The sequence below is a fragment of the Talpa europaea genome, assembly GCF_964194135.1.
Source record: "Talpa europaea genome assembly, chromosome: 5".
Lineage (NCBI taxonomy): Eukaryota > Metazoa > Chordata > Mammalia > Eulipotyphla > Talpidae > Talpa > Talpa europaea.
In genome coordinates, this window is record NC_140071.1 from 114,219,485 (window position 1) to 114,291,573 (window position 72,089).

At 37.0% G+C, this 72,089-nt stretch overlaps 1 protein-coding gene across 1 annotated transcript; it reads left to right on the plus strand.

Annotated features, from left to right (window-relative positions):
• Positions 1-12,859: 12,859 nt before the first annotated feature.
• On the plus strand, positions 12,860-52,881 carry CHIC2 (cysteine rich hydrophobic domain 2; the record flags this gene model as incomplete). Its single annotated transcript, XM_084233302.1, has 6 exons — positions 12,860-12,978; positions 34,845-34,899; positions 35,040-35,195; positions 49,360-49,416; positions 49,583-49,642; positions 52,831-52,881. The coding sequence occupies 6 exons, from the start codon at positions 12,860-12,862 to the stop codon at positions 52,879-52,881; spliced, it is 498 nt and encodes a 165-aa protein (XP_084089428.1).
• Positions 52,882-72,089: the final 19,208 nt, after the last annotated feature.

The following is a 72,089-nucleotide window of genomic DNA, read 5'->3' on the forward strand; positions in this document are numbered from 1 at the left end:
GCTTCGCAACCCAGCACTCAACCGCTGCACCACCGGGGAGGCCCTTTAGTGTTCATTTTTCAAAAGGCAGAAAAAAATTCTAATATCTTCATGATCACTTTCCATTCCTCCTTGTGTGGGGCTGAGTACTGAATGACATAAATAAATGGACTCCTTTAGGCTGCAGAAACATGTAGATCCTCAATATACTTTAGCAGTTTGAGTATTTTTGGTAAGGACAGACAGGGAAATAAAGTAAAGTAGAACTTACCTTAGAAACTACAAAGCCAGACCTCACAGAGAATTGGAAAAATCACTTCTTATGTCCATTTCCTCAGAAGGAGCTTACCTAGACTTTTATGTATCCTCTCCTCTTTTGAGAAAAACACTTGCTAATATTTGGGTTAAAAAGTCCTTCATTAAAAAGCAGTTCTTTCATTAATTCAACAGATATTTATGGGGAGCCTACTCTATGTTAAGCAATATTCAAGTGCTTGGGTAAGTAAATGTAATAGATGAAGTTTTCTCCTACTGGAGCTAATGTTTAATAGTTCCTTATATTAGTTTTAGTTATAACAAATATCTTTGCACTGATGTTTTCTTAATGTTTATTCTACAAGTTTGAATTCTTCCCATTTTCAAAATTTTGCATGACTTAAGAAGTGGGGATAAGCCCATATTTCCCATATTTGTTTAAATTGGACACCTGGGGCTCCCTGGTGGTGCAAGGGGTTGGGCACCACACTATGAAGCGATCTGCTGCCTCTGCAGCATGAATTCTATCCCCAGCTGGCCAGGGAGCAACCCACATGGTGCAGCAGACCTCTCCTGTCTCTCCCACTGCTCCTCTCAGCAGTGTATTTCAGTCAATCTGCCTGTTCTGCTCCCTACTCTGTCTCTGGTGAATCCTCTCACACCCCCACACCTCTGACCTGTACCCCAGTTCTTGAATGCATAAATAAATAAAAATAAATCTTTACAAAAAATCTGAGTGAGCTATTTTGCTCAACATGACCATCAAAACGTTATTTTCATCACAGGAGTGAGAACAGAAAGTATTATCTGACTCACTGGCAATGGCATTTATCAAAATGATAATTGACATGTTTATGATAGTAGGCTTCTGAGCTAGTTGAGGTTTGTAAACTCATTTCAGTGACCTGAAAAAAACCTCTATGGGTGGGCAGTAATTATAAGATCCACAAATGGCAACATACTCATGGGCTGATTAGCATCACTCATTGTTGATCTAAGATTATCATCTAAACAGGTTTTGATTTTGGATTCATTTCCCAAGTTATGTCATTCCTCAAGAGTCTCTGATCAGGCAGGACAGGATTGAAGCACATGCTCAAGTCATAGTCATGCAGCCATCATGAATGATCAACTGCTTGGTGATACTGACAAGAATGATTCCCTCCCTGCTCATGTGAATGCCTTTAAACAACAGGTCATCTCAGCAGTGCGGCTGCAGGACAGCTGCTATGGGATGAAGTTACAGGGCCCTAACAAAACCTTGGGTAGAGTAGGACCTCTGGACCAAAGTGGGATCCCTTCTAAGATTGGGAGCTTCCACAATAGTCTTGCAAAGACATTTTTTTAAAGATTTATTTATTTATTCATATAAGAACTAGGGTACAGGCCAGAGGTGCTGGGGTTGAGAGGATTCAATGGAAACAGAGTGGGGAACAGAACAGGCAGACTGACTGAAATACACTGCTGAGGGGAGCAGAAGGCGAGACAGGAGAGGTCTGCTACACCATGTGGGTTGCTCTCTTGCCAGCTGGGGATCCGACTCATGCTGCAGAGGCTGTGGACAGCTTCACAGTGCTGTACTTAACCCTGTAAGCCACCAGGGAGGCCCCATTTTTTTTTAAGTTCATTTATTTATGCATACAAGAACTGGGGTACAGGCCAGAGGTATGGGGGGTCAGCTGGGGATCAAACTTGTGCTGCAGTCCTTTGAATAGCTTCACACTGCTGTCTGTGTTTAACCCCTTGTGCCACCAGGGAGGCCCTTGCAAGGACATTCTGAAGAGGCATCTCTCATGGATAAACCTTTCACAGGCAAATCGCCATGCCAATCCATGCCAATCCATGCCTAGTCCTTAGATTGCCCCCTTGATAAACCTCTGGTTAATAATATGAGCTGTTCATTTGAATCTCAGAAAACAGTGAAGCTGGTGGTTTTTTCCAGGTCCAGTCGTGGAATTCTTAAATTGTTGGGCAGGCAAATGTATAAGTCTGAATAACAAATAACTACTCATAAACATTGTTCACTGCTCCACAGCTTTGCTCAGAATGACAGAGACAGACTGGAAAAGAGAAATGGTAGCAGCATCCTCTTGTATTTCTATAGTGTTTAATGGGTACTCGGGACATGCTATGGTGTGGGGAATTCTTTATGTGAAGGAGGCAGCTAGAAAGAAATACTGTTTGCATTCTCTATCTAAGAGACTTCAAGAAAGATAGAGTAGCTGATTAGAATGCAACACGAAAATGCATAACTACTACTCTTTATTCTGGTATTCTATCCAGCCTGTTTGGAATAACCTCATCAATAAAAATAATAAATAATACTTATTGAGTACCTATCATTCTTTACATAGATTATTTCATTTAATGCTCCCAACAACTCTAGGCACTGAATACTTCAATTAGCTCCACTGAGCAATGAGGCTAACAAGTATTGAGTCAACCTAGTTTCCCATTTTGTAAATATTATCTAGGGATTGTTCAGTGTTTGGGGGAGGTAAATGAGCCTCTTTATAACCACTGAGTAATTTTCATTATACTAAGTAAATATGGTTAGCCATATTTTCTCATTAAGTTCTTATTTTTTTCTTTCTTTTGTATCTTCTCTTCCTCAGAGAGGAAACTTACCCACAGAATCAAAAGGAGTCTTAGATCTTCTTTTTATCTCAGGGGCCAATAGCTTGAGTGAGACAATGAACATTACTCCCCTCTGATATCTGTAGAATGAGATTATCATCTGTTTCATTGGAGTGTCATAAAGGTCAGATGAGATATAAATGAACATATTTTATAACATGTTAAGCACTATGTAAACACTGGTGTAAGTGTGATTTCTGCTTGTAGATGGCTTTTATTCTGTCTCATTTCCCTTTTATTTTTCTGAGTAATACATTGTACTATTTCAAAAGTTTATGTCCAATAGCTTTCAAATTGTACCATTAACTACAGCAAAAAAGAAAATAGCAAGATTTCTGAATAGGTTCACTTAGAGCTAGTTTGTTCTTCTAGGTCTAAGTTATTCTCATGGCAAGTTATTCTCATGGTCCATTTAATGTCTCAAACCTCCATGTTACCTCACAGTGTATCACATCTCCAAAGAATACTTTGGTATCTTTAAATATATCAAGTGCAGATTTACTAGATGATCCTCCAAAGCCTAAACTTATTCATCCCCTCAAGTGTTTACCATCACTAGGAACAACATAATATTTTGGATTTTGTGTGCTAAAGTTAACTTACTTGAGGGCCTCCCTGGTGGCGCAAGGGGTTAAGATGCAACCTAGGAAGCTATCCACAGCCACTGCAGCAGAGTTTGATCCCTGGCCAGGGAGACACCCACATGGTGCAGAAGACCTCTTCTGACTGTCGCTGCTCCCCTCAGCAGTGTATTTCAGTCAGTCTGCCTGTTGTGCTCCCCACTCTGCCTATGGTAAATCCTCTTACCCACCCCCCCACACACACATACCTCTGGCCTGTACTCCAGTTCTTGTATACATAAATAAAATACATCTTAAAAAAAAATAAAATAAAGTTAACTTACTTGAATTTTTTCTTTAAAATTGTAGTCCTATATGAAAGTAACTCAGGTTTTAAGAATTCTATATTAAAACTCAGGTTTTCATCGATGAAAATAGAAAATTAAAAAATTTCAAATGTATGAATGTAAATTGCAGACATCCAGAAAGAAGATAATTTAAGAATATATCATAAGAAAAAAATTAAATATGAGTAAAAACACATGTTAGCAAGACCTGTGTGTGTGCATCTGCATGTTGAGAGTGGAGGGGACAGTGACAAGGGAGGGGCGAGAGCTCTTCTAAGCTTCCTTTTGAAACTGAGTGCTACCTTAACCTAGTCGTGTGAGAAGCCCAGCCAGACTGCAACTATTAAATCAAGCTCTTCACTGTACCATCATCACACAACTGTAGAAAAATTGTAACATTGGTGAGTAAAAATGTCATCGATTCCCAGGGAGAGTTACAAAAGTGTAGAGGATAGATTTTTACCTTGCCCGTTCAATAGAAAAAATTGGTTGTGCCCTTCAAGCTTTAAAGGTAAAGCCCCCAATTTTATTTTATTTATTTTTTATTTTTTATTTTTATATTCCCCATACAATTGCAACCCCCTGATTTTGACCCCAATCCCTCCTTTCCCCGCGCCTCCCTCCAAAGTGTGTCTCTGGTTCACAGTTGTTCGTTGATTTTTGATTTTTTTCTTTTTTATAGTTATTCTTTTTCCTGGTCCCTTATTTAGGTTTTCTAAATTCCTGCTACGAGTGAGACTGTCCGGTATTTTTCTTTTTCTTTCTGGCTTATTTCTCTGAGCATGATCCCTTCCAGCGCCATCCATGTTGCTGCAAATTGCATGTGTTTATCTTTTTTTGAATGCTGAGTAATATTCCATTGTGTATATGTACCACATCTTCTTGATCCAATCATCTATTTTTGATGCCCCAATTTTAAAAGGTATGTATTGAACATCAATGTAAGTTAAGTAGTCTACTATGGCAATGCTACAAAGGCAAAAAATAAAACAACTTAACTGAAAAAGAAACCAAATATGTTTTATACAGGCATGAGAAACATGTTTAAAACTTTTAAATTAATAGTTTGATCAGTCCATTAAATCTATTTGTCTTTCTAATGTTTTTTCTTAATATCCAGGGCCAGGCTATAATAGTCATCTACCTTCTCCAGTTTTCTTACGATATAAATAATTGATATATATCACTGAGCTTTATAGCATATTGGTTTGATTTACAGATATTGTGAATGATCTATTGTTACAAAATGGATTATCCCAAAACTTAGTGACTTAAAGCAATTAAGCATTTGTTTTCCTGGCCTTCCTGGTGGTGCAAGGGGTTAAGCACAGCACTTTTTTTTTTTTTTTTTAATAGAGGCATGCTTTATTTATTTATTTATTTATTTGTTTTGTTTGTTTGTTTTGTTTATACATGCACTGGGTACAGTCAGAAGCGCGGGAGGGTGAGAGAATTCACCAGAGCCAGAGCGGGGAGCAGAGCAGGCAGAAGGACCGAAGTACACTGCTGAGGGGAGCAGCGGGCAGCAGGAGAGGTCTGCGCGCCATGTGGGACCCTCCTCCGGAGGCCGGGGAGCAGCCGGGGATCGAACCGGTACCGCAGAGGTTGCGGGCAGCTTCGCAACCAAGCGCTCAACTGCTGGGCCACCGGGGAGGCCCAAGCACAGCACTTTGAAGAAGCTATCCTCACACAGCCTCTGCAGCACGAGTTTGACCCCTGGGTTCAATCCCTGACCAGCCAGGGAGCTACCCACCTGGTACAGCAAACCCCTCCTGCCTCACCTGCTGCTCCCCTCAGCAGTGTATTTTAGTCAGTCTGCTATTCTGCTCTCCACTCGGTTTCTGGTGTATCCTCTCAACCCCCACACCTCTGGCCTGTATCCCAGTTCTTCTATGCATCAATAAATAAATCTTTAAAAAAAAAGTAAAGATTTGTTTTCCTGAAAATTTCTGTGGGTTAGGAAATTGTTTAGCAGCTTAGCTGAATGCTTCTTTGCTGGTGTTGACGACTGTATAACATTGTGTAGGAGGAGGGGGTGAGAAAACACATTGTACAGGCTCAAATCCTGGTGCCACCACTTCCCAGTTGTGTGGTTTTAGGCCAAGTTACCTAATTTCCTTGTGCACAGTTTACTTATGTGTGAAATAGGGATGAAATGATACCAATGCTATAGGGATTTTTTTTTATTTTTTTTATTTTTTTTTAAACTTTTTTTTATATTTATTTTATTCATTTATTCATTTATTCATTTGTTTGTTTTGTTTATACATGCACTGGGTACAGTCAGAAGCGCAGGAGGGTGAGAGAATTCACCAGCGCCAGAGCAGGGAGCAGAGCAGGCAGACCGACGAAATATACTGCTGAGGGGAGCAGCGGGCGGCAGGAGAGGTCTGCGCGCCATGTGGGACCCTCACCCGGTGGCCGGGGAGCAGCCGGGGATCGAACCGGCGCTGCAGAGGCTGCAGGCAGCTTCGCAACCCAGCGCTCAACCGCTGCGCCACTGGGGAGGCCCCAATAGGGATTTTTTTTTAAAAGATTTATTTATTTATGCACACAAGAGCTAGGGTACAGGCCAGAGATGCCAGGGGATGAGAGGATTCACAAGAGACAGCGAGGAACAGAATAGGCAGATCAACCGAAATACATTGCTGAGGGGAGCAGCGGGCGAGACAGGAGAGGTCCACTTCGCCATGTGGGTTTCTCTCCGGCCGGCTGGGGACCGAACTGGTGTTGCAGAGGCTGCTGACCGCTCCATAGTGCAGTGCCCAACTCCCTGCGCGACCAGGGAGGCCCATGTTATAGGGATGTTTGTGAGACTAAATGGATTGATATGTGCTAAGTGCTTAGAACAGTGCCTGACACTGTGTGTGCTATATAATCATTTTTCTCTTGCCCCAGCCCCACAACCCTTCTCTTCAGTCCTCAGGAAGCTCCCAGTCTAGTTTAGAATATTTTCTCTTCTTCTCCCTCAGTCACCATAGTTGCTGAGATGACTTTGGAAGCAGAATAGAATCTGTTGCTCCCCAGAGCCTTGTAGATAGCTGTATTGCACATTGCCTTTCCTCACTGCGAGGGTACTTACTTGCACTCTAAGTGCCACAAATCTAAGGTTGAGGCACATCCTGCAAATTTAAGGTTAATTTTTTTTAATGATCCATGTAGATTGAGAGAACTGATTTCTTTTTCAGAATTAAACCTATGAGTAAGGTTTAAGTAAGACCTTTTGCTTTCCCAGAACATCAAGAAATTTTAATTTCTCAAGAGAGCAATTTAAAAATCTCCTGATGCAATTTAAAATTCTTCCTCATACCTAGTAAGATGGTAGTCATGGCCGGCACTGAATTATTTCTGCTTCTGAGGCCATTTTCTAAAACCACTTCTACTGCATCCAAACAAATCAGGTCCAAGAACATAAAAAATCATATGTTATAATTATTTTTATGGTCCCTATCACTTTTGTTAATGGAGATAATGTTATAAGGAGGAAAATAAATAATTTACTCTGTGCAATCATCAGATTTCGGGCACTGTGTTCTAGATTCCATCTCACTTGCCTTTTTCACAAATCATTTGCTAGATTTGATCCCACCCTCAACTAATTTTTCAGTTGAGCCAAAACATAAAGATTTGATATAAATTCAGAGATGACATCTAAGCAGGGTACAGGCCTGGAGTGCAGATTTTTCACCAGAGACCTTTATTTAACCAATTTTTATTTATTTCACATCACTTCCATGGGCAGTTATTCTGGTTTCTCTCTTATAGGCCTTGCTGCTTCAATCTGTGTCCTGCTGTGTGCACACCCAAGGTCAAGTCTCCTTTCATAGCCTCCGAGTTAAAACTCCTGCCTTTGTCTCTTAAGCCTAACTTTTGGTCCAATAATTCTCTCTTCTCTTCCGCCTCTAAACTCAGGTGGAGGTCTATGAGTTAATCACTAAAGTTATAAGCTTCATCTTTGCTTTTGGCACTAAAAATTTTCTCCTTCTCTCTCTTGAATATAGTATATATTCTATTACTATTTTTAGTAAGCTTTATTCTTAGGGCAATTTTAGATTTACAGAAAATTAAGAAGATAATACAGAGAATTCCCTAATAACAAATTGCAGTATATTTGCTAAAAGCCATGACTCATTATTGATACGTTATTATTAACCAAAATCTATAGCTCATTCAGATTTTTAAAATTTTGGCCTAACTTTCTTTTCCTATCTCAGAATCACATCCAGGCTCACAGCTCCTTAGGCATCTCTTGGCTGTATTTCTCAGATTTTTCTTATTTTTGCTGACCCTGATGGTCTTCAGTAGCACTGTTCAGGTATTTTGTAGGATGCCTCACATTGAGGCAGACAAAAATATCTGTCTGATATTTTTCTCATGATTAGGATGAGATTCTGAATTTTTGGGAGAAAGGTCAGAAAGAAAAAGAGCCATTTTAATCTTATCATGACAAAGGTACATACTAGTCACAAGATTTATGACTATTAATGTTGATGTTTACTTGGCTGAAGTAGTGTTTTGTCACGTGATGCTGCTGTAAAATTAGTCTTCTCTCCTTTCTGTGCTGGACTCTTTGTAAGGAAGTTTCTAATCATAGCCTGCATTTAAGGAGTGGAGATCTATGCCTGCCTTTATTGCTGTTGTTGTTGTTTTTTTAAAATTGTTATCTTTCTTCTCTGTTTTCTTTGTGTTTGTGGATTCAAGGCACTTTGTGTTGGGTCTGCCTGTCAAGTTGCCAGTTGTGGAAACTGAGTCCTTTCCCAGGATTTGCAATTCTCATAAATACATTGGTTCTCATTTTATGTCACCTCTGCAGCATTCCCCATGGGTAGTGACCACCTCCTTCTTTTACTTTTCTTTCCTGTTAGCTTGTAAACCCTCCTTTTCTCCCTATCTCTAGTCACTGAAGTTTCTTCCTGCAAGTTCCTCTTATCTCCTAACTCTCTCCTTAGGCCATCTCACCTGCTGGTTGTTGAGCTATCTTGGTCACTTCTACAGTTGCCTTTACCATCTATGAGTATTTATTTCCCAGTAGCACTTTTCTTATGAGCCTCCCTACCTACTTTTCTTCTTTGGTACCTTTCTGTCTCCATCCATCCATCCATCCATCCATCCATCCACACATCTCTCCATCTCTCTATGTAATATCTCTATCTCTAATCTATCAATGTTCTACTGCTCATCTCTGCTGGGTATTTCATATTCCAGAAACTGAATCCATTATTCTCCCCTACAAATCTGGGGGAGCTTTAGGTGTGACTGAACTCAGGGGTCTCAAACATGGTCATCAGTATATTATCATGTATGCTTCATCTCTTGGCCCTTCTTCCTCCAGGGTTGGCACCATTCAAGCAGTTTCTACTATTGAAAGAGCAACATGGTTCCTAGTAGATTCATAAAAAAGGAGATTCCTCCACCCCTTCCCAATAGTTCTGAAAGTCCCGTTATTGATTCTCATTGGCTCTGTTTGAATCAAGTGTCCATAGGAACCAAGTGTCACTGTGCTTGCAGGTTATTCCTGCTTCTGATGAGCCCCTCTATACCATCTGCTCACTCTTGGAGCTGGGAATGTGTCAGTTTAAGCCAATCACATGTACTGAGAATAGGAGAGGTCTAAGTTACATCAAATCATCTGAGGAGTGGGGGACATGTGCTATTTTTAGAAGTAGAGGCTGAATGCTGGGTCAGTTGGGCCCAGCAATTTTCTCCCATTTGGAGATTTTAAAATGCACATTTGATAATGTCACTTGCTTCTTCTTCTTTTCCTTTAGGATGAACTTCTTTTCCTTTAGGATGAACTTCAAACTGCTTACCAAGGTCTTCGAGTTCCCACCATCCTTTTAACTCCATCTCAAATTCAGCTCTGCCTTTCTCTTTGTGCCCCAACCACACTGGTTTTGGTTTGCACCTAATCTAGACCATGATCTTTTCTGCCTCAGGGCATTTAAACATTGATATAGACTAATGTTTGTGTCTCACCACTACCACAACCAATTTATGTTTTGAGCCATTTGGTCTGAAGGTAAATGTGAAATTCATGAGACCAGAATGTAAAGGAAAACTCAAATGAAGAAAAGTCCAAAAATGCAGAGACTAGGAGAGCAAATGAACACTGAAATTAAAGAAATTGAGAAAGGGGTTCACCCCCAGGGATGGAATTTGACAGGAAACTGGACCCTGGAGGGTTGGGGGTGGAATTTGCTTTTGTGAAGTCAACCATCTGACTCATCTGCTCTCATCCTCTGGGCCTCGTTCCCAGGTCCCACACCCTTTTGCTGGCTCTGACAGGTTTTTCAGAGCAGGAAAAAGAACAGCAAAATAGAAGAGAAAAAATAAGGCAGCCCCCACCTTACGCCAAGGCTGTGGGAGTTACAAAGATCTCTCTGTTGCCGAGATCTCAGAAAAAGAACATTTCTCCCACATAGAACCAGTGTTAAGATAAGGCTGAAGTTCTCACAGTCTTCAGAAGTCTAATTAACTCATGATGTTCTGGAAATAGCATTAGTAACATTATATCTCAATTTAGATAACTATTATTGAGCTTTGAAGCAGAACTGTGGAAGGTGCTGGAGATTTAAGGAGCTATGCCTGACTTCCGTTGCTCTTGGGAAGGTGTCAGCTACGTGATTTAGAAACTTTGGGGCAACAACCCTTTTATTTTGGCCATTGTTTCTACAGAAAGGTGAAACATTAGTGACAGCACATGGGGCGTGGCCCATGGCTGGATCACACTGAGGCTCTTTCCTCTTGCCTCCTTTTCTTACTCTCCTGTTTGAAGCTGTTCCTTTAACTGAGGACAGTTCCTACTGAAGAGATTCAGAAGCTTGTGTACTGGAGTTGAAGCCCTGAGTTTGACTATTAAATACTTATTTATTAAAATGTTTTATTAATTTTAAAATTAATTCTTGAGGTAATGTTGGTTGACAACACTATGTTTTAGGGTAAAGGTTCATACCTCTTCAAATGTAACATATAGCCATTTAGCTGTGAGAAAAACACATAGCATCTCTGAAACTCAGAAATTCTATCTTCCTTGGTTAACTCACAGGGTTCTTGGGGAATATTAAATGAAGTTAGGCATAGGCTTCATAAATAGTAAATCATTACAGAGTGCAAAAATCGCTCAGTGATCCTCAAAGAGTCTCTGAGCGGGATGGGACCTTAGAGATCCTCTACTGCCAGGCCCTCTTTTAGGCTTTTTATATGTATGAAGTCATTTAATCTGCAGAACAGCCCATGGCCTAGTTACTGTTATCCTCATTTTATACATGAAGAACAGAGAGGTTAAGTGACTTTAACAAGGTCATGTACTAAGAGGCAGAGCTGAGATCCAAACTACCTCCTGTAAGTTCCATAGGACTCTTGGAAAACTTTTCTGGGCATCTAACAGAATTACAGTTGGTGCCTTACTGATAAGTAAGCTATTAGAAGGCAAGGACTATACCTCACCTCCCCCCCCACAAAGTACTTGCTCACTGCCTGTCTGGAGTTCAGTACATATTATGTATTATATTATGAATTGAACAAATATACACATAGGTATACAGTATACTTGTATACAAAGGTATACAGTAAGTCTGATACATTTACTGTGCTTTTCCTTCATTTTTTCTTGGTTAACTGTGCTCTCATCTCCTTCAACCATTTCCACTAGGAAGTTGTTCGGTATTTTTCACTGTCTTCATTGGCACCCTTTGCATTTTCTCAACTTCCAGGGCGACCCATTGCCACGACATGAATTCTTCTGGGAGAATAGCCTCCCCCGTGCCTATGGCTAGTATTGTTATAGGGCATCCCCGATATTGATCGGGTTGTCTGGCTGTGGGTCCTCACCCGACCCGCACGCTTAAAAGGGACTTATTAATACTCCACTACAGGCATACAAGCCTGTATGGAATTAGCTTTAGGACATCCTTTTCCCTCTAATAGTATGCCTATCCTTTCCCACCCCCAGAGTGTATACTCATTATCCAGGACTGTCTAAGGATCCCTTTTCTGAATAGCCCACCCCCCCTCCTTTCTATGGATGTAGCTGTCAGGAAGGCAAAAAGGCATTCCCTAAAGTCTCCATGGAAGAAGACAGGTTACGGTTCCTGCGGGAGTTAGAGCAGAAAACTGCATCCTCTCATCTGGAATCCAGAAAATTCATGGATTTTATTTCATGGCATGACTACAGTGACTTTTCCTGTAAGAAAAAAAAAAAAAAGCATCTTTGGCCTCATATATTGAATTATGTTTAAGGGGATGATGGGACAAGATGTTTGAATGTGAACATGTTTGCAAAATCCTGCACTAGCGTGGACACAATGTTTCCAGTGAGTCTGCAGGGCTCCTCCAACTGGGAAAATACCGAAACGGGTTGTCATTACAGACTAAAGGAACTGATGAAAAGCGATGTGAGATAAACTGGCAATCCCGTGTACAATAAATCCCAACGAGGGGTCTTAATTTGACATGTTTGGGCCAGAGATGACTTTGGGTAACCACATGCCCCCCATAAACACTCCCAACTCCCTTCCCTGGGCTGGGGTCACCGCCTCCCGCCCGCAGAGCCACGCCTTCGCGGGTCAGCCCCGCCGGAGCCGGAGGGCGGGGCCGCGCCGGCGGGTGCGCGCCCGCGGCGTCCTCGGCGGGGGGAAGTGTAGGTGAGACGCGAGGCCTCCCCGGAGCGCGCGTGGCCGCACGTGCACGCGCCCGCCCTCCAGCCGCGCGCCCACGCGCCCGCCCGCACTCCCGCGAAGTCTCGCGATGCCGTAGCCGGCAGCTCCCGCAGCGGGTGGCTCTGGCTGTTGCTGTGGTTGCCTGAGTTGCTGCTGCTGCTGCGGCGGCGGCCCCGGCGGTGCTGGTGGTGGTGTCGGCCCTGGGGCGGATGTTGACATTGTGTTGTTGTTATTGCGGACGGTAATGGCGGCGGCGGCCCGGACCCCGTCTTCGGTGTAGCCGGAGCCCACACAGCCAGGAGCCAACTCCGCGGCCTCTGAGCCAGGCAGCGGCTCCCTCGGTCTCCGCCGCCTCCCCGGCCGGTACCCCAGCCCCGGCGCCTGGCGTCGGGCTCCTCCGGGCAGGGGGCCTCGGAGCCTCAGGATGGCGGATTTCGACGAAATCTATGAGGAGGAGGAGGACGAGGAGCGGGCCCTGGAGGAGCAGCTGCTCAAGTACTCGCCAGACCCGGTGGTGGTCCGCGGCTCCGGTCACGTCACCGTGTAAGGCCCGGAGGAGGGCGAGGGCGAGGACGGGGGGTGCAGGGCTGGGGGGTCCCCCCTTCCTCCGTGGAAGCCCGCTTTCCCGGTTGTCCGTCCGTGTCGGGGGCCTGCGAGAAGAGGAATAATCGACCAGGAAGTGAAAACTTGGTTTATTTTCATTTCTTCAGGTCTCTGAAGTGGGGACAAACACTGCCCCTTCACCCACCCCCCGCACCCCCGCACCCCTTTTAGCAGGCCCAGTAGGCCTGGGCGATGTGTTGGATCCCCAGTGGGCAGATTTTCCTTCAGGGTCTGCCCTTAGGGGCCACCCCGTCAGTTTTGGGGTGGAAGGACACGCGTTAATGAGATGCCTCCCCCTTGTTTTCGCATCCAATTGCCCTGTGGTTCTCTCTCCTCGGCTGTGCCTTTGAGCCTAGTGACATATGGCTCAGAGGCCAGATCTGGGCCTTATGAGACCCTAGTGACAGCCGGTAATGAGGTTCACTGTTGTTGTGTGTGTGTTTGCTCGCTCATACCCACAGGTCTGTGCCCAGTGTCTTGCAGAGTCAGTTTCTGCAGAAGTCATGCAAGTTACTGTAACTGAATGTGATCAAAGTGTGTAGGTGAACGTATATTTCCGATATGCATAAAGATACATGTATACAACAATTGAAAAAAATCTTAATGGCATGGACGCTGCTCAGGTTCCTGAGGGTTTTCTGTAATCCAAGTCCCTCTCTTGGCCTTGAACTCTGGGGTAGCTCCTTCGTTTGATAAGAGTTGCCAGTAAGTCAGATTAGCAACATTGAAAAGTCCGGGTATTATTCAAACAGTAAGGAATAAAAGCTTTCTGAAAGGTCATGACTAATAAAGGAATGTGAAGACTTGAACCAAATAATGAGCTGTCCGGAAGCAGGAAGTTTTGTAATGTTTCTCGGAGAAGTCCAGAGTTTGGTACAACATGAAGTTTTTCTGTTCCTTTTCACTTTAGAGCTCTTGTTCAAATCCTGGGTCAAACTTCCATGCTGGTCAGGTATCTTCCCATTTCACTTTTTTTTTGTCAAATTAAAGTGCCAACAAGTTTGGTACAGTTTTCATTGTAGTTTTTTTGGTACAAGTGGGATGTGCAGTGAATAACTTTTGGAAACAGTTAAGTCTTCATACACAAGATTGTCAGCAATCTTGTTCTAAGCTCTTAGTTGAGATCTACCCTTGCGATTCTCAGTACATGATATGACCAGCCATGTTGTTGTTTGAGTATGCTTATGTAATGCTTTGATTTCTTCAGCACCTGTTAGTTTATATTCAGGTGACTTAACAGGGTAAAAACACTGCATAATTTCTGTCACAGCGCCAAGAGAAGACAATGGGATTTATCACCACAATAACAGTTATTAAGTGTTTTTACTGTTGTCACCAGCAAAAAATTAAGAAATGCAATCACATATCATGGGTATTAAGTATTTAATGTGTATGACAAACTTTTTAGTCTCCTATCCTGCCCTTTAATTTTCAGCTTGGACTCTTAAGTGTGTTTTCATTGTTTTAAAGCTAAACAATATAGGTGCTTAAAGAAGAGATTTTCAAACTTTTTTATGTTGTCCTCCCACTCAGCCCCTTGCATTCCTCATGTCAAAGAAAAGCTGGCAAAATTTTGTTATTTAAAAAGGTACAGCTGAGAACTTTGTTGGGTGAATGAAAAATATAATAGGTGCTTAGAACTAAATAGGTGATTTACTAAATTTGATTATAGTTAGCTACTGACAATGATTAATAGGGTATGACAGAATTACTAGAGGTTCTTAGTTGTCAATTAGAATCACCTAGGGAGCTTTTAAAAAAAAGACCCAGACTGGTCTTTGTCCCAGACCAATTGAAGGCCAAGAACTTGAGTGAAGGTCTCAGGTGTGAAGTTTTCTTTTTTTTTTTTTTTTAAAAGTCCCTCAGGTGATTCTTTTTTTTTTTTTTTTTGTTGCACATTTTGTTTTAATATGTTTTTTTTTTTTTATAAATTTTATTGTTATATTCCCCATACAATTGCAGCCCCCCATTCTGACCCCAGGTGATTCTAATGTGTGGTTGGATTTGAAAACCACTCTCCAGATTCTAAGAAGGAACTATTGAATATACGCCACTAGTAAATGGTGTGCCTTTCCGTTTTGGGAGTTAATGTTTCTGTCATATCCCTCGCAGCCCCTATGCTTCTTGGGTTATCTTAGTTCTAAGCTCTGAGTTTAGATCTACCCGCTGCCACTTCTTGGATAAATTATATATCTATGCCTCTTTAGTTAGGATGGGGATAATTATAGTCCCTAACTTCTAAGATTATTAAGAATTAAATGAGACACTACATGCAAGACTTTATTACATGTGTGATACACTTCTCAATAATTAACCTTTATTATTATCCATATATCGTTTTCCACATTGAGAAATATAGGTGTAATACATAGTACTAAAATCCAAAAAGTCATCTTCAAACCTAATTCCACTACTTAGTGTAGTGTCTGGAATATTATAGGTCTTGAAATGTTCTCTAAATGAATGAGGTAATTGCATACCTCTTTGGATCTTTTCAGATTTTTTTCCCTGTTTATTCCTCTTGATGAAGACAAATATTTTACAATAGAGCTCTTATAAAAACACATTCAAGAGATACAGGGCTCCTTTTTTTTAAAAAAACAAAATTAGTCATTGTGAGGAAATCGTCAAGTTAAGGTAGACATTTTTTCCTCAGTGATTTTTCTTACTCTTTAAAGTATGAAAGGAAATTAACCTGATTTAGAATGTAGCATTGAACATATCTTTGGCAATAGGGAGTAAGATACACTAAACATTTTAATTGGATCAAATAGGTAAAGTTTCTTAAAGACATGAGAAATATGATAGTAAGCTGATGTTTCAAAATTTTATTTATTTAAACTTGAAAATTCTCATGGTATTTCGGTCCAAATAGTTCATTGTTGGATTCTGCCCACCAACAGATGTGAAATTGACTAGTAGTTAAAATTTTATGTGACGAGTTAAGTGGAATACAGGGATTAAATGGTGAAAAGTAAATTATATGAAATTATGATGGTAAATAATTAAGTCCTTTTATTATTTTAATAACATTACATAAATATTACTGTAAAGTATAATACTTTTAATTTGAGAGCCACTTTGAATTCCAACTTAAGTTTCTATTCCTAGCAGGTTAAAGGGCCAGGATATTAATCCAGCTATTTCCTCGAAAGGGAATTTTTTTTTTTTTCTGGTTTCATTTTTTTTTTAAATATTTTATTTTATATATTTTTTACATCATTTTTCATTTTTTGCACAATGTATGCATTTTCATCTTGGTTATAGTCCCCATACAATTCCCCCCCCCCATTTTGACTCTAATCCCTCCCTCCTCTCCTCCCCCCCCCCCCCCCCCCCCCCCCCGGTTGTCTCTGGTTTATAGTTGCTTGTTGATTTTGATTTTTACTTTATTATAATTAGCCTTTTTCCTGTTCCCTTATTTAGGTTTTCAAAATTCCTGCTATGAGTGAGACCATCCGGTATTTTTCTTTTCTTTCTGGCTTATTTCGCTGAGCATGATCAGGAAGGGAATCTTTTTAAGTCTCTATAGCATCTATGTCTGACTTATCTTTCTAACCTATTAGCATTTCCTTCTCAAAATTAAGATTTAAATATAATAAGCAACAGTTGCTCTTAGATATCCTTACCCTAGTATTTTTGGTGAAAGATTTTTTTGGTGATTTATCAAAATTTGTTTTAGAATTTATTTATAAATGAGGTCTTGAATCAGTGTTTCCATGTTCATGCAGTCTAGTTTTATCCCAGTTCAAAATTTCTTAAATTTGCCTGATTATCAGAATCACTAAGGGCTTAAAAAACCCCAATATTTTTGGTTCTTAACTCAAACATCCCCAACCAGAATCTTTAGGGGAAGAGAGTATGAATGTTTATTTTTAGTAAGAGCTTGCGTAATTATATCAGATAATTAGGAAAGCAATGGATGATACTGTGGAATGAGTATGGTCTTCAATATGAAGCAGATTGATTGCACTTCTCAGATACTTCCTAACTGACCATTAACCTTTCTGAAATTTAGTTTTCTTGTTTGCAGAAGGGATAATATCTACTATCAGAGACTATGAATGAAAACCATAGATAATTTTTCTATGACCTGATCTTATAATAGACATTCAGCCAATTATTACTTATCACCTATTTTGATGTTTATCCTCTCATGCACATTTGTTGGTCATCCTTTACCTTTTTCTTGGAAAAAAGATGACATATGATTTCCTGCTTTAAAACCTGATCCAGAGCATAAATCAGAATTATCTGATTGAGTAGGGAAATCATTTAATCAGAGGATTTCAGTTTAGGACACAATGCTGTTCTTAAAGACTGAAGTATGTTAGAGTTTGAGGTTCTTTAAATGGCTATTTTATTATTTCACATGCGTGGACTTTTGCTGTTTACCATCTTTCTCTCTGATTGATCAACTATAGCTTGAAAATGAAACAACCAAACTTTTTAGAACTACCTATTATTAAGAGAAGTTGATTCTAAGTGTTGCATTTAGATGTTTGAATTCTAATAGTTGGGTTTTTATTTGGGGTGGGGGGTTGTGTGAGAGGATCCACCAGAGACAGAGTGGGGAACAGAACAGGCAGATCTATGGAAATACACTGCTGAGGGGAGCAGCGGACCAGCCAGGAGAGGTCTGCTGCGCCATGCAGGTTGCTTCTGGCTGGGGATGGAACCTGCCCTGCAGCGGCTGCGGACAGCCTCAAAGGTTGCATCTTAACCCCTGTGCCACCAAGGAGGCTCTAGTTGGGTTTTTAAATACTTATTTTGTTTCCTTATTTTTTGTTTAGTCCTTCATTATCAGGTGTCTTATTGAGGTTTCCTGATAAGTAATTAACACATATCATGCTAGGTATTTTGTGGGGTGCTGGGTATATAATTTAAGACTGAAGCACACCTCGTTCTCTGCTCTCATAGGACTTACAGCTAATAGATGAGGTGTATTTGAGAAGATTGCTATGAAGGAGAACAATAAAATTGTATGATGACTGAAAATAATGTCATAGTTAGAATGAACCTCTCTAGTAAGCATGCCAGAATTGTGAAGAGCACCCCAAGTGTGATAAGACTTTAAACAAAAGTAAGCTTGGCTTGCCTGAGGAATTCTGATTGTATACTTCTGTATTGTGGCTAGAATGTGGCAAAGAAGTGGTGTTAGGGGCCCGAAGGGATTCTAGAAGCAGTACTGTGATACTGGAAGAGTAGTTAGGAGGCAGTCTGGTGACCTGGTCTCTGGTGGTTTCTTCAGCTAAATTAGGAGGTATTGCACTTTTGGCTGTGAACCATCAAATTTCACAACTCTTCTATGAGGTATGGAAAACATAGCAGTGGTCATTTTTGCCATCTCATTCTTCAGTTGTGATTTTTTTTTTGTTTGTTTTTATCTTGGCTTCTTGGAAGGTGATGGCAAAGAGCTATAACTGCCCATACTGTAGATTGAAAACTGACTTGATGACATACCTGCTCTTCCTGTTCTGCTGCCATAGGGAAGCTAATATACCTAGAGAACAGCTGTGCTGGAAGTCGAGGGACTTTCCCAAAGATCATAGATTTTGATATAAGGCTCTTTATAAAATAGTATCCTTTAGTTAGATGTGTGGTGTGTGACAGTGATTTGTTAGATTTGAGGAAGAGATTGTCTTTTTTACATCTTTATACATAAAATTGAATTGGTTATAGAGAGGCTAGCGGTTCCTCACAAAGGTCATGAATGAAGTTTATTTAGGGTAGAGTTTGTTAGACTCCGGAATAACCTACTTTTGTTTTTTTTTCATTGATAAGTGAATGTATATATGAGTTTCCTGCAAGAGCTTTTGTTTTATTTTCTTTGATCTTACATTGCAGTTATAATGGAGTCCTTAGTCCAATGATGGAGTTCACCTTCTTTCTCTAACCTTTCTAATTTATTGTCAGTGTTACTTGAAATTGATATTTTTTGTAGTCTATACTATAAACCATTGCACACATATGTTATTTCTTAATTGAACATACTTTGTTATTATTTTGCTCGTAAGTATGAAAATATTTCAAAATATGTAAAGATATCCTTCCTTCTCAGTGTGGAGTTGAGTTGAATAAAATAGTTGAGTTGAATTGAGTTACTATATCAATATGTTAATAAGATGAAGTTTCATCAGCCTATATTTACAAAACTCACTTTTAAACAATGCTTTCAGGGCTTACCTGCTGGCATAGGGGTTAAGTCACAGCACTATCACCACAGAGGGCCTAAATTCCATCCCAGGCCAGGGAGCTAACCCACATGGTGCAGCAGACCTCTCCTGTGTGCCCGCTGCTCCTCTCAGCAGTCTATTTCAGTCAGTCTGCCTGTTCTGCTCCCCACTCTGTCTCTGGTGAATCCTCTCACCACCCTCCCACCCCCCCCCCCATACCTCTGGCCTACACCCTAGCTCTTGTTTTATGCATAAATGAATAAAATAATTTTTAAAAAGAAAATTAGTAAAATTGTAATGTTGAACTATTATAGAATTGTGTAAAATTATGATGGCTTTGATAGAGTAAATTTAATACATGATTTAAATAATTAACTTTTTGATTTCACTATAGCAAAGATTGTACCTTAACAAAGCCTGATGAAACCAAAGATTCAGAATTTGGTTACAGAATTAAAACTTTTGGACTTATACTCAATCATATTTTGTTTCCAACTCTAGGGGTTCTCTATCTTCTGAGTTAACATAGTACATTTTCAGTTCTATACCTTCTTTCTTGAGCCATATTGATACTCAGATGTATATTAAAGTAGGCAGATGAATTTAAAGCATGATTTTTATGTATTAAAATGTGTAAATTTCTTCTGTAGTTATGACTTCATTTCTTAAAATAGCTAAAAATCTTAATCCATTGAACTCAAGTTATGCTTTAGGAAATAAGTGCTATCTTGGCTTGCCATCTGTATAGCCCATGTGTCAGTTTGAGTCTGAAATTTCTAGTTCATGTGTGTACAGGTTTTGTCATATCTATAAGAAGATAAAATCTAAACTTATAAGTTGATTGTCTCAGAATTTAAAATATTAAAACTTGTATTTTATAATATATTCTCACCTAAATTAGCTTCAATTGGAGCATTCTCAGTTGATGGCAAATGTATTTCTGTTTGCCTAAACTAAAAAAAAAACTTTGAAACAGTTCCTTTTCTCTCTTTCACTGTGTTTAATCTGTCAAATCCATTGGCTCTATCTTCAAAATATATTAAAAGTCTCACCACTTTTTACCATCTCCACTGATAGGGGATTGTCATTGTCTCTGTTTTACCTTACATTTAAAATTTTCTTCTTTCTCCTACCACCCTTACCTCTCAATCTTTATGTTCTTATTGGCACATCTGCAGTGATGATTTTTTTTTTCTTAAATCAGATCATTTCTTTTCAGCAAGCCTCCCAAGAGCTACCCATCTGTAAGGTCTCTTTCATGACCCACAAGACTATGTGGTCTGACCATTGTTCCTTTATTGCTACTTTCTTACTATTTTTCTACTTGTTTGCCCTACTGTAATCACACTAGCTTCCTTTCTATTCCCTAAATTATTCTAGGTAGACTCCTGTTTTAGGACTTTTTATTGGCTGGCTCCACTTTGTGGAATATGTCCCCCAGATATCCAAACAGCTAGCTCCTTCAATTTCTTCAGATCTTTCAGTTACTTTGTTAATGAAATCTACCCCCCTCTCTTTTAAAATTAAAACTTCCCCAACTTTCCTTCTATGTACTTAAAAAAAAAAAAAGATTTATTTATACATTCAAGAACTCTGGTGTAGGCCAGAGGTGTGGGGGTAAGAGTATTCACCAGAGACAGAGTGGGGAGCAGAACAGGCGGATCTACTGAAATACACTGCTGAGGGGAGAAGCGGTCAAGACAAGACAGGAGAGGTCTGCTGCTCCATGTGGGTTGCTCCGTGGACACTGGGATTGAACTCCTGCTGCAGAGGATTCGGATAGGCTTCACAGTGCTGTGCTTAATTAACCCTTTGTGCCGCCAGGGAGGCCCTCCTTCTGTGTATTTTTTTTTCTTTTTTTAGTGTTTTCTCTGTCAGAACATGAGATGAGTCAGATTATAAAGAATGCAAATTTTATACAACTTTCTCTTGAAAAGAGAAAAACTCAGCTTTTCTTGACAGCTATTGCAGCAGCTGTCCAACCTGTAAAATGTGAACCAGAAAGTCTTGCTTTCCCTTAAAAACTTTGGGACATTACTTGACTTTTGGGCCATATATGCCCTGAGAGACCAGTTGCCTTACCTAAGACAAGTAAAATCAGAAGGGAGATTTGTTTTCCTAAGATAATATATCTAGTGGGTATTTAGACCTGAATTAGAATTTGGGTAGTCTGTCTCTCCATTGTTGTACTCTTCCATCTTTAGCACAATAACTCTTTTTTTTCCTTTACTTTTTTTTTTAAAATATTTATTTATTTATTTATACAAGCACTGGGTACAGTCAGAAGCTTGGGAGGGTGAGAGAATTCACCAGAACCAGAGAGGAGAGCAGAACAGGCAGAGTGACGAAGTACACTGCTGAGGGGAGCAGCGGGCAGCAGGAGAGGTCTGCGGGCCATATGGGACCCTCTCCCGGTGCCTGAGACGGTGCCTGAGACGGAACCTGCGCTGCAGAGCTTCGCAGCCAGCGCTCAACCCCTGCGCCACTGGGGAGGCCCTAGCACAATAACTCTTTTGTGATTTTCAACCTTTGTCTTACCTGCTTGGATTCCTACCATAATTTCACTTACATTAGCTACAAACTCCTCACTATTGCCTGACTTTCCTGAACCCTGTATCTTTCTGTGAGCCCTGTTTCCTCCATACCACACCCTGACATTGTAAAGGTTGGTTGAAAGTTGGAAAATTTTTGATAGTTAACATTAGCCAGTTTGATCATTGGCCAGACTATTTGCTAAGGAGTTTAGAAAGGATATTTGTGATGTCATTGAGATCTGCACATATAATTTAGCAAGTTATCCAGAATGAATGTTAAATGATAATACTGCCCACTTTATTAGAAGTTTGATAACTATTAAAAAAAAAACACAGCAGACATGATTTGGTGTATATGTACCACATCTTCTTGATCCAGTCATCTATTTTTGGGCATTTAGGTTGTTTCCAAAGCTTAGCTATTGTAAATAGTGCTGCTATAAACATAGGGGTGCACGTGCTCTTTGGAATTGATGTTTCTGTGTCCTAATAATAAAAGCAGTTACCACATACAGGGTTTATGTCATACACTGTTGGTGCTTTATGTATATGAATTCATTTAATGAGTTATATACTATTATTATTACTGGTATGTAAACAGGGTAACAGGCCTAGAAAAGGTAACCAACTTACTCAAAGTGATATATCTTGTCAATGACAGTGTCCTGTTTTCAATCCAGAGAGTCCGGTTCCATAGTCAGTTTGCTTAATTGCTTTTATTTTACTGAAATGACGACTTTATATGCTCTCTGTATTATTTAGCAATACAAACATTACAAAATCAAGTGAAAGCTGAAAAACATACTTTTCTAGACCCATATGAGTACATTGAATTTGTTATGTATTACTTTTAATTTATAATTTCTGTTTGATGGAAAAAGTTTTCTCCCCCCAATATTCAAATACCTTCTCAATTTAGAATTTCTAGTTCAAGGGGAAACATATACTTTGCTTCCTGAGAAAATTAAAGGCATTGTTGTATAGTGGAAATTACCCTGGACTAGGGCTCAGGACAGTGAAGCTCTAGTCTAGATCCTTTGTATTACTTAGCCTTGAAATCCAAGTTGCCTGCCTCTCATGCATCAGTTTCTTCAACTATACAATGAAATGTTTGGACTAAATGATATTAGTGGTCCTCTCTAGCTCTCAGATTCTAGAGTCTACTGTTGTGGAATTAGTACTTATTTTTTTTTCTTTCTTTCTTTTTTAATAATAAATTTTATTTTTATATTCCCCATACAATTGCAACCCCCTTATTTTGGCTCCAATCCCTCCCCTCCCGCCCCCTACTCCCCATAGAGTGTCTCTGGTTCATAGTTTTTTGTTGATTTTGATTTTCACGTTCTCATAGTTATTCATTTTCCTGGTCCCTTATTTAAGTTTTTTAGATTCCTGCTATGAGTGTGACCATCAGTATTTATTTTTTGTCTTCAGTTTCTAAATTCTTTATTATATACTTAATATGTATTTAAACATACTATAAAATATTTTACAAATACTCTAAAATGTACTTAAAAACTATTAGAATTATCTTGAAATCTAGACATGTCAATTGTACATGTATTTCCTTTATACAACAAAATAAAAGTAAAACCCCTTTCATCTATTTTTATGAAAGTTTTAATTCTTTTACTAATTACAGTGAAAGACATAAAGATTAGTAAAAAATTGAGAAGTAGTATTTTCCTGTGAAACAGAAAATAAGCAATCCCTAATCAGTAAGAGGCAAAGGTCTTTTAAAATTTTGGTGGTGTATTTGTTCCTAGTCCTTATTAAAATTTTTTGTAGTGATCTTTAGTTTTAAATAGTAACATAATAGAAATTTTTCATAACAGAACTATAAAATGTGAAATGCCACCCACAATCTATTGCCAAGGATTAACCACTATTAATATTTTGTTGGATTAATTTTTTAAAAATTTTCTCTGTAAATATTTTTATTAAAAAATTGAGACCATACTTATAAAGCATTTTGTGTTTGGTATTTTTCATTTAACATATTGGGTACATTTACCAATACCATTATGGGTTCTTAAAAAGTACGTTATGTTAGACTCTATTTATTCATTTTCAAAAGACAGAACCTCCCAGGGGGCCTCAAACAGTGGGAATTTATTAAGAAGATATGTGGAGCCTAAGGGAGACAGGAAACTGCCATTGTGCAACCAGTCTTCAAGGAGATCGGAGTAATACTATTTTGGTTATAGTGCAGCTCTGGTGGTATGGTCATTCTCTTTTCTCAACAGCATGAGTCTTTTGTTCCCAGGTCTAGTACTCTGTCACAGTGACTTACCTACTTTCATTTTTAGCTCCTGTTGTGTGTGTTTTGTTTTTTCTAGCTCCTATTGTTGTAACATGAACTGGCACACCAGCCTTCACCCCCTACCCCCCATAGTTTCTGCTTACTATTGGCTTCAGCTTATTCTCCCCCCCCATGAGTTCACATTTATTTATTTATTTATTTATTTATTTATTTATTTAAATTTTATTTTTATATTCCCCATACAATTACAACCCCCTTATTTTTACCCCAAGCCCTCCTTTCCCTGCCCCCCACCCCCCATAGAGTGTCTCTTGTTCATAGTTATTTGTTGATATTGGTATTTTCTTTCTTATAGTTATTCATTTTCCTGGTCCCTTATTTAAGTTTTCTAGATTCCTGCTATGAGTGAGACCATCCGGTATTTTTCTTTTTCTTTCTGGCTTATTTTGCTGAGCATGATCCCCTCCAGCGCCATCCATGTTGCTGCAAATTGCATGTGTTTATCTTTTTTGATTGCTGAGTAATATTCATGGTGTATATGTACCACATCTTCTTGATCCAGTCATCTATTTTTGGGCATTTAGGTTGTTTCCAAAGCTTAGCTATTGTAAATAGTGCTGCTATAAACATAGGGGTGCAGGTGCTCTTTGGAATTGATGTTTCTGTGTCCTTTGGGTAAATCCCTAGGAGTGGAATTGCTGGATCATATGGAAGCTCTATGTTTAGTAGGTCCAGAAATCTCCACACAGCTCTCCATAGTGGTTGGACCAGTTTGCACTCCCACCAACAGTGCAGGAGAGTTCCCTTTTCTCCACATCCTCGCCAACATTTGTTGTTGTTAGTTTTTTTAATATGTGCCAGTCTCACTGGTGTGAGATGGTATCTCATGGTAGTTTTGATTTGCATTTCCCTGATTACAAGTGATGTTGAACATTTTTTCTTATGCCTATTCTTGACTATTACTTATTCATGGTTTTCCTTTATCTTGGCTTTAGTTTAAGCTTCATGTTATCAACTATTGTCTCTTATATAGATGCCTCAAGGAAAGGAACAGGTTCAGTTAGTGTTGCCTAAGTTGGGCAGGACTATTAGGATCTTTGATGCCATATGCTGTTAGCTAGCCCATGGATTAGCTGTTCTTAAAGTAGATGCCCATTTGTAGTTAATTCGCCAAGCTTTAGGGAGCTCCTAGTCAGACTTTTAGAGTAACTATTATAGTAAATAGTATTAACAACTACTACATGTATACTGAAAAATACCTTATTTTCAAAAACAAATGAATCAAAATGTCTTTAATATATTCCCCAAAATAACACTGTAGAATACTTGATCATTCACTAACATATCTGTGCCACTATATTTTCTTCTAGAATTAGTGGGCCAAAGTTTATGACTTTTGAAAAGGTTTTATTTATTTTTGCATAGAAGAACTGGAGCATAGGCCAAAGGTGGGGGGGTGTGTAAAAGAGGATTTACCAGAGACAGAATGGCAAGCAGCACAGGCAGATGTACTTAAATACACTGTTGAGGGGAGCAGCGGGCGAAAGAGAAGTCTGCTGTGCCATGTGGGTCAGCTCCCTGGCTGGGGATGGAACTCAAGCCATGTGGTCTGCCATCACAGTGGCAGCACTGAGATTTAATCCCTAGGCCATCAGGGAGGCCCAAGTTTGTGATTTTTAAAAAAGATTCTTTATATAGCATTGAAATTGTGCTCCTTTCATAAGTTTTTTTCTTTACAGCTGACATGGCATATGTCCACATTTGCATTTTCTTTCTTAGTATGGTGTATATACTTTTCATGTTAGTAGTTTGCAAGCTTCATTTTTAATAATTGTCTAATATTCTGTCATATTGAGATACTATAATTTACTTTTATTTTGATAATGTGATTTTGTTTTTCTCTGTGTGAATAAAGCTTTAGGGAACTTGCTTCACCCAAATTTCAGATTGTTTTTTAGTCTAAATTGCTAAGAGAAATTACTGTGGGAAAAGTGTATATGTATTTTAATGTCAAGTTGATTTCTGTAATGGTTGTAATAATTTATATTTCCACCAACAGTGCATGATACTTTCCATCTTAAGACCTTCTTGCCAACATAAAGTATTTTTTTCAGTTTCCTTTAGTAGATAAGTGAATTAAGATGCCACCCATCTTGAGTCATAGCTATTAAAATTAAGTGCTACTTCCAGCTTTTGGGGTTAATAGAATGTTAGGTTATTAGGTTTGAAGGGAGTTCAACTTCTTGCCTATTGCTTTTCTTTCAAGCACATCAAATTATCATTTTATAAGATGAAATTTAGCATTTTCAATACCTTCCAGGACTAATTATACTTTGACTTAGATAAAGTAATTTATTTTACCATGTTTAAAATGGTAAACTTATAGGAATATAATAGATAAAAGAAGTAATTTATAATTCTTTCAATTTAAGATGAAATATATCTCATTTCTATTGCTAACTATGTCCATCTCCTGTCAAACTTAAAAAACAAAACAAAACAAAAAAAAAAACAACTTGGAAGCCAGAATTAAGATAATGTCAAAAACTGAACAATTTATGACACATCAAAACCATTAAGGGAGATATTTTGAGGTTAAGTGTGACTTTTCATATCCATTTAATAATATGGTCTTGATAAATCTTTACCTGACAGTGTTACTTTGATTGACCTAGATGAAAAAAGAGACCGGGGGTGGGGGCCTCCCTGGTAGCCCAGGGCTTAATGCTGCCACTGCATTAATCGAAGTGGCCTGAGTTGGGCCAGAGTTCCATCCCAGGCCAGGGAGCTACCCACATGGTGCAGCCGACCCCTCCTGTCTTGCCCGCTGCTCCACTCAGCAGTGTATTTCAGTCAATCCTCTTGTTCTGTTCCCCACTCTGTCTCTGGTGAATCCTCTCACCCCCCACACCTCTGGCCTATACTCCAGCTCTTGTCTGCAGAAATAAGTAAATAAAAATCTTACAATAAAGGAATAATTTTTTAAGAAATTTTGGCAGAATTGAAAGACAGAGCAAAGCAAGAGTTTGCTGTAGCCTATGCCAAATAAGACATTTCCCATTCTGATGCTCAAATTGTGTGCTAGGAGATTACAGCTATATGAAGGAGGGCTTGCTGAAAAGAGTTGTTTCCTACTACTCTTTTGAAATTGGTTTCATTGGTAAAGAAATGTGGATTAAAGCCTGGACTGTACTAGTTTGAATGGGAAATTAGATAGACATTGAATGTAAGAAAGTCTTTCAAGACAGTCATTAAGGAAGGAAAATGGATGGTATCATACATTGAGGAAGAAGAAGATAGTTATTCAGGCTCTATAGACTTAAGTACATTTGTAGGCTATGTATAAGGAGTTAGAAGAAAGGGAGAACTGTAGTGGATAGCAGAGGAGATTGGAGGAGATATGACCAGGAACAAATGGTGAGCTTTAGAAAGCTGTGTCCATTGAGAAAGATGGTAAAGATACTGAGACAGGTAAATCTAAAATTGAAAGGTAGAGAATACAAATGGTCTTCCCCCCTCCACCCTGCCCACCCCCTGTGGTAGAAAGTAAGCACTGTGGTTATCTCCAAAAAATTGTGGCTTGTGAGAGAAAGTTGAGTGTATATGGAGAGGAACAGCAACAACAGAGTACGGGAAAGCGTGCTAATTAGGAATGAATAAAAATTAATACAAACCTGACTGATTTTTCTATTTAGTGGGAATCAAAGTGAAGAAAGTAAATAAAAATGAATTCGGATTGGCAGGAGATACTCCAGAGATGCAGAAAATAATGGTGGTTTCTTAGAGTATGGTCAGAATGACTGACTAGGTATTATAGTTATGGGAGATGAAGAAGTAGCGTCCCAGGGAACGTATGTGATGTGGCAAAGCAAGGAGGAAAAGGAGTGGAAAGAAGAGTGGGAAGAAGATTACAACCAGAGCCAAAAAATTTGGCAAGGATGGGAAAAATGAGACAATTGATGGTAGTTATAAGAGAATTTTTACAGTTCAAAATTTCAGAGGTGGTACAGTTTCAAGTGATGACAATATCCAGACAATTTCATGACGGAAATAAATATCAGTGAATTTCCTCAGATTAGATGAGGTTAGGTAACCAATTAGAGTGCATTTCAATAGTGCTAACTATTGAACTAATTGGGATGAAGACTAGAGTCATGGTAGAGAGAAACACTGGGACATGGATGTCTGTGTCCCTGGAGTATGAAGGTGCACAAAAAAGTGTTAACAAAGCCGACCTGAGATTGCTAGCCTCAGAAAGTCTTGCTTGCATTGTCACCTCTTGGCTGATGTTGAGGAATCTGGATTTTGGGAAGGATCCCAGTATTCCCAGAATTAGTAAGGGTGTCTAAACTGTATACAGATAATGTAGTTTATTCTGAACACCTGTTTTCCTTCTGGTAGTCCCAAGTCTTGGTGCATGGCTAGGCAGAGGGTACCTGTGTGACCAATCTCCAACAAAAGCCTTAGGCACTGAGTCATTAATGAGCTTTCCTGATAGAAAACATTTTATACATGTCATAACTAGTTGCTTTGTGAATTAAGCACATTATTTGTCTCCACTGAGGAAAAAAACTGTTGCAAGTTCGCTCTTGGTTTCCTCTGGACTTCTTCCCATGAGCCTTTTTACCTTTGCTGATTTTATTTTGTATCCTTTTGTGGTAATCTATGAGTACACTGTATGTTATGTCCTGTGAGTCCTCCTGGTGAGTCAGCACACCTGAGGGTGATCTTGTGTACTCCCACACAGAGGGATTAAGTTGTAGGACTGAAAATGACCATTGACACTCAGACCAGCGGGGTTTAACCAGAAAGCCTGGCATTAGAGGAAGAAAGAACAGTGGTGTGGAAGTTTGCAATGAGGAGTTAGTGGAATGTAAATGTTTCTTCTGATTTGCAGATTTATTCAACAAAAACTGAGTATTTATTAGACATTTGGCAAGACATGAAGGGTATAATGGTTAATTAAGATGTCATATCTAGGGCCTCCCCTGGTGGCTCAGTGGTTGAGCGCTGGGTTGCAAGGCTGCCCACAGCCTCTGCAGCGCCATTTCGATCCCCGGGCACTGGCAAGCGTCCGACACACACACACAAAAAATGTCATATCTACTCGTGAACAACTCATTGTTTACTAGGATAGGAAGTTAGTCTTGTAAACATCATTATAATAAAATATGCTAATGATTGTACAAGAGAGAATATAGTCAAGTATTGAGAGAGAATCTGGAAGATGGACTCTGGGGAATGAGCTATAATTGAGGATTTCTAAGGAAAGAAGGCCATTTCAACAGGAATTTTGGTTGAAGTGAAGGAAAAGTATTTTTTTAGGAAGAAGATATGAGAAGGTATCCAGGGAGCACATCTGTGGATTAGAGACTCCAAAGTTAAATGTTAAAAACAACTAGGAAAGGGAAAATCTGATTGAATGATATTAAGAATTCAGGGTACCAGATTGAGTGGTCTCCACTTTCATGACTGCAGATTATAGAAACTAGGTGACAGTGAAATGGGATACAAATGAGAGAAGCCTTTTTCGAGATTCCATTTAGATGTAGGTATAAAGTCGCAGTCTCTCTGCAAAGCTTTACCATGTGTATTACATGAGTTTTCATAATTACCTCATTATATTAAAATAAAATTGATTGTCTCTGACTTCTCCCCTACCGTTCCTCTCTCTCCCTCTCTTCCTTTAAAAAGCTATATAAAACTGGTCCAACCACTATGGAGAGCTGTGTGGAGATTCCTCAACCTACTAAAGATAGAGCTTCCATATGATCCAGCAATTCCTCTCCTAGGTATTTTACCCAAATGACACAGAAACATTAATTCAAAAGGGCACCTGCACCCCTATGTTTATAGCAGCACTATTTACAATAGCTAAGCTCTGGAAACAACCCAAATGCCCAAAAATAGATGACTGGATCAAGAAGATGTGGTACATATACACCATGGAATATTACTCAGCCATCAAAAAGATAAACACATGCAGTTTTCAGCAGCATGGATGGAGCTAGAAGGTATCATGCTCAGCGAAATAAGTCAGAAAGAAAAAGAAAAATACCAGATGGTCTTACTCATAGCAGGAATTTAGAAAACCTAAATAAGGGAGCAGGAAAAAGACTAATTAATAAAAAGTAAAAATCAAAATCAACAAGCAACTATAAACCAGAGACACACTAGTAGGGGTGGGCAGGGAGAGGAGGGATTAGGGTCAAAATAAGTGGGGGGTCCAATTGTATGGGGAATATAACCAAAATGAAAATGCATACATTGTGCAAAAATGAAAAATGATGTAAGAATTGTATAAAATAAAATTAAAAAATAAATAAAAAGCTATATGAGCCTTCTAATACAGACCTGTGATCATGAGGTATTACATAGGTGATCCTAGTTGTTATTTGAGTGAATTGTTTTTTTCCTAACATTTGTAAACTTCTCATAGATAAGAGTAAAAAGCATTAAGTGTAATGTATTTTGTTATAGTTACCATTTTTTGGAAATAGTTTAAATCTTTTATCAATTCTAAGCCATGAATATTTGAACCATGATTTAAGAAAATGTCTTTTAGGGAATAGGGATAGATGTATGTATAGTAGATGTCTACATTTTCCTTCACATCATCTAAAGGATGGACAGTAGATGTTGAATGGTAAATAAGTGTTGTCAGTAATAGTTGGCCAATCATTTTATTTCTTCTCTCCCTCTTTCCTTCTCCTTCCCCTTCCCTACTTGTCCCTATATTTTCCTTTCTCCTGTTTATATTGTTTATGTAGTGAGATACCTATTAAATTCAGCCATAGCTTATCTTCACCAAAAACATTCAAAGCTAGAAAAGAGCTATCAAAATAAAATGCTTTGAAATTAGGTTTTAAAGTATAGGTGATATGGTTTAATTATGGAAGCAAGAATATCACTTCAAGGAAAGCAAATGATAGCATTTGTTATCAATAATAAAACTCCAGCTTCCAAATGGATTTTAGGATTTTGGAAAACTTGTATCTATGACTGTGAACTTGACAGTTTCCCTATACTTAAAGAACTTTCTGTTGAGTTCAGTGGTGATATTAATGAATGTGATGGTTCTGATATCAAAACCTTTAGGAGAGCTATATCAATACTTTCCACAGGACAAATGTATGATGTTACAAAATCATGTTTGGGTAAAAAAATTAACTTAGAATGCAGAATATACTAATGAATTTTATTTTATTTATTTTAAAAAAAGATTTATTTATTTATTTATACAAGCACTGGGTACAGTCAGAAGTGCGGGAGGGTGAGAGAATTCACCAGAGCCAGAGCAGGGAGCAGAGCAGGCAGAAGGACCGAAGTACACTGCTGAGGGGAGCAGCGGGCGGCAGGAGAGGTCTGCGCACCATGTGGGACCCTCACCCAGTGGCGGGGGATTGAACCGGCACTGCAGGGGCTGCGAGCAGCTTCGCAACCCAGTGCTCAACCACTGCGCCACCGGAGAGGCCCTACTAATGAAATTTAATTGAACAGAGTATTAAAAGTTTATTGATATAGTTTCACTATCTTTCTAGCAAGAAAAAACCAAAAAAAAACAAAAACAAAAAAACTGCCATTTGTCAAGTTTTGGTACAGTATCAAGGTTATACACAATTTCCAACTACATATTTATGCTAGGCTTGTTCGTTTTCATAAACATCAACCAAAAGTATATGAAGACAGATTGAATGCAGAAAGAGATGTGAGAATCCAGCTGTCTCCCATTGTCAGACACTAAAGAGAAGATGAAGCAGTATTTTCCTTATAAAGCTTTTTATTTTGGAAAAGTTACTGTAAAATGTTTTTTTTTTTTTTTTTTAAATAGAGGCATGTTTTTATTTATTTATTTATTTGTTTGTTTTGTTTTATACATCCACTGGGTAAAGTCAGACATGTGGGAGGGTGAGAGAATTTACCAGAGCCAGAGCAGGGAGCAGAGCAGGCAGAAGGACGGAAGTACACTGCTGAGGGGAGCAGCGGGTGGTAGGAGAGGTCTGCCCGCCATATGGGACCCTCCTCCGGTGGCCGGGGAGCAGCCGGGGATCGAACCGGCACCGCAGAGGTCGCGGGCAGCTTCGCAACCCAGTGCTCAACCGCTGTGCCACCAGGGAGGCCCTAAAATGTTATTTTTGTTAGAATACAATTGCTCTTTTATGAATAAATTTAAAAAACATTTTATATGTTTCAGTATAAATGTCCAATCTAAAATATTGGTAAAAATAAGTAGTATAATCTTAAACTAACTGAAGGCCTCAAGAATTTTAGAAAGCAAAGAGGTTTGACATCCTCTTTGAATATCCCTGTGGGAAGGGCTGTATTCCAAATGAAGATAAAGAAGGGGCACCTGATTATCTGCCTGTAGCCATGAAGAAATCGGTTCAAATATTAAGTGTCTTAGAGATTTTTAAAGGGAAATAATTACAGGTTTACTCTTGTGGACTCTGGAGATGCTATGGCCTTCAACAGCAGCATATTAGTGACACTCCTTCCAGGTATGCTTGTTGAATTGGTGGGGGGAGCATAGGTAAGAGAATAGAAAAATCAGCACCTAAACAGTGACTGTTGGAGAAACTAAGCACTCCTCTCTAGTGTGAATCACGCCACAGGGAAATTTCTCCTGGGACATTCTTTTAAGGGTGAGATGAGGGAAGAGGAAGCTATAACTTAACAAAAAATATGACTAAAGAGGGACTCACTCCCTAAGATATTTCATTGGAACTATCAGTTCTCACTTGGGAGGATAACTACTAACCTGCCCTAAAAGGAGCCACTCAAATAGTAAGGAAGTATTCAGGCCCTAGAAAGAAAGGCCTTTAGGCTCTAAATGCTTACTGGACTGTCCCCTCCAACTTAGCATATTACCTGGCAAACTAGGTAATCAGTGAAATAAATTCATTGGTTATAATGGTGGGGAGTGAAAGAGGAAGGCATTTCTTTTTAGGAGACTTGGAGATACCCGATCTATTAAATTGCAAAGACCAGTGGAAGGAGGTAGTTAATTGTAATAATAAACATGATTGAAATAAAAAACTATAGGTGGAAAAATAAAACCTTCAAACCAAGGGAGATAATGCAAGAAATGCAAGCTTATAGTTTAGAGGGTTCAGTCCTCTATTTATTGAATGGCATCTTCTGTAAGGAGAGCAGATGAAAAGGAAATACATTAGTGACCTTGCTGAGAGCTATCACACGTCTTTCTCTTGCAAGGACCTTTAAGGTCTGAGGTGAGTTTACATATCTGTAGGAGTTTTCTCAAGTAGAACCACACTTTTTCTAGAGCCCTCATGTAGACAGAATATAAGTTTATCTCAGTTTTCAGATTTCAGAGGATGACAGTAATGCTAGAATTAAACAAATAGTTGCTAGCTTATCTTTAGTGTGAAAGGACTTTGTCTTGGACCTAGGTAGTTGTATTGATAATATTGTTTATAATTAATATTCATATTCATAGTTTAAAAAAAGTTAATGTTATTTCAATGCTACCATTAAATGATGTATGAAAGTACTTAAAATGATGATAAAATGGACATAGATGCCATCATCCTACATGTAGGGAAATCTAGATCATGATACAAACCAAACAACCTGATCCATAGAGCTAATTTTTTGACTTACACAGTATTTTAGAGGTAGCAAATTTTGCATAGAAATCTGTTCTTCCAGTTTACTCTTGGAAAAAGAAAATCTGGTTTGAGCTGGATCTGACCCGTGACCTGCTCTTCCCTCTCCTCCACATTTTACATTTTCTACTTCCCAGTCTCTACTACTCCTTATTACCTTCACACAGCCCACCTCATATGATTCCTCTGTTCAGCTCTGCTGATGGTTGAGTTGGTAACCGATAACCTGACCATCTGTTTCATACAGAATATCTAAGGAAATCCTTCCCAGTGCCTGCTACCTGTAGTGTAGAATTAATGTATTTTAGATTGGTAAGAGAGTGATGGTACTCATCTTAAGAAAAAGTAACTATGTGGGGTAATGATTGTTAACTTATTGTGGTAATCATTTCATAATGGATACATATTTCAAATTGTTGTACACCTTGAACTTATACAGTATGTCCGTTATATCTCAATAAAGCTGGAAAAAATGTCTCTGGTATCTAATAAAAATCATATTTAAGAGTCTCAACTTTTATTTCCAAGATGCAATCTCCTATTACCAATGTATCTGAATATTTTCATACTAACTTATGCAAAGAAATAGTCAAGTGCCCAGTCAATCGTCATGATCTTTGCAAACATTTAAAAGCTTAGAGACATTGAGCTGCTCTACCTCAATTTTATCTATTTCAGAGTCTTGAAAGTTTAAGTAGCCAGGCCAACTATCACGTTGTTGCAGGTGTTCTTAGCATTCTCTGACTATAATAGCAGTATAGATAGACTGATCTCAGAAAATGCTAACTACTTAATTTATATTCTTAGACATATTGCTACTTTATTGAGTGTTAACAAATGTTCTTTACCTAAAGAATAGCCAGTAGCAAGATTTTAGCTTTCTATTTGGAAAAATTGTAGCAATTTTGACAAAATTGGACGATTATGTTGTTTTCCCCTACATTAATATTTGGCTCACAAAGATAGTCTCAAAGAAGTCATTTATTCCTGTATTATCAGCACCTTATTTTAAAAAAGTTTTTATTCAGCTGCAAAAATTGCTTACTACATTTCATAAATTGCTAATTATAATGTTTTTTCTATCTCAAACTTCTTTTGTTTTTCTATGAAGTTGCACTCTATTTACCTAACCTTTGATTATAGTAAATGGTCTTATTTTTGTACCAGTGTCATTTAAATAACATCTTTTTCTTCTTTTTTAAAATAGATTTGGACTGAGCAACAAATTTGAATCAGAATTCCCTTCTTCATTAACTGGAAAAGTGAGTATCAATTATTTTTAATATGTTTATGTGCTTCAAAGCTAGTCTTTTCCTAACAAATTAGAAAAAAATTATGCTAACAACACATATTTACTGACTTTAATACTGCAGTGTTGTTATTTCTTACAATTTTTCTCTAGGTAGCTCCTGAAGAATTTAAAGCCAGCATCAACAGAGTTAACAGTTGTCTTAAGAAGAACCTTCCTGTTAATGTACGATGGCTACTTTGTGGCTGCCTTTGTTGCTGCTGCACATTAGGTTGCAGTATGTGGCCAGTTATTTGCCTCAGTAAAAGAGTAAGTTGAATTACATATTTTAATTTAAATTTAGAAGTAGATAAGCAAATCTTTCATTTAACTAGTTTTCTTCTTTTTTTTATTTTGAATGAATCACACTATCTTGAATACTATACAAAAATCCGATCTAGTAGGGGAGTAATTAAATGAGTATGTTATGTTAGCATGCTGTTATATTAAATAGCCATTTATGACATAGGAATTACTAAAGAATTGAGTAGAATACAGCTTTCTTTCTGTATTGGGGTCTAAGACAGTGATTGGGAGTGCTGGACAGCATTCACTTATCTCTGAGACCTTAGGCAAGTTTCCTAGCTGATTTAAACTCCAGTTATCATATATGAAAATAAAAATATTCACCAACCTATGTGCATAGGATTGTTGTAAAGATAAACTGAAATAATGTTTATAAGCCTCTTAGCTAAATAGCTCAAAATAAGTGTCTATAAATCTTGAATAATGTCATTATTACTATTATGTAAGATAGTACTCATAGAACAAATAAAATGGATACAGGTTTATTTCATGTGGCTAAGATATGGGTATTCTGATTTCCTTTTAATTTTTGTATTTTAGAAGTCTTCTATGATGAATACATAGTGATTCTGTTATCAGAAAAAATGATCTAAAAAGTATAATTTTGGCAGCTTATAATCCAAGCATTTCCAAGATGTTAGTAGAGATATAGCAAATTAATATAGCCTGATGTTATGTTTCTGTAAAAGCTTGAAAAAAATGACAATTATATGTATAAAAATCAAATACCCTTAAGCTTAAATGGAATGAATGATTTTGTGTGACTGCATTTTCATTTTGTCAACAAATAGTAACAGGAAATGATGAAAAGCAAATTCCTTTTGTCCCTTGATTTCTCTTATAAAAGTTATATTCTTATGGAAATAATTTTTTTACTAGTACATTTTGATATGAAGGAGATTATTCTTTGAAATAGAACAATTTTGTAATATTTACTGTAATAGTTATAATAATTCCTTTACCCTAAGAACTTTTTCCACATATAATTCTCATCTGGTTTATCTTCAGAACATGGATTTTTTTTTTTAAGATTGATTTATTTATACAAGCACTGGGGTACAGGCCAGAGGCAGGTGGGAGGGGTGAGAGAATTCACCTGAGACAGAGCAGGGAGCAGAACAGGCAGAAGGACCGAAATATACTGCTGAGGGGAGCAGCAGGCGAGACAGGAGAGGTCTGCTGGGCCATGTGGGAATCTCCCTGGCCAGCCGGGAATCCAACTAGCGCTGCAGAGGCTGCGGGACAGCTTCACAGCACTGCACTCAACACACTGCGCCACTGGGGAGGCCCTGGATTTTCTTTTTTTTAATCGCTGTTTGTCCCTGGATCCACAGTTGGATTTATAACTATTGTAGTTTATATCCCTTTACTCTCTCCTATTATTTGGGTGCTTCAGTTGTTTAAATGGCTGCTATATTTACTAGGTTGGTAATTTACTGTAACTTAACAAAGAGTTTTAATATTCTAGAAACCTTTGTGATCTATATTTTTAAGTGAGAAAACCGATATGATAGTATGTGCACGTATAGGATTTAGAACACGACTTCCTACCCTTCTCCACTCATTCTTGGCAACTTAAGATAATTTTTCAGATGCTTTATTAAATTCCTTTTTACTTGATGCATAAAGTAGATTGATTTTTGTTTTTAGGCTATCCCCACCTATATTTTCAGAAAGTATATTTAACATTGTAGTATTCAATCTAAGGTCTCTGTATACATGAGTAGATGGAACACTTCGATACATTTAATTTTATATGGATTCTACTGTCTGGTGAGCATAAACAAATATGATTACTGCTTATTAAAAAAAAAAGTTGTGTATTTCCATGTCTTGGCTGTAAACTATTGTAGAACTATGGAGAATGTGACATTCTTGCATCTCTGTTAGAGACTCTTTATGACCTGTTCTGGTTCTGCAACCCTTGTTTAATCTAATATTATTTTTATTACTACTACTACTACTACCACTACTACTATTACTACTTGGACCTCCCACATTGCCATTTCCTTTTAAAAAATTTGTCTTGGGGGCCTCCCTGGTGGCGCAACGGTTGAGCGCTGGGGTGTGAAGCTGCCCGCAGCCTCTGCAGCGCTGGTTCGATCCCCAGCCGCCAGCGAGGGTCCCACATGGCTCACAGACCTCTCCTGCTGCCCGCTGCTCCCCTCAGCAGTGTACTTCGTCAGTCTGCCTGCTCTGCTCCCCGCTCTGGCTCTGGTGAATTCTCTCACCCTCCTGCGCTTCTGACTGTGCCTAGTGCTTGTATAAATAAATAAATAAATCTTTAAAAAAAAAAAATTTGTCTTGGCCCATTTTTTGAAAATTATTTAATATATTATAAGTAATACAGTAATCATTTTTTGATGTAAAGTTTTATGATTTTTGACATATCTTGGAGTTATGCAACACCATCACAATCAAGATCTTATTGGGTGGAGTGATTTGTAAATGTCAATTAGATTAATTTAGTTAATAACATCATTCAAACCTACTGTATCCTTACTGATTTTCTGACTCCTAGTTTTATCATTTATTAAGAGAATATTAAAACCTCTGACTATAATTGTGGGTTTGTCTATTATAACAATTTTTGTTTCAAGTATTTTAACCTTCCGTAGCTGGGGACATAAAACTTTCAGGTTTTGTATCTACTTAATGGATTCACCACTTTATCATTATGAAATCGATATTCTTTTCCAATTACATTTTTTCATCTGAAATCTTTTTCTAATATTAATTCAGTCTTCTAATTAATGTTACCATCATATGTTTTGCTATCCTTTAACTTTTAAAGTTCTTTTTTTTTTTTAATTGCAATAACATTGATTTACAACCTTTGTGTTTTTGGGTATAGGGTCTCCCCTTTCAGGTGTTGTTACTACACCATACCCACCACCAAAGCAATCGTAATCTCTACCCCAGTCCTTTGTGTCCCCTCCCCATGCTGTTCTCTCCCATCCCTTCCCACTCTGGGAGTGAACAATTCACTGGCATTTAACACATTCACAATGTTGTGCAACTGTCACCACTCTCTAGTTCAAACATTTCCATGACTCTAAAGCCCCTTACCCATTAATCAATTCCTCCCAATTACCCTGTTTCCAACCTGTGGCAACCCCCAGTCTGCTCTATCTCTGGATTTATCTGTTCTGGATATTTCATATAAATAGAATTATATATTGGTCTTTTGTGTCTGGCTTTTTATACTTAGCATGATGTTTTTGAGGTTCATCTATGTTGTAACATGTATCAATACAGTTTTCTTTTTTATGGATGAATCTAGTGTATGTGTACAGCAATTTGTTTATATATTCATCCACTGGTAAGACTGTTTATACCCCAAATGTGACCATGCTGCAATGAATATAGATTTACATGTACTTATTTGATACTTTCAGTCCTTTTGGATATATACCTACTAGCCTAGGGTCATGAGGCAATTCTATATTTAACTTCCTGAGGAGACAGACAATGTTTAGTCCTGTTATCCTTTCTAATAGTTCTTTGTTCTACCTCTGGCATTTTCCTTACCTACATGCACTGCTCAATATTCACTTGAATACTCATTAGGGACTATCTGTACATCTTTGGAATTCACACTCTGTGTAGCACTTTTCCTCTCCAGTACCCTGTGCTGTGACTTCTAGCTGCCCTGTCTCTTTAACTCAGTGAGTTACCAGGCTTGGCCCAGGTTCTCCCCTCCATTCTCTGTGACCCGAAACTCTCACAGGGCCTGTCTCATTCCTGTTTCTCAGGAATCTTTTGTCTTCCATTGTTTTGAAAGCAGAAAAAAAAAGTACATATTGATATATAACATAAATATATCATTTATAATAATATATAAATATTATATTTTTTATATATATGTTGTTTCAAGTCAGAAGTAAAGTCTGGTGCCTATCTCTTTATCCTTGCCAAAAGTGAACATCAGTAGATCTGTTGTTGATGTATAAGTACTATTTCTAGATGCTAGAAATATAAAGATGTTTATTAATGAGCTACTCAAAGAGTATATAGTCTGTTTGGAGAATTGGCTAAATGAGATACTTTATGTTTGTAAATACTTGTCATCATTTTCATGAAATCTGAAAACAAAAGATAAATGTGTCCTTAGAATCTAAAAAAGGAAGTAGCTATCTATATCACAAAATGTATTAGGGATCTTGTGTTGTATTGCAAACACTCATTTGAATTTTCCGTTCTATTACATAATATATATATATTTTTGAAAAGATTTATTTATGCATACAAGAACTGGGGTATGGGCCAGAGGTGCGGGGGGTGGGATGAGAGAATTCACCAGAGACAGAGCAGGGAACAGAACAGGTAGATCGACTGAAATGCACTCCTGAGGGGAGCAGCGGGCGAGTCAGAAGAGGTCTGCTGCGCCATGTGGGTATCTCTCCCTGGCCGGGTATTGAACTCGTACTGCAGTGGCTGCGGATAGCTTCATAGGTTGTGTCTTAACCCCTTGCGCCACCAGGGAGGCCCTATATTTGTTTTAATAGAAAATGTTTAAAATGACTTGAGTAAAGTTGATACTCTCTTGGAATATAAGCATATTGAAATTGCTGATTTTAGTTCTTTTCTTTATGCCACTCATGTGTTATGCTATGGAAGTTATTTATCCATTAATATAATTAGTATTTCTGAAGCAGCACTGTGGGCTTGGCACAATTTTAGATGCCTTTTAGATATTGTTTAGAGATTATGTGGTTTCTCTTGTGGATTTCAAAGAGAGGTACAGACCAACGAGATAATTATAAGTAGTGATAAGTGCTTCAAAGACAATAAAACAAAAACCCCCAGCCTTTTAGTAGGTTCTTTGTAAGAGGCCGAGGAGTTTACAAGTGAATAAAATGCTCCAACTTTATTAAATAGATTTTACAGTATTTGCTTTGCAAAAGCTTGTTTTTATTTATATGTTGTTTCTTGAGTTTAACCATATTATGGTTTAGAAAAGTGATGACTGAATAAGTCATCTCTCTGTGATTTATATGTGCTTTCAATTTGGCTCATTTCTTTGAGAGACCACTTTCATAATTTTACTGATGGTTGTGACATATTTATTGTTTTGGTTTATTTTCCATCCTAAGGAAACTATTAATTTCAGTCTTCTGAGATTTCGTACATGTGTATCATATCCCAATTTTAGTGTCTTAATAGATGTTGTTTATATGTGTTCTTAGCATTATCCATTCTGAGTGAAGAACCCTAAGTTTTGGACTGGTTATACCTAAATCAACTTCTTGTTAGATGTCTTCCATTTCTTTTTATTGTTTTAATTTCTCTTACATAGGATGATCAAAATTATATAACTTCCTAGAAGTGTTCTTTATATGATTTGTTGTAAGCTTTTTAAAAAAGATTTATTTATGCATACAAGAACTGAGGTGTAGATCAGAGGGGTGAGAGGATTCACCAGAGACAGAGGAGAGCAGAACAGGTAGATCTACTGACATACATTGCTGAGGGGAGCACCAGGTGAGACAGAAGCAGTTTGCTGCACCACGTGGGTTAGCTCCCTGGCCAGGGATTGGACTCATGGCACAGTGGCAATAGCTTGATAGTGCTGAGACTTTAACCCCTGTGCCACAAGGGATGTCCCTAATTTGTTATAAATTTAATATGTATTTCCAGTCCCTTTATATTCTCTTATTTGCATTTAGACCTATATTGGGGCATCATTCACTTAGAAATAGGGTGCAACATGTGGTATCTGGGTCCTATACTTTGGTGTTAGAAAGAATTGGCTTGGAAAATGGCACTTATGAAGTGATCAGTTTACTTTCTCTAAACCTCAGTTTTGTTTTTTTTTTTTCCTTTAAAATAGGGGTGTTCTCTTACAGTGTTAAGAATCATGGGCCTCCCCGGTGGTGCAGCGGTTGAGCACTGGGTTGCAAAGCTGCCTGCAGCCTCTGCAGCGCCAGTTCAATCCCCGGCCGCTGGGTGAGGGTCCCACATGGCGCACAGACCTCTCCTGCCGCCCGCTGCTCCCCTCAGCAGTGTACTTTGTCAGGCTGCCTGCTCTGCTCTCCCCTCTGGCTCTGGTGAATTCTCTCACCCTCCCACGCTTCTGACTGTACCCAGTGCTTGTATGTATGTACGTACGTATGTATGTATGTATAAATAAATAAACAAATAAATAAAATAAAAGTACATATAACAAATAAATAAAATAAAAGTACATATAACATACTTAGTATATTATTTTTGCCTATAGTAGGTGCTTAGTTAATGGCAGTTGCTAGTTTTATCATTTATTATTATTCTTCCCATATGATTTGTTGTAAGTTTTTAAAAAAGATTTGTTTTATTTATTTATGCATATGAGAACTGAACTACTGAAGAACTACTGAATTTCCAGTGTTTCTCACAATGCCTTGCATCTACTTTGTTGAATAAATGTACTCATTAACAAAAATCCTTGAGCAATAAGATCATAATATTTCAGAATGTATGGTCCTTAACTATTTAAAATAACATTTCTTAATAAATTAAAGCATCCTGCCTTTTAGAGTAAATAACAGATTTTTCCCCTGAAAGTGCAAGCTGATAATGTATAAAATATAATTGCTATTTGGTTTTTGAAACTTTGATGAAAAGTTCCTGAATTCTAACAGCATTTCTTTTCCTTAGCTTGTCATGTACTCATATTTACTTGTGAATATCTTTACTCTCAACTTGGAAGTTTTGTTATCCAATAATTGTTGTTATTTTATTTGGGGTATGATAGAGGTTGAGAATCCAAATGGGAACTATCAACTATAGAGGTTTTTGAGTGGGAATAAAGCCTTGCAAGGTGTACAGAAATTCAAGAGAATGTGAAGCTGGGGGAATCATAGACAGAAAATTAAAATATTTGTTTATGGGAGAAATCTGAGATATACTTAGATATACCGAGAGTACTAGAAGTTGCTCAAAACTTTTCAAAACTCTTAATTTACTATGTGTTTGGGATTTGAGTATTTGTCATCAGTAACTGAATCATAAAATGAGAATGATACTGAACATTTGGATAAAGAAAGAATAGATAAAGAAAAATGCCTCTGCCATATTGCAGATAATGAAACTAAGCAAAACAAACTTTAAAGCATCCTAATTAAATTTTAGCAAAGGGGAAAATCCTGAAAAGTTTCTAGTGAGTAAAATATGAATGAAATGCATTCTTATGATAGTCACTATTATTAATTGACAATGTAGAAAATCAATGCTAATGTTTTTTAGCATGTTATCTATACAGTTTGCTTGAGTTGATGCAATATAGGAGGGACAGGGACTCTCATTGAGGAACAGTGTAATTTTCTGTATCTAATCCAGGGTAATTTAGTTTATGGCTTCTTGCCCCTTCCACAGTATCTCCCCTGTTACAAAATGCAAGATAAAGAAATAGGTTTAACCTCTTCGAAATTTTATTTCATTTGCTTTAGGAAAAGGTATCTCAAAGCCAGAGGAACATATTTATTGCAGTTTTGATTTAAAGAACACTTTAGGCTTGAAACATATAAACTAATTAAATGACAACCATTACTGTGAAGCAGCACTGGCAATTTGTTTTTAATTGGAACAGAAATGTTACTAAATTCACATTATAAGGCAGGATACTAACAGAAGTATAAACTTTGAGTCTTAAAATGTTCAGAGGTTGCCCTGGGACTTTAAATAGGTTTTAGAATCCTTCAAAATTGTCTTTTCCCAAGAGTTGGCTGACATTTAGTTCTCTCTGAATATTTGGAACATAATATCATTGGTGTGTGGTGTGTAGTAAGATTTGCCAGGCTTCAGTGTCCAGCCTGCTGTTAAACTATACAATGAATTCTTAATTTTAGATACTGTATTTTCAGCTCTAGATTGTCCATTTGATGTCTTCAGAGTGCAGTTCTCTTTCGAAATTCTTCATTTTTTCATCTATTTTGTCCATTGTTATCCTCTATCATATTGAACATATTAATCATAGTTAATTTAAAGTCTTGTCAGGTAGGGCCTCCCCAGTGGCGCAGCAGTTGAGCGCTGGGTTGCGAAGCTGCCCGCGGCCTCTGTGGCGCTGGTTTGATCCCCGGCTGCTCCCCGGCCACCAGAAGAGGGTCCCAATTGGCGCGCAGACCTCTCCTGCCGCCCGCTGCTCCCCTCAGCAGTGTACTTCGGTCCTTCTGCCTGCTCTGCTCCCCGCTCTGGCTCTGGTGAATTCTCTCACCCTCCCGCACTTCTGACTGTACCCAGTGCTTGGATGGATAGATAGATAGATAGATAGATAGATAGATAGATAGATAGATAGATAGATAGATAGATATTTAAAAAAAAAAAGATTTTAGTTCCTTATTCCTTCTGCTTCTCCACTTGTCTATTATAGCCAGTAGCAGGCAGTTTTGTTTTGTTTGTTTTTTCCTGTTTTTCCTAATCAGTGATTCTTCCTTGTGTAATTATGTATTTTTTAAAAATCCCAGATAGCAACACTTTGGACTGTGTTTTAGTGAAATATAATGAAATTCTCAGTGAAATTAATTTTTCTTCTGAACACTTTTTCTAATTTTCTGCCATCAATTGAAACTCAGTTTTGGTGTTTTGAGATATTAACAGTATTTTCTTAAATATTATCAGTGGTCAGTGAATAATTTAAAATTTTGTGCAGCATTTTGTATATTTGTTCATATACCTTTTTCAACATTCACAAAGTAGAGTCACCTAAAAAAATTAACAAGACTAGCCTAGGTCATAAACTTTTGATGAGATTGTATTTAAACACACCTTATTTAAGATTAGTACTTGCAAGTTACCACTAAGAGGGTGATTTTTACACACAAATTGTTTGTTGTTTAGCTACCGTTGTCTAAAAACATCACTTTTAACAAACTATTAAACGGATTATTCTGTTGATGGTGGGTATTTTAGTTTTTCTGGGTTATATAAAAGTTAAACTCACTAAACATTTTTAAAAGGAAACTAAGTACAGAAGGGAATTTGGTTAAAAATCCTTTTGTGGACTGATGATATTCTAGTTTATCTTTTTGGTGAATCCAGATTTTCATGTATCATAATACTAAGATATTTAATTTTCTGCATATCATTGCTATGAAATATTTATATTAATCTAGAACAGAGGTGAATCAAGTGATTTTCTCATAAAATAATACATTTAAAATTTTATATGGTTTCCCTCTAAAGAGTTATAACAACGAACATTTTTGTTTCACTTATTTTAACAATTTGAATTTGTACAAATGTCAAGAGATAAGTAGAGTTCTTATTTGAAAATTACTTAAGTTTAAGAAATAAGATTATGAATACATTTGAAACATTATTCCAGTTAAAGATTAATAAATGCAAAAAAAGATTAATAAATGCATTATAAATTTAGGAGCTTAAAACTAAAACTTGTTTTAAATAAGAAATTGAACTCTTGAAATTATATTTTGATATTCTGTGATGTTATAATGATTCTCATTCAAATAAGTTTTAATTTGTAAGTTAAAGTAACAGAATTTTTATAAGTACTTATTAATGAGACATTCTATTTATACATTTTGTTAACATAGCTTGGCATTTTATGTTTTAAAGACCGACTGGAATGCTATTTCGTTGGGAAAAGTTCAGACAAATTTTGTTGCAGCTTCCACATAACATTTTTTCCTTGGCTCTAAGTTCTTTATAGTCCATGAAATTTGCATTGATTTCATTAGCAACTTCTAGAAAATCACTTCTCTGAAAAACCACATTTTTAAACAGTTGATTGTAAATAAGTGAATCATTGGTAATGAGTATACTATTAAGTAATAGTGGTAATTAAGTAGGGGAGTAATACATTCAAGATTTTCTAAATGATTTCTTGCTAACTTGAAAGGCTTATTTATAGCTAATGGCACATAATTTGTTTATAGAGAATAATAATTTATTCCTTAGAAAGTTAGGCTATTTAGAGCAATTTATAAAGATGGTTCATAATAAGCCAAATTTGAATTTTTGTGAAACCCTAATTTTTAATTGTGGTAACTTACTATTTCTAGGTGTCTCATTTGTATTTTACTAGTGTAACATTATATAAGCGTTGTCATTGGAAGATGATAGGAGTACCCAGTATGTCATACCTAATATTAATTGTTATTAATCAAAGTTTTAATTAACTATTTTGTGTAATATCCAGACCATTTTAACTTCTTTTGCATTTTGCATGTATTGGCTTATTTCCACAGTTCTACCAAAAATTTCAAAAGAGCCAAAAGCAATAGAAATAGAAGACAAAGTTTCTATCCTGTTGCTACTACTAACTTGTTACTCAGATCTATTTCATACATTTTATTTAATAAGGGAAATGATGTTTTTGAATCCATTATGTTTTACTTTAACATTGCTGAATGACTATATTAGAGCTAGTTCACAAATGAGAAAAATAGCAAGGTGAAATGAAGAAATGTCTAGAAAAAGGAAATTAAAGTGAGCTCTGTGATAAGGGTAATAGATAGAAGCCCAGATACTTTGGAGTCATCTTCTTCTAGACTAGCTTTATCACATGATGTTAATTCTCATAAAAGGATAAGAATCATCGCTAAAATCTATGTTCCTCTTGTACAGGAGTGAGAAGTCATAAGTAAAGCACCACTAACCTGTCCTCTCACCCCCAGGGTGTGAGCCCTGAAAAGGATTAAGGACACTGTGGGGAAGCTTACACTGAAGCCTGCATTGCCCTTTCCCCTGTTCTTTCTGTTAAATAGAAGATTTTTAGTTCCCATGACTATCAATCTGGTGCTTTTTACAAACACGAAATTCTTTTAAGAAAATTAAGATGACTTATTTTAGAAATCCACTAGTCTAGAATGCTGAAAGATGATGTTTTGTTACTATTTCATGTCAACAGACCCTATATATACTATTCTTTTCTGATGCATATTGGTTTAATTTATGTTGAATTTCTTGGTCAGTATAAGATTTTAAAATTAAGAACAGGTTTTTATAAGCTTATGTTTGCTTGCCCAATAGTAATTACAGAGTTTGGCATTGTTGAATCATGCTTTTCATTATAAATAGCTATCTGACAATCTTGTGGACATAAACTTTTAATTTTTATTTTAACTAATTATAAGGTGCTTTCATTTTGTGTTTAAAGACTTTTGAATTGCTTTTTTAAATGCTTAAGTGTCATATATTTTGTCTGTATCAAATTGGTATTGTGTTTTAACTTAGAAATATATTTTGATTTTGTTAAATAAAAATAATTACAGAGTATTAAACATCCTTAGTAGTTAAGGCTTTTTTCTTCCATTTAATTTGAGCTTTTGTTGTTACTAACAAATAATTTGTTGCACAGTTCTCTCTCTCTGTCTCCCTCTCTCTTTCCCTCTCTCTCTCTCTCTCTCTCTAAATGACTGCTAGAATCTATATTCTTGTCACCTTAGTGTGCTAGAAATGTTCCACTCAGATCAAGGGTTCCATTCTGGTTTTGTATGTTCTCACCTGCTCCTCACTGTAAATCATTGAGATGTCAAGTGTAATGATTAATTAAGCTGCACGTGCAAGTGCTTTTTTTCCTTCACCTGTCAAGCAGGATAGAAGTCTTATTGCAAGATTAGAAGGTGCTAATTCACAGCTTTTACTCCAGACTGTCAAGTGTGTAGAAATATTTTATATTTAGATGCTTACTCAGAATATGGCATACCAGGGTTTGTTTGATTTAGAATTCTTAAATATTGTAAGATACAATTATTTTAACAAACCCTATCATTAAACTCCTAATTAGAGGCAATGAATAAATTCAGAATTCCTACATGTTTTAGAACTAAGGTTCGTACTTTGTAATTATTTGTTATTCAAATACTGGTAGTTGATTTACGTTAAAGTCTTAGTTTTAAGTTTCTCAGTTGTGTGTATATATAAATACACATATATATGATGTGTATACATATATACTGTGCGTATATATAGATTATATCACATACACTATGACCCCCATTTATAAGGATATCCTCATTATAATATAGCATGGCCTTAAATTTGTGATGAACTAACAGTGGTGGTAACTACACTTTTTTCTTTGGATAATAAATATTTGTAGCATGTAATGTTAAGCTTTTAATTTTTGTACACTGACATAAAACAACAGACTTGGAAAGCTTGTTCTCCCCACCCTAGGTCTTTCATCCCACCCTCCTCCCTTTTAAACCATCAGTAAAAGTAAAACCTCAAATTGTATAGTAATCTTAATCTATTATTAAAAGGTCCTAGAAAGGAAGATTACAAGGTAGATTCAGGTTTTGAATCGGTTTTGCCATTGGTTTAGCAGCGGGTGGGCAGGCAGATGCCTGCTCAGAGTAGAACCTATTGCCATTTTTCACCATTGATAGAGTAGCCTTTCAGAGTCAATGAGCTCTGTCAATGTGAGCTTGTCAAGGCTACAACTTCATAGACCTGAGAGGCGGTTTGAGAGGTCAGCCCTTTTCAGGTTCGCTGTGATGCAAATGAACTTTAATGCTTAAACAACTATTGGAATTTTTATGTCTGCTCCTTGTTCTTTTTTCTTCACAAAGTCATTGACGAGACATTCAGTGCTTTTTAAATTGGAAGTTGCATTGTGCTAAAGACCTAGTACAGATTTACGGAGGGCTGAAAGCAGTTAGATCATGTTCTTTTCATGGTGCGATTAGAATCAAATCGATTTCCCTACAGCCTTCAGCATTCAGATGGCAATTTTAACAAAGCTTGGGGGCTAGACAAGGGACAAAACGACTGAACTGAATGTTAATTACACTCTGCAGCCTTATTTTCTTTTGATTTGGGGCTGACTGGCAACTAAATTAACAAAAAGTGTGACCATAACTGCTGCCCTATTTTCATTTAAAAGGAGAGCTGCCTCTAAAAGGCTATCTTTACAAAGAAACAAGTGAGGTCTGCTGATCATTGTTAACAAGGGCACTTTTTTCTTTAAAATTCTTGCCAAAAAACTGTTGAAAAAGTAATGTAATAAATTAGTCATTGGCGTATTATTATCCTGAGCGCTAGTTGATTTCCTGATTTTTATGGCATAAACTTGGAAAATGTAAGGCAGTCGAAGTAACTCATTGGTCGTTATGAATTGTAATCGTCACTTTTGTAGCTGTGATGTGTCTTTACCATGTTCAACTTGCTATAAAAGGTAACATGATAACTAGATTACAGCAGATAAGTTAAATAAATACTAACATTAAACTGTCTCAAGCCAACTTGATTCTGTGACAATTCTTGATTCTTGCTTGACATGGACATTTTCATATTTGATTATTACTTATTTAGTTGTACCACATTAATAACACTAGATGTTTTTTCTCTTGCCTTGTAAGGAAACTGCAGCTGCACCAAGTTGCATTTGACTCTGTGGCAACACTGTCCTTTTTGCACCTGCAGCTGAGTCAGTCTCATCCTAACACCTGGCATCATGAATTATCCTCTCCTTTATTCATACTTCCAAGCAAGAAGCATTTTATACTGGATATTATATACTGCAATAATCAAGTGATCTTAATGTAAAATTCTCAGTTGATTCCTATAACACTAGTGTTAAGAGTTTTATTATATTATCAGATGACAGTTTTTGCTGGGTATTAAATAAAATTTTTCCTCTGTTTAAAAAACTATGAAATAATAAACTTTTAAATTCAGACATTATTTCAGTACAACATAAAAATTTGATGGCTAATTATTTTCATTCAGTTAGTTTTAATTGTTTCCTTTTTGAATTTACTGTCAAAGCCTCTTGTCTTTTGTTAACTAATATTTAAATGATTTTTGTTTAACAATATATACTAAGGAATTTTTACTACTATAAAGTATTATAAACTTTTTGGAAAGAATGAGGATTTAACTATGTATCATTTGGTAGATAACATTAGCTTTTTAGCCTATGGTAGTTTGAAAATCAAATGTTGGTAAATTTGAAACAGAAAAATATACATATGCTAAAAAACAACCATATCTTTATTATAAAAAGAATACTGTTGCTGTTCAGGTTATTATGTACATGGTGCTTGAATGTTGGCAGTGTCATACTCCACCCTATACAAAGTCACTGTCTTACACTGTTTTCCTTTTCACACAAAAAGCAGCTGCAAAACAAAGTTTTTCTAAAACCGGTCAAGAGTAAACTTTTTTCTCATTTGTCTTCTAGACACGAAGATCGATTGAGAAGTTATTAGAATGGGAAAACAATAGGTTATACCACAAGGTGAGTACCACAGGGAGCAGCTTCGTACTGTTGGGGCCTGAATTGCACAGTATGGAAACAGATGCTTTTGTTGAACGAAAAATATGAAAGGTGGACAAATGGGTTAGTCTGTGTACTGCAATAAAATAGAGCTCATTTTTCTTCTTTTACTCTCCTATGTGTCTAGCTGTGCTTGCACTGGAGACTGAGCAAAAGGAAATGTGAAACGAATAACATGATGGAATATGTAAGTTAAAGGGCTGTTTTGTGAGTTTCTCTATTAAATGATCATTTATTTTGCTTCTGATCTTATTCTTTTCATGATTATTAATCAGCAAAGGTGTCAGGAGCTTAATCTCCTGAGCGCAAGGATTTTCTACGGTTCACAGATGCATGGTTTCATGTGCAGGACTGATTTATAAAGTTATGAATGACTTGAAAACAAGGCTTCACTGTGTTCTGAAAAATAATAAATTAATTGCCAAGATAAAATAGCCTGAACATGTGTTGATGGAGTGTGAAATTTTAGATGCTGTATAAAGAATAATCACAACTTTGGTTACGCAGCAAGTCAGATATGGCTTTTTTATATAATGCTAATCAAGTTTCCAAGTATGGAAGAAAACCTTTCAGCCAAGCCGTTCGAGCTTAAGAAACCTTTAGCCTTTATAGATTTTAACTGCCCATCTCAGTAGACTTTAAAGAATCTTTCGAAGTGTTTTTAGAATATTGTTTTGTAAAGATTATCTTTCAAAGTGGGGAAGAAGTTGCTCATTCTGTTTATCCTTTAAAAGATGTCAAAATTGGCATATGTATGCAATAAATTTAGAACTTATTCAATATGGGACTTAATTTATTCTTTGATTTACTTCAACAATTTCTCTCCTTTTGAAAATTTCAGAATACCGTAGAAAACTAAGAATTTTATTCTGTCTTGAGCTTGGGTGTTTTGTTTTCAGTACACCAAGGTTAATACATTAGAAGAAAAACTAAAGTCATAGCCTTTGTGAAGTACATGGCACATCAGTTCTGATGATTTTTTTCCTATTCTTTGAAACAATATAGCCATCATACATAGTATATGTGTGTGTGTGTATAAAAGATTGATTAAAACAGTGCTTAAATAGTTGGAAATTATCATAAAATCATTTTTCTCTTTAGCATTCCCTTTCTTTCATTATCATACAGTCAAATCCCATTTCTAGCCTTGAACATAAAAGACATTTTTAAAATGTCTTTTTTTCCCCCAGAGAATAGCTCTATTCAGTGAACCAAATGTAGATTTTATCATTATCTATTATATCTTCAAACATGTTAATTTATGATGATGAGAAAGACACTTGATACTTCTTTATAATAAAAAAGCACATTCAAATAACTTGTTTTTACATTGACCTATGAAAATGCTAGTCTTCTGTTTTCATCTTAGATGATAAGAAAGTTTATTTTGGAGGGAGGGATAAATATGTTGGAGATTTACAAGATTTTGTTAAAAAGTATCTGCTATATTTATAAAAACACCAAATTTAAAACTGCAACTTGAAATTTTTTTTTGCACATTTTTAGATTCACTTTGGTAAGGAAAACATAGAAGTTATTCCCAGTGTTGTTTCAGGTAGCGCTATATGAATGCCATTCATTCATAAACTAAACTTATTATATTCCATGTTTATTTTTATGACATTCCCTTATTAGCTAAAAATAAAATAATGTACTAGACTTTCAGAACTTTCTGAGGAAGGTACTTTGAAAAGTTTAGTTTATCATGAAATATTAGATAGTTGAACACTTCTAGAGCTATTATTTTTCATACCATCATAAAAGATTTCCTGAAGAGTAGTAAAAAAAAATTTTAAATTGCTTTCAAAAGTATTTTTTCTGAATTTTCTCAGTGTATATATTTGTGATAGTTGAATGAGGGAAAAATATAATTTCAAAACTTCCTAACAATTTATACAAAAAATTAAGATAACAAGTAATGCAAGAAGACAGGAGTGCTTTCTTAGCTGATGCATTGAACTTTTCTGAACTTACAGAAATTTCATTTGTTAAAGAAAAATATTTTCTTGATTATATTTTGAATATCAGGCAATCTACAAAACTACCAACTTGATGACAACTTTTATTCAAATATGGTGTAACAGTTTGATTTAGAAGAAATGAGACTAGCAGCCACTTTCTATGTGTGGCTACTGTAGAAAATAGTATGTGTAGGATATATTTATAAAAACATAATGATTCAGATATAGTCAAAGATAATATAATTTTGCATTATGTAGTATATACTATAAAATGTGTAGGTATTAAACAAAATTGTAAGGACTGCTTAATTGAGGACTTATTTGAAATAAAGAAGAGTTTATTGAATGTGGATTTGCATTCAATCATCATTAGACATTTAGTCATCAGATTTTAGAGCTGCAAAGCATCTTGCTATCTTGTTCAGTCCCTTTATTTTATATATGAAGAAACTGAAGAAAATTGGGGTACAATTCAAAGAAATGAAATAGAAAGCTGGTGAATAGTTCATTGGTAAATAACAACCCAGCAGAATGGAGAGCTGAAGAGTGAAAATGAAAGTTCGTGGCCTAGCCAGAGAAACATAGAAAAGTGTTCACACTTGGAGGTTACATTAAGACACAGTTTCTAAAAGAATGAATGATTCACCAAACATGGAAACCTATTCAAATAATTTTTTTATTTAGCATCTGTTCCATATAGAGTTGGATCAAAGTAAAGACGTGATTATAATGTAAGACAGTTCAAATTGGGAATAAAAATGAACTTTGGTCAACTTTTGTATTTCTGTGTTACTTTTGTTTTTGTTGATCTCCTTTTAGTTGATCTCCCTATTAAAAAGTCCTTTGGAACAGATTTTTAACTTGAATTTTGCTAGTTAAGAAGAAAAGGGCTTAAAAAAAATTAAGACAAAGGACCAAAACTCTTTATCTAAAAAGAGCACATATCCTGATACAGTAAAATGAGAGCTAATCTAGAACATAAGGACCCATGAAATTGGGTTAGATAAAAGGGAGGAAGCCTGAAGAAATAAAAATCAGGTCAGCTGCAACCTCATAGTGCTGTAGAAAGGGAAAGGCTTTGGAGTTAATACTGTCTTTTGTTCAAATACTGACAACACAGTCCATGGTGGTAAAGTTCTCAGATCATCAGTTTCCTCATGTATAAAATGAGGATGCTGATACTTATCAAAGAAAAATTGTTGAAATCAAATGGATCTCTATTATGAAGTGCCTGGTATGTGGTTAGATCTCAGTAAATACTAGCTAGTTTCCTTTCCTCATTCACTCACGTGCATTTTCCTTTGATATGTCAAAGGTACTACCAAATTGTTATAAATGTTGGAATATAACTGAAGTTTTGTTAAGATAAAATTCTATTGAAATCTTTTTAAAACCTTTTTTTTCCCTCCTACAGGTCATCCTCATAGAATTTTTACCAAAGACACCGATTTTTCGACCAGATTAGCATTTACTTTATTTATAGAGACTTTCCAAGTATGTTGTCTTTCCAATGGTGCCTTGCTTGGTGCTCTCCTGGTGGTGACATAACATTGGTTCTACAGAATTGTGTGGTTTTTTTTCCCCCTGGTTTTTTTTTTTTTTTTTTTTTTTTAAATAACCGCATGTTCTAAGTGTGCATTTTTGTCAAACTTTGCAACAGTTATTTCATACAGATGTTTAGTACTTAAGTTATTGTGCTTGTTTCTGCTATGTATTCTGATTTTCAAGGAGTACTTTTTTGTATTATCAAAAAAAATACATTTGAACTTAGCATAAAAAGTGGCCAGCCTTTTTTATTTTATCACCAAGGAACACACAGCCCTTTATTTATTAATTCCTTAACACAGAAAAACACCTTTGTAAGCCTCTACTTATCTATTCTAGTAAGCACACTCTTTGTATTATTTTTCTTTTTAAATTTAACATAGTCATTACTTTTAATATAGTAAGATTTCTTTAATAGCTTTTTGGAACTTAACATATCCTTTCTCATACAGTTCTAATGCTCTGTTTACAGCAGAATATCTGTAACATTAGAAAGACCTATCAAAAAGTTTTGCAAGTGTTTCTGTCTTCAAAGGTAATAAGGCAGGATTAAATTATTTTTCTTAGAATAGGCAAAACAATGAATAGTATGCATGCATCTAATGGTAACTAGAGCTCAGGTTCACAAAATATAGTAGCATCCCAATCTGTATATTTTTGATCGAGATGATATTAATGATGGCCTTACTTGGGTTATTTTTTATTGTTTATCAAATCTTATATACAATAGTATGGAAATAATTCTTTAAAAAAATTCTAAGTATTTCTCCCAGTCTAACACAATTATAGAATGGATATGTTTCTGAAAAGTTTTTGAAAGAAAGCAAAAGTTCCAGAATGAAAGATAATGGTGTTTATTACCCCATTGATATTTAGAACTTTATTATTAAAAAGTGGAGGGCATATTTAGTACTGTTTTTATCTACTTTTGCTTTCAGCCCAGTTATGTATACTTTTTTTTGATTGGGAATGTGACACATAAGTAAGTCAGCTCAGCTCGTTCTTTTAAATATATACAGACATACCCCTCCTCTTTTTGGTTGTATATTTCTCCCTGCATTTTAAAACTTTACAAATTTCTGAATGGCCCAATGTGTAAATTTTTGTTTTTATAAACAAATGATAGAAATTTCAATGTCTGTCAAGAGCTTGTTCCATACAACTGTGGTATCGAGCAATAATGTGAATAACTTTTGAAAATTATATAAACTATGCTTACTAATTTGTATTAAGAATTGGTACCACTATATAACACCTTTTTTCCCTTGTATTAAATTCTTTTAAATTCCAGCTTCATTAATTTATATACCTGTGTTTTAAAAAAGTATTTCTTTGTACTTCTCTTAAGTACTGTAATTCTTATATAAATTTGAATGGTTGAATGCCAGTATCTGATATACTATAATGGACATTAGGAACTATCTTAAAAACTAGGGTTTTTTTTTTTTTTTTTGGTCTGAGAATTGTTTTTCGTTGTCCCGCTAAAATACACGACAGCTTCTGTTTGTAAAACACTTTTCCCTGATGAACTCAACATACAAAGAATTCAAACACTTTCTCACTTTACTTCCCTTGTATCTAGGGTGCAACCTACCACCATAAAGTAGCATGATTAAAAGGTAATGCTTTTCACAAACTTTAGTGTTCCTCTGTGGTTTCAGTGTGGAAAATTATTGTACGGAGAATGCTATACTGCCTTAGGATTTAGAAAAAGCAGAAAATATGACTCTGTAGACTCTGCAACGCAGTGTTCCATATCTAAAATTTTGTAAATTTGTAGAACACTTTATAGAAAGAACATTTGATAGGAAGAACTGCACCTGTTTAGCTATAATTTTTTCTATTAGCTGTCTGTAAATTATAATTTAAAAATTACCATGCTGTATTCCCATCAGAATATTTTAACAGTAAGATCAGTTGCATTTTTTATAGTATTAACTATAGGACTTCAGAAGTTTTTTTAATTTTATTGAGAGGTGTATCAGTTACTTAGATTCCCTAAAAATATGCACTCATTTTTCTAATGTATACAGAGAAGTGTGAATGCTTAACATGTGGCATTACCATAAGCCAATTATGCCTTCAGAGGTTAGAGTTCCATGTTTGGATTTTCATCAGCAGCCCTCACTCGGAGCCCTCTGTTTTATCCTTTCTTGAATCATGAATTTCTAAGTGCCCATGTTGATGGGAATAGAAATGTTGGCAGTGCTTATTTTCTGTGCAATTAGCCTAAAGGAAATATTTTTAAATGATGATTTGTCTTCAGCTCCTGTTTTCTGATGTAAAATTTGTGGGACATGAACCACAGATACTTTCAAAACTGGCCCAAAAAAGGTATTATTGGCAGAAAATCATATATAGATCTTTAAATACTGAGTGAATAACTTAGATTTTTCTTTGTACAATACTGGCATTTTACAAGCAGTTCACCATTCCTGTGTAGAAACATTATTTGTGAAAAGAATGTACTTTGCAAACTCTATTATATATTTTTCTTTTCTCTATCATAGTTTAATATCTGGCTTTCTGGGTTAAAATATATTACTTCAATTGGCTTTAGTATTACTGAAGCAACACTTTTTGCTTCTACAGTAGATACTGCTCCTCCCTCACAAGAGGTCACTGTACCTATAGGAAATGATCATTAGATGCTTAATTAAGATTCTTTAATGACTAAAATCAAGAAATATTCATACCTTAAATAATAGTAAGCTATGATTTCCTTTTCTTACTACAAAACTAGTTTTTTAATTGAATCATTTTTTGTAGGAGCTCCTGATCGCTTCTTTATATTAGTACACACAGACATGGGTAGAATAGAACATTCCATATCAATCTTTTGGTATTAAAGAGAGATGTTAATACTAACATGTGTAATTGGACCCATAGTTGCATGAGTTCAAGCTACAGTAGTTGTATATAACATTCAGTGCATAGACTGTTTCAACATTTATGGTATTCTACTTCACAATGACAACCTTTAGCTGCATGCCTAATGTTTCATTGTAAATATTTGCTTTGGCTCGATTGTTGTTCAGTAGTACTAAATCAAAAGTACAGTGTGTTTAAAACTGTCTTTGCCTCCATTCTGGCACTTAGTCCTCAACCTTCTTTCTTTTGACTTCTACTCAATCACTATGGGTCCTTTTGCTGCTGCTCTCTTGATGTCCAGACTTTTCACCAAGGCATGGACATAGTTCAGAATTGCCTTTCTGTCTTCCTTCCCCAAAGCTCTTAGTAAAGTGTTAATTCTTTTGCATTCTTAGCTAGGTGTTTAGATCAATCAAAGTGATTGGCTGCAAGGTGATACTTGCGTTTTAAATAGAGTTTCTTAACCTAAATTTCCAGTTGATGCAGTGTTATGATTGGTGTTTTCCTTTTCAACAGACCCTACCAGTCCAGCCTTTCTAGGGAGGTAGGAACAGGATGGTTCCGTGAGAGGCTTCTCAAACCACCATTTCTGAAGAAAGTTGATTTGTAGGTAGTATTAGGGTGGAAAGAATAGACTCAAGGCCAGTCCTACACCAAACTATTAATTATCCCATCATAGTTTGTGTTTTAATACCCTTCTCAAAAGGAAATAAAGTGACTTAATTTTCCATGGATATAATAGCAACTTTTTATATTGTTTTCAGGAACACACCTTTTATATAAGTTGAGATTTAAAGATTTGTCTTTAAATCTTGAGTTATTTATCTTGTTCAGTATTTTTACAAAGATTTTTAGATAGTAATTTTAGAGAAGCCTAAATATTGTTTATATTATTGGTCATAATTCAGGATACTTGTTTTTGTAATAGGGAGCAATAAGCCCCCACCCCACGATAAATTAAACTAACAGAGGTTGTTTGTAGCCTTAATAGAGAATACTGAAAACAGCCAGAATGTTAATCCTAAATGAATTTTGAATTTATTTCTGATGTTCTCCAAAATCATCGTTACTTGGCATCTTTGCTTTTATTTATATTTTCACAAATATACTATGACTACCTCATGTTTTCAATCATTTATTTTGCTGTTATTTATCATGTACTATATAAAAGTAAGTAGATATATGTTTAATAGAAATTATTGAGTAGGTTTTTTTTTTTTACTTACCATGTCAGCAGAGTTATTGTCAAATTTCACATTTAAAGAGAGTGAGTACTTCCTATATGCAATTGCAGTACTACTTTGTGTATTTAAAAATCAGGTAAATATTAAATATAATACTTGAGGAAGATTTCTAATAAGACCTTTTAAAATTTAGCTACATTTCAAATACGTCAGCAAAATCATGCCTTTTTTTCTTTTTAATATTTCTCCTACTTTATATACATGGTGCTCTGAATTTGAGAGTTGACTGCTTTTTTTCCTTTATGAAAAATAGTATATTGCTTTCCTAGCAATATGAAAGAATGTGAAAGAAACATTTCAATAAACTAACCTTACCAGACATTCCTAATTTGGTAAATAAGGTAGCAATTCTTTTTTTTTTTTTAGGAAACATAATAAAATAACTTTCCAACTTAAACAAGTAATGGATCAGTGTTTTGTCTACTCTCCTTTGTTGGATCACAACGTACCCCTGAGCTGCAGATTTTTCTCTTCTGTTACTCTACTGGTTCTTAATTTAGCAAAACTGGTTCCAAATCTCTTCTGACATAAATATTGTATACATTTAAAATATTTTAGAAGGGAAAAAGTATCGGATTTCTTCAAGAAACCTTTTGTACTGAATAAAAGACCTCTTCCTTTTCTAGTAGCAGCTTATTTAATAAGGCAATGACAGCAATCTCATTGCATGGCCATGATGTCTTCATACGCAGGAATTTGTTTTAAGCCTTTTAAAGTCTCTATTTCTAGTCACGTTTGTTGGAGCTAATGACATTTTGTCCTTTTGTCCTCTTAGAATAGTTAAGCATTGTGAAACTGTGGATGCAAAGGAGACATGATTGGAAAGCAATATGCTGAAAATCGACTGGCTGAGAGAAATAACTGCATTGTTATCCTGCACTTTGTTTTACAAGGGGGATGTTATGCAATGGCCAGGAATTACATACAGCTTTATGCTTCCTTTTATACATTCTTTATGTGTTGCAATGGAATTTTTTTTTTAAAAAAGAGAAATACTGTCACAATTTTCTCTGCTATCATGTCCCTTTGAGAAGATAGTGGAAGGCCACCTTGAATAAAATATTCTTTTTATCTTTTATAATTTGTGTGACAATTAAGTAATTAAATATAATAAATGAAAGGATTTAGGGATTTGTTCCTATGTGCTTAATGATCATGGAATGGTTTTCAAACAAAGTAACTCATCAGAAATTTCTAATGGGTGAGCAACTGTGGATCTCAGTTGAGAGTCCCTGTTGCCCTTTTAAGTAAATCTATTCAGGTAAGTTTAATAACATTTTTTAAAAATGAAGATAATTCTGGTAAAACAATTGAATTATGAAAGTAATTTTTATTTTTTATTAAGAAAACCATTACTAGGCAGACATGGTCCTTTTTTTTTTTTTAAACAATTATTCCTTTATTGTAAGATTGTTATTTTGTGTAGAACTGGGGTGTAGGCCAGAGATGCAGGGGATAAGAAGATTTACCAGAGACAGAGTGGGGAGCAGAAAAGGCAGATTACTGAATGAGGGGAGCAGCAGGGGAGACAGGAGAGGTCTGCTGCACCATGTGGGTTAGCTCCCTGGCTGGGAATGGAGCTCAGGCTGCAGTGGCTGCCAATAGCTTGAAAGTGCTGAGACTTTAACCCCTAGGCCACCAGGGAGGCCTCAGACATGGTCCATTTTTGTTAAAGTGAGATTTGTATTTGGTTAGATAAAATTTTGTGCACTTTATAATTGTGAAGAAATACATAAAAGGGTTACAGTTCAAGTGAGTTGGTTTGGGGCTATGTCGGTTGCAGTATAGTTTTTATTGACAGGACTTTTTTAGTAAATAAATGGAGACCTAATTTGAGCTAGGAGATTTTTTTTAAAACTTTTTAAATTTTTTGCTTGCTTGCTTTGGCTAGTTAAATTTTTATTGCTTTTAAGTGACTGTGCTTTAACACATAATTAATTCCATGCTCAATACTAAATGCGGACTAACTCACTTAATTTGGTCTTTAAAGATTCTAATATATTGAATAAAAATTTAAGTCACATTGGGTAAAATTGAAAAGGGTAGTCTAGAACTTGGAGTTCAAATCACTTTAAAAAAAATTAACCAAGCCTAGTGTTTGTTGAAATAACCACAAATGAACACAAACACCACACATACACATCACATTTCTCCTATAGATAGAACCTGCACAAATATCTGGGAATAAAATAATTTACTGTGAAGATGAATTTAGGAACTATGCGATAAACTTAATTGCATTCATGAACTTGTAATATAGTTGTAAAATGGAATAGGGGGAAAAAAAACACATTTTTTCCACCAAAGATCTGAAGTTGCCCCTAAAATTTTAAAGCCAATGTGGTTTTTAGAGCTCTCAATCTTATTTAGGGTTAGCTTTGGTGTTGATGTGGAGGAAGAAATAGTGTTAATCATTAATTATCTGTTACACTGTATCAAATGACTTTGTAATACAAATTTCATTTTTCAATTTACTCAGTTGACCCAAACACTAGTGTAAAACTTTGAAAATGGTTCTGTATATCGGGGGTGGGGGGAGGGAATAATTCTAAGAGAAAATAATTGTGACTCAGTTTACTAAAAACACCTCTGTGTTTGAAAAGGAAAAGGAAATTGTGTGCAAGTCAGTAAAAATGTTTTATTTCCATTACCTGGATTGTTTCAGTTCAAATGCAAAAAAATGACAATTGATTCTATTTGAAACATTTAAAAACTAAGGGGAAATTCATATGTGGATTGTTTCTATTTTCTTGAATCAATATGTTAGTTTTAAAAGAACTGATGCCTTCTATTGTGAATTTTTTTCTTTTTTCATCCTGACAAAAATGTGAGTTCTCAGATGTCTGTCAAGTTTTCTTTTTTACAAATGGAGAAATAAGCAAAAATACCATTACTGCTTGCGGTGGTTACTATCTCAGAATCTATCACAGAAAATCGAAAAGATCGTCTAACCTTTTGTACCTATAGTCTTAGATATTGTTAGATAGCCATTCAATTTTCTTTGCATTGTGTGTGAGATGAATATTTCTGGAGACTTTTGTTTGCTTTACTAAAGAAATCAACGAAGAGAAAAAAACCCTCAAAAAACAAAACAAACAAAAAACACCCTGTAACTCATGTGAAGCATGCAGGGTGTTGTAATTTCACGTTGCAAAGCGGTGTGATACAATGTTGCTGAGCCAAAAGCACACGATAGATTTAATGTAGCCAATTGTGTACTTTTGAAAAAAAGAGTAACTGTTCCCTGTGAGTTAATTTTGGATTTTTTCAAAATCTCTCTTTTAGGCTTTGTGCTGGATTCTTCCAGACAAATGCGTATTCCATGTGGGCCACTGTTCTGCTAAATGCTCTCAGTTCTCCTTTTGCAATCAAGATTATGTTGCTAAGGAGATTTTGCTTTTATTGGTGCCATTGATTTGTGTTAATACGTTTTGAATACCTCTCCGTATTCTTCCGTAGACAAGGCCAAAAGAAAAACTTCCCCGAGTTTCCCAATTTACATTACAAATGGAGCGGTGGTGTAATGAAGCCGATATAAAGTGGGCAGTTGAAAGGGAACTAAAGAAGGGCACTCAAGTGAGAAATGAAGAAATGTGCCGAGTGTAGTCTGTGGGCTGCCTTCGGTCCAGCTGCAGGAACTGGCTCTGGCCAGAGGTAGAGTGAGTGAGCACCTCCCTCGACAAAGACCACCCACTTTTTGGAGCCCAGACTGGCACACCATAGAGTACCTCGTTCCCTAATATAATATAGGGCGATTAAAAAAGTGGAAAAACTCTTCTAAGGTGGCCAAGAATTGGCTTTGTATCACCCCTTAAATCTCTTTTAAATTCTTCCTAGAGTATGACCGAGGCTATAATTTCTGTCTTATAATCTTAAGTTGCTTCAAAGGAAATCCTATGGATAAAGAAATTCTTCTGATTCTCTTCCCAAATGTCCAGTTAGTGGAAGGAGAATCCAGCTAGATATGTCCTGAACCAGTGAAATTGTTTGCTTAGGTTGCCATGCGAAGGTGCTAAAGAACAGCTTTGTTGCGCTCTTATGACTTTGGGGCTCATATTAACAGCCTCTGTTAACATACTGTTTTATAATAAAAGTACAAATACTATACTGATAAAACTTAAGGAATTTTAGACATTTGAAGTTAGAAATGCCAAATAATATATGGAAGGAAAATTGCTATCTAAGTCTGAGGAAATGAAAATTGATCACAAAGGAAGCACCTAAAGTATTAAAAAGAACAAGCCTGCCTCATTTGCGGATGAAAAATGACTTTCTATCAAAACAATGTATTTATTAAATTATCGAAATAATTTATCAACTATTCTTCAGCAAAATGTCTAAATTATCAGTTCTTTAATAATGAATAGGCAAGAAGCATAAATTGCAGAGGTATTCAACTACCAATGGGATATATGACAGTAACAAAACATCTGAACAGGAAATTCCTCATTTTTATATATTTACTGTCTTTTCATTGGAGATTTTTCCCCAAGGATGCCTGTCACCTACTGTGCTTCATGGATAAAATTTCAATTTGCACACTAAATGGGATACCAATTTTTGTCTTGTATCTCCAAGCCTTAGTTTCCTTGTACTTCTGGTTTTCTGCAATATTTTTTAACTTTTAAAATTATACCTTCAAGGCTAAAATTGAAAAAAAAAATAAGGGTTTGTTTATATTTTAAGCCTGGTATTTCAAGAATTCATTTGTCAATGGTTTCTATATTAATAATACCATTCTTGGTCCTCCGTGGTGGCGCAGTGGGTTGAGCATCACGCTGTGAAGCTGTCTGCAGACTCTGCAGCGCAGGTTCAATTTCCTGCCAGCTGGGGAGAAACCCACATGGCGCGGCAGACCTCTCCTGCCTTGCCCTCTGCTCCCCTCAACAGTGTCTTCGGTCTGTCTGCCTGTTCTGCTCCCCACTCTGTCTCTGGTGAATTCTCTACCCTCTGGTGCCTTTGATTGTACCCCAGTTCTTGTATAAATAAATCTTTAAAAAATAATAATAATACCATTCTTCCATGGGTGTGATCCAGAAGAATTCCATGAATGAGAAAAATCAGCTAAGAATTACTTATAGATGAAACATAGTGAAAAATACACAAGAGGTTTGCTTTTTTATTCAAGTTGAATTGATCTATTGAAACTGACCTTTAAATTACTTTAAACTTTAAAATTCTTATACTTGGAAAGCCTGAAGAGGTAGGCAAACCTGTTCTTAACATAAAACATGCAACAAAAACCCTCATGAAAGTATTTTCCGAAGATATTGAACACTTCCGTAATACTTACCAAGTATTCTAATATTTATGAATTCTTAAAAGCCAACTTTTCATAGTCTTGGTAACAAACTACTTTACTTGCGGGATAGTAATTTTGTGAAAGAATAGAAGTGTTTGAAATCAACCACTGTGCCCTGATTGACCAATATTTTATAATACACTGTTTAGAGCAAAGATGAGTTGAGTCAGCTATAAATAAATGCATGCCATGTTTTAAAATACAATTGAAATCATCAATAATTAAGCTATACTAAAAAAAGGAGAACTTTGAAGAAATTGTGTGTAGGAAAACACTTTTCCAATTCTCACATTACTGGGTCTTGCTCTTTAGACATGGCCCACACCCACCACTTAAAAGGTGGAATCTCAGAGCTGGAAGAAATCCAAGAGATGGCCAATGGGAATATACATTAGAAATAAATACAGAGGGTTTTGTTTTTTCAGTTATTCATGGCTGTACCTCACCCACCCCTGCCCCTCACTGGAATTGGGAGGAGAGTGAAAGAGGACAAATTCTGAAAAATTTTCCCAAGTGTAGCATCTCCCTTTCCATTCTAACCTTATAATGACCTGGGCAGTCTGTTACTTATATAAACTCAGGACTAACCCCCCTGGCATATGACATCTAACTCACAGACACGTGTATTTTGCTGCAATAAGTACTATAAATAGAATCTTTTTTGCAAACTGATTTAAAAAATTCCTAAAAGTGATCATTTGAGGGCCTTCCTGGTGGCGCCAGGTGGTTGAGCGCTGCACCATGAAGCTGTCCGCAGCCTCTGCAGCACAGGTTTGATCCCAAGCAGACGGGGAGATACCTACATGGCACAGCAGACCTCTCCTGTCTCACCCGCTGTTCCCCTCAACAGTGTATTTCATCAATCTGCCTGTTCTGTTCCCTGCTCTGTCTCTGATGAATCCTCTCACCCTCCCATGCATCTGGCCTGTACCCCGGATCTTATATAAATAAATACATCTTTAAAAATAATTAAACCCCTTGAAAACTCTGCCTTAAAAAAAAAAAAAGTGATCATTTGAAATCCAGAAGGCATTATCAATATTGATTCTCTGTAACTGAAAGAGTATCACCTAGAACACCTAAAGGCAAATTGTTGGACCAAAAATCAAAATTGCTTATCAAGCACTATAAATGATGAAATTTTTGCTCTACTTTCCAACCTGAGAACTGTGACTTAGACATTTAATTATTTATTGCTATTCCGTGTGAAAACATTTAGAATGGCTGGCAGCCTACCAGACTCCGAGTTAAACATTGTACAGCCTGACTAGACTGCTGGGTAGGCAACTTCACATTAGATTAAACACATTCTCCTTATAATGAATAGCTTGGAACCCAAAAACTTGATTTCATTACCAAAAAATGCAAGGGGTGTGTTGTTTTCTAAATTAAAATTATTTTATGTTTTACTGCCACCATTCTGATTGTGATTGTCAAATGTATTTTCTTTGGTGATGGATGAGATGGAAGGGAAGTGAACAATGAGGGACTTTCGGTACTAATAAAATAAAAAAAGAACTCCTACAAGGTTGGATACAATGCAGCCTAGAGATGAACATTCATGAATTTTGTACTGAAAAAATTTACATTTCATTAACATTTTAAATTACAAAGGCAGGTCTACAAATACGGATTTGTGTGTGTGTGTGTGTGTGTGTTCTCATTGCAATTTCCAAGTAAACAGTGAATAATGTAATCCTAACTATATCCTTTTCCCTTACCATTAATTTCCCTTTTTCATTTCAAAGGGTAAGCTAGCTGTAATGTACAGTAACATTAATTTCAGGGAACCTTACTTTATATTATCTATAGAGCTATGTACACGAACTCCATGGATTGTTCTCTTATATAGCAAATACTTTGGGAACAGTGAAGAGAACTATGAGGGTCATTACTCAGCTATGTAGTAAACCAGTTCTCCACAGGCTTGCTATTCTAGCTCTGCATCTGTATGGATAGAAATCAACTGTCTTTGTAATGAGTGACAATATTTTAAATATGTAATAGTTGATAATTAAGATTCACCAGAGAATAGAAGTATTCAACTTCAGTTTGCCATTCTTTAAAAAATGTTATACTGTGGGAAGTTCTGTGAACTCACAAAGAATTTGAAAGGGTTGTAGAGGAAATAGTGGCTGACTAATGTAATGAATTGAAATGTTGGAATCAAGAATTGTGTGCTCAGGGAAACTGTGTCCAGCAAGCTGCCAGTTGAGGGTAATTGGCAAACAGGTATTTGAGAAATGACAGGGAAAGTCCTGCTTTTAGTTATTGGCATCAGTAATGACATTGTGGCCAAAGCCCTTAATTAAAGAAGATATTTTTCTATTCAATTGCAGAAAATTGTAATATCTAAAATTGTTACTACTGACTGAAAGTCTCTTCACCAGAATGTCTCATTTTTGAACTCATTCTTATACAAGTTGAAAATTTAGCAGCTAAAAAAAAGCTTCAGACATTTTTGATAAAACTGGCAGATATATTTTTAAGACTTAGCTTTTAAAATACTTTTATAATTGTACCTTTTATTGAATGCTGTGAACTCAGAAACTTACAGTTTTGGAGTTCTCTTCTTGAAAAAGCAATCTGGGGCTGCCCTATTAACAGTTGAAGAATATAGCCTTTTAATGTTGCGGTATTACTGAACTCTTGGCAGTTATTTTTCTTACATTGTCTCCTTTCAACAGTACGGAGTCCTTAGAATTATGCTTCCAATGCAGTATTATTCTTGAATGCCACCTTTGCAAACATGAATGGGTAAACATGAACAATTTCTTGGTTATTGTCTTGTTTTTCCACTGAAGTACCTTTCAGTCTGTCCATGTTAGAACTTTGACTTACTGGCCAAATTGCATTCTTGGAATGAATTTGTATCAGGATCACAAAGGAAATTCATGAAATCATCCAAAATCAACTGGCAAATAATTAAATAGGAGGATGAAATATAGGAGCTGGCAATATTGACATCTAAATACTTAAATACTGTGTTAAAATTGGATTAAAGTATGCTTTTTTAGTAATATTTAAAATCAGGGTAATAGGGCCTCCCCAGTGGCGCAGTGGTTGAGCGCTGGGTTGCGAAGCTGGCCGCAGTCTCTGCAGCTCCGGTTCGATCCCTGGCCGCCGGTGAGGGTCCCACATGGCGCTCAGACCTCGCCTGCTGCTCTCCTCAGCAGTGTACTTCATCACTCTACCTGTTCTACTCTCCTCTCTGACTCTGGTGAATTCTTTCACCCTCCCTCGCCTCTGACTGTACCCAGTGCTTGTATTAATAAATAAATTTTTAAAAAATAAAATCAAATCGGTAATAAAACAGGATGAAAAATGAAAAACAACTTTTGTTTTTAAATAATTCAAAGTGTTGGCCAGAAAAAGTCACTTGTAGTCCTTTCTTGAAATGACATTTCTGCTTTAGAATTTGAGTTTTATTTTTATGTTTGTTTTGATAAAATGTTTATTTTGCTTTCTTCAGCAACAAAGAGTTTAAGGCTTTGAATTTTTTGAAACTGCTAGATATAATAGTTAAACTTTTAAAACAAATCTTATAGAAATAAAGATGTAAATATAATTCAAACAAGATAGAATTGACTATTACAAGTTAAGTCTATTTACTTACAAAATTGCCTTTTGAATATACTTTCTCAAAAGTAAAAGATGAAAGCAAATTTTAAATATGAACTTTTGTCATTTTAATGCCAATTTACACATGTATTTTTTTTTTACATCAATCTTTTCTTAGTGGTTGAAAAATAGATGATTAGTCATACATCTCCCTCAAACAAAAAGGAATCCAGCTTAGTTTTTTTAAAGATTTATTTATTTATGCATACAAGAACTGGGGTGTAGGCCAGAGGTTTAGGGTGTAGGCCAGAGGTGAATGTGAGAGCATTCACCAGAAACAGAGTGGGTAGCAGAACAGATGGATTGACTGAAATACACTGCTGAGTGTGGCAGCAGGAGAGACTGGCGACGTCTGCTGCACCATGTGGGTCAGCTCCCTGACAGAGGATAGAGGATTGAACTCATGTTGCAGTGGCTGACAACAGCTTGTCAGTGCTGTGTCATAAACCCTTGTACCACCAAGGAGACCCTAGCCTGGTTTTGTAAACTGCCCTGTTGATAAATTTTTCTTTATAGAATTGTTCATTACTATTTATTTATTTATTTATTTATGCATACAACAGCTGGGGTACAGGCCAGAGATGGGGGGGGGGGTGAGAGGATTCACCAGAGACAGAGTGGGGAACAGAACAGACAGACTGACTGAAACACACTGCTGAGGAGAGCAGTGGGCGAGTCAGGAGAGGTCTGCTGCACCATGTGGGTTGTTCCCTGGCCGGCTGGGGATCGAACTGGTGCTGCAGAGGCAGCGGATTAAATCATAGTGTGGTGCTTAACCCCTTGTACCACCAGGGAGGCCTTAAAATATTTATTAAGTGTAGTTACCTGTATATGTCTGTTCCTTGATGTATTGTCAAACCAGCCATGTTGTTTTATCCCTAGCACTTTTGTAGTGCCTGGCACAGACTAAGTGCTGAAGAAATGTTTTTGAATAACTGAAGGAGAAAGAGAAAAGAAATTGTGTTTGGAAAATGGAACTAAAACTAACATAAACTGAGTGGTGACTTAACGCCAGGTATGATTGCTAGTGTCCCTATTCCACAAAAGATGTTTTGACTTCAGCTGAAGTTAAGTAACTTGTCCTTCTAAGAAGTAATAAAACTCCATTCCAAATCTGTGTCATTCATCAAACATTTAATAAACATTCATCTTGTATTACATTGAGAATTCAACCTGTCAAAGCCCATCATTAGCAACTGTGGCTTTGTAATGACATCAGCTCCTTCATCTATTCTGCCTCTGCCATTGTCACTCAGGGGTCTCAACTCATTTTCAAATTTCCCCCCTTCTCTGTGCATGTATCTCACACCTGGATGGGACTGGAGAAAAACCTACAACCAGAGCTGACATTTTATTTTCCATTCATTAGTATTTTAAAGAACAAAATTCACAAAATAAGAGATCTCATGGACTTTATTTTTTTTAAGATTTATTTATTTATTTATTTATTTATTTATTTATTTATTTATTTATTTATACAAGAACTGAAGTACAGGCCAGATGCATGGGAGGATGAGAGGATTCACCAAAGACAGAGCGGGGAACAGAACAGGCAGAATGACTGAAATACACTGCTGAGGGGAGCAGTGGGCAAGGCAGGAGAGGTCTGCTGCGCCATGTGGGACCTCGCCTGCCAGCTGGGATTGAACCGGTGCTGCAGAGGCTTCGGACAGCTTCACAGTGCTGTGCTCAACCGCCTGCACCACCAGGGGAGGCCCTCATTGACTTGATTAAGTGTTTCATGCATCATCCCATGTACACACAGTAAGGGCTTCCACAAAATAAAAGGTACCAAAAACAGTAAGAGGGTGGGACAAAGTTTTCAGCAAAAGAAATGATTATTATTATTTCTGTTACACTGGGAGGGAGGGAGGAGGCCCCGTGCCCACCCCTGAACCTTACCCCACGCATCCTTCCACGTGCTGTTCCTGAGTTATATCTTTGTATAATAAACCTGTTATCTAGCAAAAAAGAAAGCTGCTCAGAAGCTTCCTCACACTCCAACTTATTTCTTCTTAACCCTAAATAGATTTTGGTCACCCCCTTCCCTGAAGCTGCTCTGGTAAAGATTACCAAACACCTGCACTTTGCCAGATCCGTTGTCACTTCTCTGCATTAATCTGAAATAGTTCCTCAGTTGACCATTTTGTCCTCTTCATACACCATTTTCTGGCTTCTCTGACAGTGCTGTCTCCCAGCTTCTTGCTCCTTGCTCCTCCCGTTGATTCCATGTCCCCTCTTAACCCTGTTAGAGTGGCCCTGGACTCAGGACTCAGGTGGGGCTGGGTTTCTGTCCCTCTCTTTCTACCCAATCTTATCTAATCCCCGGCTTATGTAGCATTCTATGCAAGTTTACAGTGCCCACGCGTACTTTTCCACTAAGCTGTAAATTTATTTTATTTTATTATTATTTTTAAAGATTTATTTACTTATTTATACAAGCACTGGGTACAGTCAGAAGCGTGGGAGGGTGAGAGAATTCACCAGAGCCAGAGCGGGGAGCAGAGCAGGCAGCAGGACCGAAGTACACTGCTGAGGGGAGCAGCGGGCGGCAGGAGAGGTCTGCGCGCCATGTGGGACCCTCGGGCAGCGGCCGGGGATCGAACCGGCGGGCAGCTTCGCAACCCAGCGCTCAACCGCTGCGCCACCGGGGAGGCCCTCCTTTTTGTGCTCGTCCAAAGTAGAGTTTAGAGCATAGTCCCGAGTGTAATACTCTCTTTGCCAACCACAGACTAATCCTTCCCTTTCTCCAAATTACGTAAGTTTTTTTTTAAAAACAAATTTTCAGGAACCCCCTGGTGGCGCAGCGGTTGAGCGCTAGGTTGCGAAGCTGCCCGCAGTCTGCAGCGCCGGTTCGACACCCGGCTGCTCCCCAGCCACTGGAGGAGGGTCCCGCATGGCGCGCAGACCTCTCCTGCCGCCCGCTGCTCCCCTCAGCAGTGTACTTCGGTCCTTCTGCCTGCTCTGCTCCCCGCTCTGGCTCTGGTGAATTCTCTCACCCTCCCGTGCTTCTGACTGTACCCAGTGCATGTATAAATAAATAAATAAATCTTTAAAAGAAAAAAAAAAATTTCAGTGAGTGAGTGTAGGGTAAGGAAAAATATCAGGCTTTTCTGCCCTCCCGCCATCAGGATAGATGAGGGAACCCTGTGATCCTGAACGCATGCCTGATGGCGGGCACCTGGAGTAGGGTGTGGGCATAGGTAGATGGGATTCACCTGCGCTAAGACTGTGCTTTTTAAGGGCGGCGTCACAGGGACGCCAGAAGCCGAGAAAGCAGCAGCAGAAGCCGAAGAGAAGCCGAGATCACCAGAGAGCCCAGATAGAGTGAGGATTTGCCGGGGGCTGGGAGGCCTGCCAGCCCCCCGGCCCCCCCAGCACCCCTGCCTGCCATGTACCCGCTAAACCCCAATAAAAACCTGCAAAACCACTGAGGACTCTGACTTCTCCTTTACCCGGTCTGCATGGGATCAGAAAATCTGCACTGTGGCCATTCCTACCTCTACAGTGAGACAATGAAACTTAGTCTTAATTCATCCAAATGTATTTCCTTATGTAAGAATGCTCAGTAAAATTTGCTTTCCACTTTTAATGCTTTGTAGAGTATCAATACTCTTATTTTTCTCACCTTTTTTTCCTTATTTGAAATTTATTTTGTATCCTAAAATGGTTAACCTTCAGAAACTGGTAGCTCAAAGATTAGACACTGATGAATCAAGGTTTGGTCAATCTAATCTGTTACCACACTTGACTTTTTTTTTTTAAGATTTATTTATGCATACAAGAGCTGGGGTACAGGCCAGAGGCGTGGGGGGGTGAGAGGATTCACTAGAGACAGAGTGGGGAACAGAACAGGCAGACTGAGTGAAATACACTGCTGAGGGAGCAGTGGGCACGTCAGGAGAGGTCTGCTGCGCCATGTGGGTAGCTCCCTGGCTGGGGATTGAACTCGTGCTGCAGTGGCTGCGGACAGCCCCACAGGCTGCGTCCTAACCCCTTGCGCCACCAGGAAGGCCCACCGCACTTGATGTTTTAAACCACACTCACTTTTCCTGTTAAATTTCACCAAGTCTCTTTTTCCTTCCCTGTAGAAGGGCCTAGTTTTCTGGTCAGTGTTAGAAGGTACAAATATTATAGGGTACAATATTAGAGGCTACAATTGGTACCAAAGCAGGTTAGAGAAACATTAAGAATTAGTCATTTGCTCTTGGTTTACCCACTTAATCATTCTGTGTAAACAAATGATGTTGAAAAAATTTGTAATTTTACTGTGTTCAAAACTGTGGAACAGTTTTTGCCAAACAGGTTGGGAACTGAGTCACTTAGAGAAAAAAAGAACAGACATTAACAATTCATCATGAGCCTTATAACAACAAAACTCTTCTTTAGCTAAGGGAGACAAAATAAACCTGTTTTCTTTCTTTATGATTTGCTCATTATTAATGAATTAGACTATACCAAAATAATAATCCTGAGTGTCATTATTACTTACCACCTTACTTCAAAAAAAAAAGGGTGCAATTTCCACTTACACTGCAGAGCAGGCCCTGCTTGCTCACTCATAACTGCGTCAAAGCTGGAGTTTTCAGCCTGTGGTCTGGATTTTAGTTCTCTCTCCCCATACCTGTTGTACACTGTTATATGATGTTAATTTGACAAACACTGGACCTTATTTTGTGCTTGTTCTAGCAAACTCAGCTTTGCTGGCAGTTACTACTCCACTGTCAGTTAGTCAATGCTAGGACTGCGTGAGGGCCCCTGCTGTGTGTGTCAGAGCGCATCAAGGAATAGAAGTCATTTACAGTTCTGAGGGTAAATCAAACTGAGGTCAGACTTGGGAGGCGAGCTCAGCACAGCCCAGGAGGATTTGAAATACTCCACAAAGAAGCAGTGCACCCTGAAAGATAACAGCTCTGGAGAGTAAATTTGGAGAGTAAAGGGAACCCACCCACACTTATTTTTCTAGAGAAAAGGTGGTCGGGCATGACTGGCTGTGAGGACCACGGGTGACACTGAGACAGTGTTGACTTCCTTGCTTGTAATTTTTAAAAGAACAGATAGAATGGAACAAACGAGCCAGATCAAATCTTTCTTTACAATGAGACAGAGTATACATTATTTAAAAAAAAAAAAAAGTCAACCTGGAGTTTGTGGGGGGAAAAAAAGCAAAACTAGGCAAAATGGTGGAGGGGAAGAAATGTAACAAAAATGTGGTGACGTCTGTTTCCTTAAGGGAGCAACAAAGGGCCCTTTGGATGGCACCCTGGTCCCTGGAAATGCCACAGAGGGCAAGGCAGTGTGAGCAGTGTCCACACAGAGGGACAAGACCTTGATGAGACCACACACAAACCTTCTTGTCTTTGTTATGCTTGGACTAGCAAGAATAGGATGATGGGAAGCTAATAATAAAATAGACATATGAATTGTTAGAAGTTCAATGTGCAAAGACGATAGCGGTGTAGGGTTAAGAGTTCCAACAGTAGTAAATGCAGCAACAGAACACAGGTCTGTAGATCCCAAGCATTACGTCTCCCCAGACTCCCCATCCCTCCTCTCCGAAAGCCCCTTCACTGTGTGTGAGGAGAGAGCAAGAGCGAAGGCAGAGAGGGAGCAGGGGCCCTGGCTTAACGAGCTGCTGGTGGCTTTGTCCTCAGCTCACCACAAGAACTCCCGCAATGTGACTCCTATTAGAAATGAGAACAAGTACCTATTGTTTAGGCTTAAATGGCTCTGAGTGTTTCTTCTAGAGATAATTAATTTAATTAAAATGGTCCCTGAAGCCAAACTGAGCTTCATATTGAGCACTACACACATTCCTTCCAAATTCCAGCACAAGGCTATTCAGGAGGAGCAAACCATCATCATGGAATTCGGCAGATGCACTGGGCCTGGCCCCCAAGGCCATGCCTTTTTACTTTCCTTGAAATGCAGGCCCCAGGACAGAAGCTAGGACTGGACACTCTTCCTAGGCTGAAAACAGTGTTATTCGTTTTGATGCAGTTAAGGAAAAGATCATCCTTCATTGGTGGATTTAGTTACCAAAATGATGGGGACACATTTTCCTTGCTGGTCTGTTAAGGGAGAATTTTG